The 60,948-nt window shown below is 35.2% G+C and overlaps 1 pseudogene; it reads right to left on the reverse strand.

Annotated features, from left to right (window-relative positions):
• Nucleotides 1-23,002: 23,002 nt before the first annotated feature.
• On the reverse strand, nucleotides 23,003-38,734 carry LOC120774615 (annotated as a pseudogene).
• Between the last annotated feature and the right edge of the window lie 22,214 nt (nucleotides 38,735-60,948).

Below are 60,948 nucleotides of genomic sequence, written 5' to 3' on the forward strand. Positions count from 1 at the left end.
GTCGTGGTTAAAGTGGTCATTGTTATGCGTGCCATTAGTTTTCATTCGAAATTTTTAAATAACGGTCAGTGATTTTCATCATTTTAACTTGAAATCAAGAGATGACATTGCTGACGCACCATTTCTTATGAACATTAGCCTCAAACACAATTTCGTGTGACCAATATGTATATTATTCTTAGAATAACGTAAAAGTACACACGTGGCCATGCAAACCTTACCAGATTTTACAGTATTTTTGCAAATTACAGCCATTTAATATATCAAAGCTTTCCAAAAATTAAAATATATACAGAATAGGATATAATACTCAATAAAAATAACTTTTGCGGCTATAAACGCTTGGACTCGGGCAAGCATTGAAACAACGACGTTTTCAAGGCATCTGGTTGAAATTTCCTGCTCCCACACCTTATTAAGTATTTTATTTTTTTTTTTCAGTTCTGTCTTTGAGTTTGGCCCGTGTGGAACTATTTTCTTGTTCATGGCATGCCAAAGATTATCGATCGGGTTCAATTTGGGAGAATTTCTTGACCTTGCCATATGCGTTATCCTGAGGTCTGCATACATTTTCTGAACCTGCAAACACAGAAAATGTAGACAGATGACATTTTTCTTAAACATAAACACGAGCATATATTGATGACTAAATAACATATACAACTTACCGATTTAACCCGATGACCAGGTGCGGAGTTGTCTTGGAGGATGGTCGCAGAAGTATGCCCATGTTGTTTTCTACGGCGGGCACGATAAAATGAGATACAACTTCTCCACACTTCTGAGCGTTCATCATCCCATCAGTAAAAAGTAAAGGATCCCGGATATAAAAAGAAAATCACGCACGGACGATTTGGCTTTCAGGATGTTTAACTGTTCTCGTCAGACAATTTTCGTCGAATCGGCGACGGTTGCAAATGAGCAAGCCACATTTTCTTCGTTAAAAGTGGCTTAGAGGCTGATTTCCGCGCATTCAAACCATACTCCTGCAACCTTATTCGTACTGTTCTCGCACTTATTACCACACTGTATTGCGCCTCTAAGTACCGTCTTATCTCTATAGAGTTTTTAAAGTGATCCTTTAAAGGATTCTATGGATAACACCATCTGTTCGAGGAGGCGCCTTTCTCTAAGTCCCAACTCTACTGTAAAGCTCTAAAGGATCGTCTTGGGTAATTTTTTTTTGTAAATTGATTACTTGAACCGACATTCTTTCTTTCTTTAATGTATAAATCCTAAATCCATATATTTAAATTTAGAAAAGATAAATACGTCTTGTGTTGAAGATACTCTACACAAAAGATTGAATGTAAAATATGAATATAAAATAAAAAAATCTCTTTTTTATTGTTTTTTTTTTATATTAATGACACAAATGATAAATGTATTTAACAAATTATATGCTTTTAAAACTTTAATTTTTCACATTAATTTAATTTTTGAAATACACCTACATGTATTATAAGTATATATGTAATATATCTACATATGTGCTTCATTTCGTATTTAATGAGATTTGTATTCCACTCTTTAAAATGTAGAATTCATTAAAATCCAGTTTTAACTACAAGTTATGAAGGCTTGACTGGGAATGGGTTACGTCGTTCGCTGAGCTTTTCACCTGTGTGCGTGCGACCAGCATATTCTTTTTGAGGAATTGTTTGCATTATTATTGGTAAGGCCTGTGGCGTGTCAGTATTAGATTGCTCTGCGTAGTGTAATAATAATAGAAGAAAATATTTTAATTTCAATAGATTGCAATTATACTTTACGGATTATTACCTGGCTGACCAGATGAGTCTTCTTTTTTAATTACTTCAAATTCAGCAATTTTTTCCATATTCGACATTTTGTATTCAATTACGCTTTATGCAATGTTATTTTGATATTAAATTAAATTAATATGCTATAACTTGTCTAATTATTCTTTTAATTGAATCGTTTTTGAACTGTTTGTGTTTAACTTACTTCCAAGTGTTATGCTTTCGAAGCGTTGAGTCCATCTTTTATACCATCGGTTATGCTAAAGCCGATATTGTGGTTTACTTCTCCCATTATTTACCGCAAAGCAGTAATGTGATAAAAGCTTTTTTTATGGAAAAGTGATAAAACTGGGTTTTGGCAATAAATCGAGAAATGATCCAATACAGCAGTCAACAGTTGATATATACTATATACGTTCTGTATGAAATAATATACATACATATGTATATTCAGTCACGTATGTTCGCTTTTCAGCCAAATGTATTTATAACTTATGTTTCAACGAAGAGATAAAAAAACTTGCAGCAGCCAATAAGAGAGTTCAGTTCACTTAATCTTTTATTTATTTATTGCGGTTTCAATATTAAATTTTAAATAAAAATTAAAAAAAAATAAAAGTATATTGCCACTTACCAAATATAAACTTGCCAGAAATTCAGATAATTATTAAAACATAAAAATTTTAAAATTTACTGTAATGTGATTTCAGTTTTTATTTTGCCATTTTCAACTTAATTATTTTTTCATTAATCCTCAATTTTTTTTAAATATAAAACAATAAATAATTATATTTCTTAAAAAAATTTAATATTAACCTTAGGTATGGAAAAGATAATTCCATTATGTAAATTTCCGTAAAATTCAGTTAAACGGATAACAGTTCTTCTTCTTCTTAAGCGGTTATAGCCGAGTTTACAAGAACGCGTTAGTCATTCTTCCTCCTTTCCGCATTAGACTCCAAATGTAGTCATGTCCACCTGGTCTTTCATACGGAGTAGAGATGTTCCTCTTTATCTGCTTTTTTTTTTGGTTTTTTAATTCGCTGAACTATGTCAATGCCGTCGTATACCTCGTACAGATCATTGTTCCACCGACTGCGTGCTGCTGACGAGTGCTCTCAGAGAGCAGCAGTGCAAGTCGAGCAGAAAAACGTTCGGCTGGCTGTTGTGATAGTAGCTTCTCGACGTTGTTCCTTCCTTGTGTTTGTTGACGGGCGTGCTCTGCTGTACAGAGGCGAGCGCATATCTTGGCTGCAACAAGATAGTGGTCCGAGTCAATACTAGGTCTTCGGGGCGTACGCACGTCTGAAACACTGGGACGTGTCTGCCGTCTATCAAAACATGATCGATCTTGCTGAATTTTCTTGTACTGGAATCTAGTAGTACTACAAATAACCATATTTCGAGCCCCGGCGAAGTCCATCAGCCCAAACCATTTGAGGACGTGTCGCCTTGGAGGTTGAATTTTCCAAACGGTTGTACCAAAGGTACCTTCCTTTTCTATCCTTGCATTAAATTCGCCAAGCACGATTTTGATATCTTGTCGGGGGCAGCTGTCATAGGTGCAATCCAAGCGCTCATAGAAGGCATCTTTGGTCACATCGTCGGGGTGCACCCATGCTTTCAGCGATATGTTGAGGAATTTTGCTTTGATGCAGATTATGGCTAGGCGATCATCAACCGTGGTGAATGTCAGTAATCTGCGACAAAGTATCTCTCCCACCACGAATACCACAGCGAATTTGGAATCTTTTAAATGACCATTCACCTCCGCCCTTGTCCCGTCAATCGCATTTTTTGGACAGAAGTGATGTTCGCCTTTACTCTTACAAGGACATCAAGCAGCTGGGCAGCGGCAACTTTCCGATTAAAAGACCGGAAATTCCAGGTGCATGTCATTAAATCGTAATCCTTAATGCGATTGCCGTGGTCGTCATCAAATGGGAGGTCTCTCATCCGAAGCTGGTTGCTATTTTTCATTGAGTGCGTTTTTTTACGTAGCGGGTCCCAAACCTAGCGCACAACCCTGTGTAGGGGATGTTTCGCCTTCTCGCTTTAGCTCGCCCTCAAACGGATGTTCTTAAGCTACCCAAAGACTGGAAGTCGTGAGCTACTTGAGCCATATGTAAAAGTATCATAGCTGGTCATAACCAAGTGAATAGCGATTAAGTTTATTCTGCCTGTGCTCAGACTGTCAAATTTGCCTGTTATTTTTTCAAATTTTTTTCAGGTTTGTTTATTTTTTCTTAAAATAGTGGCTTCTGACCAGAAAAAAGTGCAGCACTTTTTTCCCCTCTCAACACGTAGGTTTGGGGGTTGCCCAGAAGGTATTTATGAATTTTTCTACTAATTATTATGATTCGTTTAATTTTGTTAAGCTCAATGCTGAAAAATTTGTATAGGTTAGTTAACATTTTTTGTTTTTCTTTTGCTTCCAATCATGATCAGGGTCTTGCGCTACATGTCACAATATCACATAGACTTGTTTTATGTAGGATAACGATATCTTTTCCGCGGTCCATAGTTCGTAGTACTGCACATCTGTTCAGATATAGAGCATTAAATTAAATTTTCTTCCTCTCTGCTATGAGATACGGAGTTCGTTCAAAAAGTACAGTGAATTTAAGAAAGTGTTTATTTATTTATAAATATCTATCTTGTCCCCTTTAATGGAATCAGCCACAACTATGTATATTGCACCTCTGTGAACGTGTTTTCAATCCTTAAAGCACTTAAAAAAAGTAATTTTTTGTGATATTGTTATAGGAGGAGCTACTTTGATACAGTTTTTATCTGCTGAATCGTAGCGTAGCGTCATCCTTTAATGGGGTTCTCCAATTTTGGGAACAAAAAAGTCACACTGGGCGCTTTTTTTGGTCGAAAGTGAACCATTTCGGCACAAAAAACGAATTCGAACCAAAACGCGTCCCAGCAAAAAAATATATAAACTAAACATTCCAAATGGTTAACTTTATCAATATAAGTAAAGAATATGAGTGCCAACATAACGCGACAAAAATCAAATAGACGTAGCCCATAAAAACTCAGAACTCTAGATACTTTTTGTAAATAATGCAAAGCGGGGTCAGAAACCCTCTGAGGGCGAAAAGCTTTGTTAAAAATGTGTTGAGAAATGTTCATGCAGATACTCGTATAAGGTCGTCGAAACCGAAATGAAAATAGCACGAGAGTGGTCCTTGTTACGGTCTCTGGTAATAAAAATCGACAAAGTTAAAATACATATATTGTCAACAAACGACTTAACAGTGGATTTCTGTGTACCAAAATAGTTAAGTTCGTTTTCCAATATCTCCATTTTAATCCAGGCCAGAAATCTGTTAACCCCCTCACGTTCAACTGGCGTTTGGAGCCAGGTGATGATTTTGCGCTATATATAACATAAAATTCTTTGATGTTAGGATAAAATATTTGCGAAAACGACAAGTGTATTATTCCTTATTTGTCTTTAGTTCTACCTTGGAAAAACTCTAAAATTCGCACAATTTATGGACAATTTGGAAAAATGTAGATTATAAAAGCAAAAGTGCTGACTTTCTGCGGTTAATGAAAAAATATTGATAATTATATTGTCAGGTTGTTAGCTTTCCATAATCATACTTTAAAGCATTTTTTCCATTCAATATTCCGCTATCGCAACTTTTACTGAAAATCATTTCGAAATTCTTTCGATCGCAACTTCACTCGTTTACACGCAGGCACGCACTAGACGTGCCGCAACAATGACTGTCGTGTTATTTCGCCTGCAACATGCGAACTAAATGACACGCATTGCGTGAAGTAATAAAATATTTTACGACTTCCAATACTTCACATTGTTACAGGGATTTCAGTGAGTTACCAAACTGTCAATTGGTGTATCTTAAGTCCCAACCCAAGCTAGAATTAGCTATGAATGTTACTTTGATATCAGAAACTTTTCTGTAAAAAATCATAACTTTTTTGAAACACTTTCCTTATAAAAATAAGTAAGCATGTACCCGCCGTAAATCTCTGTAATTGAATCTGCAACTCTAATTAGAAACTTTAACCGTTATGTTTCGCAGTTGCAAAGCTTACTGTAATTTGTGTAAAATCAAGGCCCATAACTGTCACATTTAAGCTCACAACACTCTAATTACCCTGAAATATTTCGTAGTATTAGTGTTTCCTCTTCTTTTACTTTTAACAATGTCGTTAGTGCAAAATTTTCTCTCAAACCCATCTCCGTACGCACGCTGTTGCCCAACTTTCTTGTAGCTGCTGATTATGATATTAGTTGTGTGTCAGGCTTCTCTTTAACTATTGTTTCTGCGGTCAAAGTCAGTAAGTGTTATTACTTCGTCCGCCCACAAGCGCTCCTCCTTTTCTCTGTTAAAGTAACAAGTACTTTGATGTTATTATTGCACGAATATTTGGCAGCTTTATTTTATTGTTATTTTTCATGTTTCCCTGTCTTTTGTTTTACAATGCGGCTAAATGGCTTCTCATATTGTCTTCAGCCGTAACAATTTGTTATATTTAGACCTGTGTGTGTATGTATAAATGTATGTATGTATGCATGTAGATATTTATTTTCATTTTCACTTACTGACTTCTAATGACTATCTGTATATTTGCCTCATATATATGTAAATATATATGTTTGTATTAGCATACTTAGCAATGAAACGCCTTGCCACCATGCCCGCTCCAACAACAGACACCTGGTCTTTTGTTATAAAGACAAAACTTTGGTAATTACTTTATCTTTTGTGACTATATCTTTAATTGCTGTTGCTCTACCGAAGGTTTATTACTAGTATTGCTCTTTGAGTTCACGACGCTGGCGTTGTTAAGAAAGTTGGCATTCTCGTGTCAGTTCTGCTAATTTATTGTTTGCTGATTGTTTTGAGTGCTTGCCAATCGAAAGGGAAAGTTAAATTTGTTAAAGGACAATTACGTATTCTATATAAATATAATAAACGAATATCAAACTTCCGTTTCCAATATAAACAGTCTTTATAAAAGACCAAGCTGTTTTGTACTTTGTTGCTTGGTCCCCAAAAGCACACATTACTTACTTTTTCTTTAGTAAAATGTTATTAGATTCAACATTCATAACATCATTTTACATAAAGTAAAAGTAAGAGATAAACCGAGACTGTATTTGAGTTTTGGTTAATATTGATGGAGTGGTTTTTGAGTTCCTAAAGCTTTCGGAAATAAGGATAGTTTCTTGCTGTTTTTAAGCGCTTGTAAACAACTGTCTCTCTGCTTAATTTAAAGAACTAAATGAAGAAAAAAAACCAAGACCGTATTTGAGTTTTGGTTAATATTGATGGAGTGGTTTTTGAGTTCCTACAGTTTTCGGAAATAAGGATGGTTTCTTGCTGCTTTTAAAAGTTCTTTTAGACAATTTTCAAGAAACATTGGTGGAAACTTTTCCTCACAAATTGTTACTGATTCTGCAATATGTTCTTCGGTTTAAAGGCAACTGATATTAAAGCTAAGGGAAACTCGCTATATTTTCAAAAATACTTCATCTTTGCGGAGCAGCTCCTTAATGGTATGGGGAACAACCGCAGTTAAAGATTCGGATCCTACCATGTTGGTAGATGCTGATGAGCATGTGAGCTCGTTCTACACACCAATAGTGATTTTAGCTCTTGTGCAGATATCGTTTTGAGTGCCGCTTTGCTATAGGTTAGTATATCTATACGTTCATTGTGATGGTTACGTTGGAGATTTAACTCTATGCACCGACTTAAAGCAAAGACCTCTACTTGGATGGGTTGTTCGGAAAACTACCCATAGGTATAGAGAGTTTGGTGCGTGGTCCTACGACCCCTGTACCAAGTTTACACTTTCGGTAATGTTGTCCCTTGGGAGATGAACCATTGGTATTTCGTCACATAAGTCCTTCATGTGCTGGGAAGAGATTACCTAACCTCTGCCAAACCATTCTGCTGCCATTTGGAACAGTGCGTGTTTGACAACCTGACCGATTACAACGTGAAGTACATGTGCGCATGGCACCAGACACGCAGACACAGGCGAGTCGTTGCAGCTTCGATAGTTGAAGTTCTACCGAAGTCTGTGATGCTTTCGAGGCACAAGCCACCGCTCCATGTGTGATAATCGGTAGAACGATCATGGTGTTCAACCACCTGACAATCCTTGGCTTGCAGCTCGTGGAGCTATTAGCTAGCCGATTGGACACCATAAGTGTTCTGCTTCCATCGCAGTGTGGAATCTACCGCGAGACCAAATTATTTGACCATATTAGTTATCTCTATCTCTCTGCCGCCGAGACCAGACAGAGACCTGTGTCTCGTAAACAGGACGATGGTAGTCTTCGAGGAGTTGATGTTCAGTCTACCCCCTCTATAGCATTCCTTGGTTTGGCCTAGTCCCCGTTGTACGATATCGCAGAGAGTGCCCGCAGTTTTCCTCTGGCTATGATAACAATGTTTTGCATGTCTACGATTTAAGGGTTTAGGACGGTATTTCGATAGAAAATATAGCCAAATTAAACCAGCGATTAAAATGTTGGTGGTACTTTTATTGATCCTGAGAATAATATGTGTGTATATACGTATTACATAAGTATTACAAAAATTGAAATTCAAAGCCACATAGATGTATATATATCTAAATTCAACTCAAATATATATATATATTTATATAGGCGCGTGTATGTTCATGTTATAATGGACTTTCCATGTAGACAAGTCTTTTGACTCAGGCTACAACCAGCGGCGCACCCACAACCAAATTCGCATGAGCACACAAATAAAACAGTTGCATTCACCAAAATGTGCCACACACATTAGATATTCTGCTATATATAGCGTTCATACGTATATGTAACAGAGATGAAGGTAGAGCCACAAGTAACGAGCGACAAAGTGCGCAGACAAAACACATTTGAGCTTTAGAGTGGTCAAATGGTTGGTCATCAGTTGGCATCATCACTTCAACGCCTGTGGCAACATGGAAACATTTCTCCAAATGTCACAGCCGGAGCAGCACTTTGATATTTCTTCGAAAACGCTTTGTGCAGCTGTGAAAAGGACCAAAGTGCGGCAGCTGTTCACAAGTGGAGCTGCTGAAAAACACAGAGCTACATAGTTCCACACATTTTCCCTAATGGCTACCTTTACTGCCATTGCTTTTGGTCAAAATGTATTTCCTACGTGTCTTCTTTTTCTTTGCTTGTAGTTGTTCGAAAGAGTGCTTCACTCCAATTCAACTGCTTTTAATAGATTCCAATGTTAACATTTACTCCATCAGTATACATACGAATAACCGAGCGTAACGGAAAGCATTTGAAAAAAGCAATGTGGAAAAGTGTAGAAGTAATAGAACAGCGTGGTGAAGAATGTAGACGTAGTATAGCTGTAGAATGACAATTATGTTACTAGCCTAAAAATATACAGCTACATTTCTTTTCATTTTACGCCATTCGATAAGAAAAAAGTGAATCCATTACTAATGTTTGCCAAAACTTTTTGTAGATTTTATAAGTTTTGAAAGTTGAACAGGGTATACTAAGTTTACCATGAAGCCAATTAAAAGTATAACTATAAATGAGCAGTGTGACGAGCTGAATCGATTTACCTGTATCCGTCTGCCAGTCTGTCCTTCTGCCTGCTTATATTCTTATCATTCCTTTTGACAGTATGCCTTTCTAAGTCGATTGTTTTAACTTTTGTGTGCTTCACATAGGCTAATATCTACATGGTCATTTTCCAAGTAATCTCCACCATTTCATTTATGTCAACGCTTTTTCCAGACTTTGAAACACCTTTCATAAACACTTTCTGGGATGACCTTCAGCTCCTTCAGCGAATTTTGTATTATCAATTTCATCGACTGAAAATGTGTTTCACGGAGCTGCAATTTCAGTATGGGGAACAAGAAGAAGTCACACGGAGCCAAATCTGGAGAATACAGTAGTTGATTGATGATTACATTTTTGGCTTTAAATTCAGTCACAATCGTGACTCGATGCGATGGTGCATTATCATCGTGCAAAATCCATGAAATGTTCTTACACAATTCCAGCCGTTTTTGACGGATGTTCTCACGCAAACGCCTCAATAAGACCAAATAGAACTCCTTATTGACCATTTGCCCTCCGCAACAAATTCATCATGCACCAAACAACGAATATCGAAAAAAATAGTATCGCCTTGATTTTTGAACGGCTTTGGTGTAGTTTTTTTTGATTTCGGCTCATTTTATTTCCTTCATTCCGATAATTGTTGACTTGTTTGCATGTCAAATTCATAAACCCATGGCTCATCGGCAGTTATGAAGAATGTGGAGAATGTGAAAAAAATTTAGTTTTATTGGAACGAGTCGAGAAAGAACGCGTTTCATAGCCAAAGTATCCACCAAAATCATTCAAATGGACCCGCGAGAAATGTCGAGCTTTCCCGCCATCTCCCTAACACTTACCTGACAATTTTCAAGCGCCATGTCCGTCACTTCTTTGATATTTTCATTAGTTGAAGAGGTCGAAGGTCGTCATGTTTTTAATAATGTCTCGACCGTCTTTGAAAGCTTTGTGCTACTCGTTTTGATTATTGCTTATGGTTTTGATAACTAGTCCTTTCAAACATTCACGACACACATAATTTGGTTAGAAATACAAAATTTGAATCAAAGTCTTTGTTTGATATTTTTACCCATTGTAAAAATCACAACATCAAGAACAACTGAGGTGCCAAGCATTTCACGGCAAGAAAACAGCTAAAATATTATAATTTCTAACCAACATGATTGCTCTGACATAAGATCCAAAACTTAGGCTTTCACAGATATTAGTAGAGAGCAAAACTTTAATTTAAGCTTAATAGTGATTTGATGAGAGGATTGAGTAATGAATAAATTTACAAAATGTGAATATATGTATGTATCAGCAATAAGCTCTGGTATTAGCGAAAAATTCCTTCTATATGAAGTGTCTTTCACTTGAGATAAGTTTTATGACACCACCTTCAGAAGCTCTTTGACACATTTACGTATACATATATACTGTGACATGATGCGATTAGCATCAACATAGTAAGGGAAAAGGTAGGAAAAAAAAGAGAGGTAAAGAAGAAGAAAGCTATGAGATGATGAGGAGCGTATGTATACACTTTCAACTCTGCTATTTTTAATTGCCGACTTACGCTGCGTACAAAAGCAGTACAGTTACATAAATTTTCTAAATCTTTTTCTCGCTCCACGCGCGCCTATTTGCTTTTGCATAAATATGCGCAAACGACGTATACAATGGATAAATTACAGTCGCGCTTTTGTGTCATGCGATACACGGAACTTAATTAAATTCCGTGCGAATGCAACATTTCACACCTTCAGTTCAACAGTTCAGTGGGCACTCACGAAACTCAATGAACCCAACAAAAGCGTGCTACCAGCCAAACCAGTAGGCTTTGACGAACAGCTGAGCAGGCAGCCAAACAAAACGTTGGGTTGCATGTGTTTGTATGTGTGTGACTTTAGCGTACGAAATGCCATGAAAACGGAACGGTTAGCCGACTTTTGACGCCGGAAAGTATGCAAGCTATTCGAAGTGTCGTAAACCTGTGACAGGAAAGTGCGGAAAATTTATATGCGATTGCATGTGGAAGACCTTAAAACAAAAAAGCGTTTACAGGTGTTAGTTTGCGGTAAACAAAGATGCCGTTATTTATGTACATATGTACATAGGAGTATATGTTGGGTGCGCATAAAGTTAATATTTTGTGGCGGAAAGTGTTGTTTGTGATAGAGTTTCTGGCACGAAATTATTAACTAGTTAGCTGTCAGAGCAGTTAATTAAGCGACACTAAACACCTTTACGAGAGGCGCAGTTTGTATTAAAGCGAAATTTGCTGAGTTCTGAGATAAGTGAGAGTTCTTAGAGCAAAGAAAGAATAGAAGAAAGAAACTGGTAGTAAACTTAAATATCCAAAGCAGAGGCTTAGAGCTGTATTTATATGTGTGGTTCCTTGGAAAATCTGGAATGATGAATAAAATCATGTCAAATTAGGTGGCACTGTTGATTTAGTGCACACTGAGTTTAACACACGACATATTTAAAGGAGTGGTGTAATAAGTTTTAATAAGAGGTAGGACATTTAAAATTATCCAAATAGAAAAAACGTTAATAATAGCTGCAGCATAGCTAGAATACCCTTCACAAATAAAGAAATTTCCATACAATGACTAAACTTTAATCGGCCAGTTAGTATATAGCTATAAGCTATAGTAGTCCGAATTGAAAAAATTCCACTGATATCATAGTGATGCCTTGGAATATAAACCATGCCAAATTTTGTGAAGATATCTCGTCAATTAATCAAGTTTTTCATACGAGAACTTAATCTTTGTAGTTGAGTTTTATAGCACCTATATGGCACAGTGGTCCGATATCGGCAATTTTGTCAAATGAGCAGCTTCTGTAAACGCTCAGGTCGGTAACTCAATTAACCTATTGACTAGTGGATCCGGCCACCCGTTGCTGTGATATTCATATTATACTATTATTCATATAATAAACTTTTAATGCAGTGAAAATTTCATTTACGAATAAAGGCGAAAACGTTTTTGTCGGTATAAGAATTCAAGGGATTGTACTAGAGGCTTAATTTTGAATATGTTCATACAAATAAATTTCATTGAAAAAAATAACAAATTTAAGGCTGCTTTCTCAATGTCTAGTTACCAGCCTTTCTGTCCAGTTAATAGGGATGTCCGCTTTATAGAGCGTCCATTTAAGAGAGCTTTCACTGTGTTTTTTTATTTATGGATTGTTTTTATTATCCTATCTTCTAAGTTGGTTCGAAGTGGACATAGTGTGCTAAATTTGTTGAAATTGGTTCAGTAGTTTAAGATTCTATCACGGACAAACAACGTGACACGTAACGGCGATATCGCGATTTTGTCAAATGAGCAGCTTCTGTAAAATTTCAGAAAGCTGAGGGACTAGTAGGTGTATATACCTACAGATATTCTAGAGAGTACAGTACGGAAAAATTTTGCCGGTAAAAAAGCTGTAATTACAATAATCAATGACTTCGAAAGTAAGGTTTTAATTATTTATAATTGTGAATTGTTCAAGAATTACTCAATATACTTTAATTTTGTCAAGTATAGCTGAAGATCTAGACGGCCAGTCAAAGTCACCTCTTACTTATATCAGACGTCCGGAGACCATTTATCGTAATAACATACTATAAGAGTTTTTGTTTTTGAGCTATTAATTTTTTTCCCCTCATGCAATTTCCTCGGAAATACCCTAAAAAAAATTCCCTGAAAATTTAAGCCCTTAATATTAACATTAAGGACTCGCCTCTATAGCTCAGAGGCATTTGATAGCACTTAGCGCTTTGACTTTAGACACATATTTTTCAGAATTGAACACTCTACAAAAAAGCCCATTGCAACAATGTCGAGACTCCCACCGGCGAGGTAGTACGAGGCTCTAAACCTGAATTTTCCACGAAATTATCTTTTTTTTTGTATTTATCTCGTAAATGACAAGAACTATAGAAAAATGTAAATGACAAACTTGTGGGAAATTTTATTTGCTACAAAAAAGTCCGAGTGCAAAATCGCTATCATTAATACTTTTCGAGATATTCGGCTTTATGGAATTTTCAGAGATTTTTTATTACATACCATCTATGAAAATTTCATAACGTCTTACTTTAAATATATAATTCTACTATTTACCGCATCTAAAACTAAACACAATTATAATTGTTTGTCACCTTTGACTGGTTTAGGCACTAATAACTGCATGTAAGCCCCAAATTGCTGTTTTACGTTTTCTAAATATGTAATTTATGTGTATGGCGAAGTCGTAGTCATTTAGCACTCTAGCTACACTAGTATTACGTCTAGGCATATGTTTATGACCTTTTAAGCATTCACACACATTGCAATAAGGCATAAATCCAATCGAAATCCAAAGTTAATTGCTTGTAGACAAAAGAGTTGCAGGCAAACAAGAAACACCCATCATAAAATTACACACAACTCGTATGAATATATTCACCTGTTTGTTTCCAAAGTATAAAATAGTGTGCAGACATACATATTTCTTTTAGAAACTATTACACACATATTTTGAGCTTGGCAAAGTCAATAAAACACAGTGTGGCTCCCCAATAGGAAATGTTAGAAAAATTGCGAATTTTTACGTTTGTTCTTAAACGGCTTTGATAAAAAGGTTCTTTTTAAAAAGATAAAAATTCAATTGTAGTTTCAGGTGTTGCCATAATTATTTTGACAAACAAGTAAAACTAAGAAAACATTGTTTAAACCTACCAAAAGTAAAAAAAATTAAGACAAAGTTAGTAAAATGTTTATCTTACTTTGGCTTCTAGACCTTTTTGAAGGCGTCTTGCTACCAAATCCACTAAATTTTGAATGATCTCTGGCGATATCTCCTCCCAAAGAGGGTGATTGTTTCTTTTCTAGTTTTATTTAACGAAACTGTTCTTTTGCGTTTCAAAAGAAACCAGACGTTTTCAATGATATTTAAGTCCCGACTTTGAGGTAGCCAGTCCAAAGTGTTAACACCCACATCCTTCAAAAAATTTGTTATCATCCGCTCTTTGTGGCACGGGGCGTTTTCCTGTTGCAAGATAAAGGATCATCAGATATTGACTTTGGTTCACAAGAACAGGAACCAAGTCACCACCTTACCACCTTTGGCAATATTACAAAAAACTTGTTTTTTGTTGAGTTATACTCAAAGGAGCTTCCATCGGTCCATAGAACACTTCTACAGAACTCCTTTGGCTATTGCAGATGTTCCTTTACAAAGGCAGTCGTTTCAGCTTGTTTGATATATATGACACGTCCTTAGTCCTAAAATCTCCTTCCGTCAAACGCCTTCGGACAGTGCGCTCACTGATTGGGTTCTGACTAAAATCGGGCGCTTGAATTTTCACAGTACTTTAACTTATAAAAATACATATTTTTGTGTGCAAATAAGTCGCTAACTATTTGACCTTTGGATTCATAAAAGTTGTTAGTTACAGACTTATTTTACTTCTCTGCTGTATATAATCTATATGTATATAATCTTACTCAGAAAACAAGCTTACATTTGTCCAGTAAGGTGTACTGCTTTTATATACATACACACATATAATATGAATGTGTGCATTTTCTCATATTCGCATTTCTTAGCAAGAGCTTAAGCTGCCTTACGGCTTGGCGAAAATGCTTGCCTTGACCCTTTGTTGGAAGTAATCCTTGCGCACACAAGCCAAATTAGCTTACATATTTTACAAGTTTTCACTGCACTTGCACTATCGTCCGTCCGTCGCTGAAAGCACAGGTAAACTGCAACTATTCATTGCCAGCTGCTCACACATTACTTAGCTGCGCGCTGTCATAACTTGCCAGCTTGCGAAAAGCGTTTGCTGTGCATTTTGTCACAAAGTATTTGCGAAAATTCCGCAACTACTTAACGCTTCTTAAATATTGCTGCGTGAGTGAGAGTATAGGCGAGCCAGTGGTGCGTGGCAATGGCGGGGCGGGCATGCCGTTATAAATGGCTTAAGCTAACTTTATTGTCAACAGCATTTCACAGGAAGATCTGCTCGAAATGGCATGCAAATTAAACGATACATTGTACCAACTTCATCACACCGGCGCTCACATTACACATCGGCGGAGGGGGGGCTGGTGTGAGCATAGTTACGGTACGCTGACAATCACTTTATTATGCACGTCTGCGGCTTCGTTTTGCTGCTCTTCGTATCAGCATGTGGCTGGTGAAAAGTTGTGCTGCAGCAATAACTACAATGTCGGATTAGTGTTAGCGTTAACTAATGAGTTTAAAGTGTTTGATGTCTTTATTTTACTTTGTGCAACATTAAAAGCTGATTATGCGACTTAAAATCGTATTTGGGTAGATGAAGAGGCTTTAAACTAAAATCCTTGGCAAGTTTGTCGTTATTAGGTGCAATAATATACTTAGCACCACAGTCTACAAAGTGTGGCAGAATAAATTATTTCAGAAAAATTAGTTAAAAAAATTAATTATAACAAGGTCTGGCTTTATAGTATTTTCTTCATGAGATCTGGACTCTTTTAATCTTTTATTTTTGTTTTAATAGATTTTGTTCATAAATAGTAGTTTTGAAACCACGAGTTAGTAAGGTTTTCTTATTATCTTTTCTCGAGATTGTCCTATTCAAGGTCCCGACCATATTGATTCTCGACACGGGTCATATGACACCTTGATTCAGACCTGTTACTAGCCCATACCTGCCTGCCTGTTATTTATTACCTGCCGACACTCTCCAGTACACAGAATGTGATATCGCCCATCCTCTCGTAGCCAGTTCGTCCTACAGACTTTGTGGTGTTACCAACGGTATGTTGTTTTCTCCAGACTTATAACTAAGACCCAAAAAGTTTCGTTAAAGTCAAGCATGCACAGAGGTCCATATGATGAAGGTTCTACTGAAGGTTTTTTTTTGCATAGAAAGTAGAACTAATCGCAGGACTTTACATTAAGCCCGCATTGTACATTTTTGCGAATAATTTTCGCTTCTAAGTCATAGCTACCTTTAAGGCTCTGTTTGGTATGACATCTAATCCAAGCGCTTTTAATTATTCCGGCTATGGCCAATATTTCTTCTTCACTAACTAGCAGCGGTGGCTCTGGGACTTCGATTCATGGCTTAGCATAACAAATAAGCTGATGTTTTCGAAACAAAGTTTCGACGACATTTTTCAAAACAATTATGTTTACTGCGGCTAATGGCTGAATTAAGAAGCTTTTGATGACTTATAAATATTTTTATGATATTGTTTGCACGTTAATTACGTCGCAGGTAACATCTAGCTGTATTGCAGAAATTTCTAAGGCCAGCTATTACTTCATTCCACCAATACGCTGGCTTCCGGTTGTTGTGGTGTACTGTCCTATGCATACAGGGTCCGGCACTCGAAGTGTTAGAAAACCCATAAATTCGGTTTGGAAAATTATTTTTATTTATTTTAAAATACAAAATGTGTGAAAATAATCATAAATTCAGGACCAATTGACTTTGGCTCGATATGACCACCTTTTGCCTTAACTAATAGAATAATCCATTGAATTCGCATTTGGTGAATTCGAGAGCGATTGTGTGGTCGTAATGAAGTTCGGAACGTTGTTTTTCAGCCATTCTTGGTTCACTCGCGCTTTGTGAGAAATGTTTGTTTGCCCGCGGCTTCAAAGTAGCCTCCAGAACACTTTTCAGCTAATATGTCACATTTCCTTTGACGCCAGGCTTGATGAAAACAATTGGAGAATGCCCATTTGCGGTGACAGCGGCCCAAACCATTATTTGTGGCGGGTGCTGCCTCCTGGTGGCCAACCGATGACTTAGATTCTCGTATGAACGGTCGGTCAAGTAAACCCTATCGTTTTGAGAGTTTATGAATTGCTCAATTAGAAAATTTTTTCGTCAGAAAACACAATGTTCGGAATTTGTCCGCTTTCGGGCAAGCGAAGCAACTTCTTCGCTCTCTCAAGTCTTACTTGTTGCTGCTTCGGTGTGAGATCATGGGCTTTTTGGAACCTGTAAAGGCTTGACCTTGAGCTCTTTTCTTTTTAAATATGCGTCGGATGCTGCAGTCGGATATTTTCAGTTCTTCAGCCATTTGATTGGCACTTCGTCGTGGATTTCGCTCAAGTCGCTTCTTCACTTTCCGAACCATATCATGTGACGTTGCAGTCTTTTGATGACCACCTCCACGGCGTTTTGCGATGCTACCAGTGTCATTGTAACGAATGATGGTGCGATAAACAAAAACTTTATTCACATTAAGGTGTTTGAGCTCACGAACAATTGCTGGCTGTGATTTTCCAGCTAAATATAAAGCAATCACACTATTACGTTTGAATTCCATCGCCGAACGGTCTGAAGTTGATTACACTTCGAGTGGACCCTTATTAATGTAAAGCTATTTTAATAAACTTATTAATATATTTGTGTAATACGGATTATCTAGCAGTAATTAGGGCTTAATGACTTTGTGTTTGAATGCTAACTGCAAAATATCCAAGATATAATACTGTGATCAAATTAAAAGGTGAATTTTGTCCATTTCATCTCCTTCAAAGTAATACCCTCCCGCTGCAATACAGTTATGCCAACGAATTTTCTAGTCATCATAGCACTTGGAAAATCCTCCGTCGTGATGACCATCAGAGCCTTCGTCGATTCAGCTTTTATATCCTCAATTGAATCAAAACGGTATCCTCGGAGTGATCATGTGAATTTTCTAAATAGCCGGAAGTTACACAAGGTTAAATCAGGCAAATGCGGTGGTTGCGGTACGATATTAGTTGAAAATGTGGCGAAATTATCACGAATAACCAATGCAGTGTGAGATGGTACCTTTCGCACTTTTTTGTTCAATAAATTCAGAAGTAATAAAAATCGAAGAATTCACTTTTAGATTTTACTAATGAATATTTTGATCACAATAGTAGGATACAAATATCACTGTTGAAGGTTGCAAAAGTTTTAAAGACGAGTTTTCAATTATATTGCCTTATATAGTATTTATTATACTAAAATTTATTGAAGTCTTATGCTTTCATTGGAGATTATTAAAGTATTTATAATGCTAGAATCATAATGGTCGATTTATTCACAAATTTTTGAAAAATCCTTTTAGACAGATATTTACGAAACCCAAAATTTTGAATCATGAAAAAAACCGATTTTTTTTTTCAAATTTCTTGACTTTAATACCCCTAAACAAATACAAGAAAAACATTAACTTCGGCTGCTTTAAAGCTGTAGTAAGATTTTTATCTTGATTTCGATCACTTAACAGTTTGTATGGCAACTGTAAGCTATTGTAGTAGGATATGAACAATTTCTTCGGAGTTAAAGGCTGTGTCTTGCATAATAATATCTATATACAAATTATGTGAAGATATGTACATATCTCGTCAATTAATGGGAATTAACTAAAGTACTCGTAATGCTACAAAAGGTTAAAAAATATCATGAAAAGAAAAGGTGTTAGTTATACCAAGCACCTTATTCATCGGCAAAATGCGGTTTCTGCAATAATTTACATACTTATCAAGCTACATTATTTCATAAATAAGTACAAGCCAACAATAAGGTCAAATACACCGTCATATAAGCCAGCGCACAAGGTGAATGCGCCAAGACAACACCTGCATACTTGACTCAAATTAAATTAACTAGACGAGGAAAAGTAAGTTGTGCACAATATTTTCCCGTCAAACAGTAACACTCTTAATGAAATTAATCACGGAGATAATTTAATATTTTTGACAGAAAGAAAATAACGAAAAAAGGGACGGGAAGAACGATGAAGACGATAAAGGATAAGCACACGGGAATAAGTAAAGAACATGGCAAGCGAGAAGGTTGAATTGAATGAGAGATTAGAGCTAAGCAGCAGTTTTCGTGCAAAAAGTAAAGTGTACAGAGAGCACAAAACAAAATTTGAAAGCATGCGGTGGAAAGTTTCGCAACATAATAGCAACGACATTGTAGCGAAAATAATAAATTTTAGCCAAGCAAAGTTTGACTAAAAGTTGTTGCAACAACAAGCAAGCCAGAGGAAGAAGATGACAAGAAAGGTGGCTGTTATTTTTGGAACTGAAGAAAAAAAAACTGGCGCACAAGGCAAAATGAAACACTAAGGGACGCTGGGTGAGTGCAGGGCTGAGCGCATGACAACACACTGAATATTCATAAGGTTAGGCCAAATGAATTAGTTATAAGGTTATAAAGCATATTGTGAACTTGCCGGTTGCGACAAAATACCACAGCGACTGCGCTCAGCTCAGCTATGGCATATAAAACTGCATGCTACGTGGCTACTCACGTGCGTGTGTGTTGATAGTGTTTGTGCGAACAGGTAGAACATGACGTATACGTAATCTTATTTGAACGTTGAATGAAAGTGAAAGTGTTTGCACAGTGTCGGCGGTGATATCGGATGGGGGGGAAGAATCGGATGGCACACCACATCTTCGCGCTGTTGTTAGGCAGGTAGACAAGCGGCAAGGACTTAATAAAATTGTGCTAGGCAAAGAGCTTACGAATGCAAACACAAGCGGACAGGCGTATAGATAAACAAAAACGAGAATAACATGACATAATAGCTGGGCGGAATAGAGCGGAAGAACTAGAAAAGAACGCTGCCCAGGGAGGGGAGAAAAGAAATTGCTGTGTAGTCGACTGTTGTTGGCAAGTGAATAAATAGAAAACTCTTTGTTGCTGCAGCAAGCATGTTGAATGGCTGTCAGCGATACATACAGACCGCATGTTGTTGGGAAATTAAGCCGGTTATAGAGCGCAGCAAATAAGTAAACAGCGGTTGCTCTGTTAAAAATTTACTCCTCTGTTTGAGTTCATATATGTACATATTGTGCGAATTTTCATAGAAAAACAAGAAAAAAACGTTAAATTCGGATGCACCGAAGCTAATATACCCTTCACAGGTGTATTTCTTTTAGTAACTATATGTTCAGTTTGTATGGCAGCTATATCCTATAGTTGACCGATCTGAATAATTTTTTCGAAGATTATATTATTACCTTAAGCAGTAATCCATGTCAAATTTCGTGAATATAAAACGTCAAATGCGAAAGTTTTCCATGCAAGCATTTGATTCCGATCATTCAGTTTGTATGGCAGCTATATGCTATAGTTAACCGATGTGAACATTTTCTTCGGAGATTATGTTGTTGCCTTAGAAAATAATCTACACCAAATTTCGTTATAGTCTTCCGATATCGACAGTTCCGACAAATGAGCAGCATCTTGAAGAGAAAATGACGTTTGCAGAATTTCAAAACGATATCTTAAAAACTGAGGGACTAGCTCGTATATATAGAGACAGACGGACGGACAGACGGACAAACAGACATACGGTCATGACTAAAACGACTCAGCTCAACATCCTGATCAATTATATATATACTTTAAAGGGTCTCCGGGGCTTAATTCTGGTTGTTACGGGCTTCGTGGCAAACTTAATACACCCTGTTCGGGGTATAAAGAGGTCAAAAATGAAAGCGACGAACGGAAGACATATGTTTAGAGTTCTCTACAGGTTTATGGAAAATTATTTTTGTACTCACGCAACATGTTGCAACAGAGTATAATAGTTTTTATCATGTAATAGTGGTTTATATCCCACAAAACTGATTACTAGCTGAATTCCGATTAATTTTATGTCCGTTTTACCATCTGATCATCAGTATAAGCGTTATGTAGATACGTAGAAAGAATCTCTGACGACGCATCTAAACTTTTGGGTGGCCCATTGTGAAACCACCGGATCTAAAATACCTTGATATGTGGAGTTTCAAATAACAAATAATTTTAATGTTTCCACCTTCTTTCTTTTTTTCTATACAAAGCCTTACTTGCGAAGATGCTTCTTCTATCTTTTGACACCTTCTACAGAAGTCAGTGAATTTAAAGATTGACTTCACCGAGACTTAGCTATGCCTGAGCCGATTAAGTATCTAGAAGTAGCGAGAAGCATATACATTTACTATTTTTCAGAGTCCCTCCATTGTCTAGATCATCTGCTTCACGATTAGCAGGAATATCACTCTGTCGTGGAACCCATTAAGAGATCAAGGTATTCTTTCATCCTCGCTGACACCCGAAAAGACTTTAGTGATTTCAAAGCCGCTTGGCTGTCTGTACATATAAATGTATTCCTCTACGTCGGCACATTCCTGGTCAGTACAAGATGGCTCTCTTTAATAGCTGTAATCTCCGCTTAGCAGACACTTCTGTGGTCTGGTAGTTGGAAGGCGATTCCGGTATCTTATTATGCTGAAAAAACACCATCTTTAACTGTATTATCCGTTTGAGCTCATCCGTATAGATACTTATCCTTTTGTCGTTGTCCACCTTACCACTATTCACCATCATTTAATTCTATAGGATTTCGAAAATCCTTGTTACTGGGTAGAAACGGGAACTTGCTAAATATTTTAGAATATCCCTTTTTACAGCCGTCTTATAGAAATGATTCCCCAAGAAGAGCTGGCATTGCTGTCAGTTGCTTAATGACTACGTCTGTGGCAATGAACGTACCTGACTTGACGTTGCTCTAAAAGCTCCATTGATGCATATACCAGCTGCTCGTTGTATGCTTTCCATATGCCATTTGGCTTTTCTTTACACTTTCGTCTCAGTTTGGTTTCCATTCCTGTATAAAATTAGTCCGAAATAACTTGTTTTATTTCCTCTGTTAGCCTGGTATCATCTATTAATGGCGGCATAACTTCAAGATTTTGTGTTTCCTAGTGAATAATACTATGTCCATCTTGCTAGCATTTAAGTTTCGTCTGCAGGATACGATCCATCGGTTTATGTAATTTAATATTGTTTGCGAAAGGTCAGCGAGGCTATTTCCCCAGAACATGTTAGCAAAACCTACCCAAGATGATGGTATTTCTCAAAACGTAATTTTCCCTCAATAAGTTACTAAATATGGACCAACCCTTTTATATGATATACCCTCGCGATATAAAAGAAAAGTGTATGAAGTTTCATGTAACCAATGAAGACTCCTCCTAAACTATCAATAAAAGCACTGTTCCCCAAAAACCTTTAGCAATAAAATTTTTTAAATATTTTACTTCAAGCATCTACTACAGAAATTGAGTAGAATAATAGTATATTTTGTTACAAATACATACATATGTATTTATCCATACAACAGCTAAGATCTTTCTTCTAGCAATTTAGCTCGTTAAGTAATTATATAAGGAAAGCATAACGGCAGATGCCGCTGAAATACTGACTAGATAAGCCGTGAATGAACCGCATCCTTCGTACTAAAGAGAGAAATAAACAGAAATATTGACAATACCTAAAATAAGTATTTCAACGAACCGAAAATAATGACAGCAAATTTGTTTTGCTTCTCCATTTGAAAAATGTCTCTTGTATTTTTTTCTTCATAAAAAAACATCAAAAACTATAAAAAAAACACTAGCAGGACACATGATGAAATAAAAAACAGAGTCATATTAGCACCCAAAAAATCACAGTTGTAACAACAAGTCTATAGTTCGAAGGGTCAGTTAGTCATATGTAGGGTCAGCGTACTGGCAGTCAAAAGTAAAACCACAAGCGTCGGCAAATCGTTCTTTTTTATTTCGTTAAATGTTTTTCATCTAGTTGTATTTGTCACACTCTTCGTCGCAGCGTCCGAACTGCGTACCGCGCTCAGTCTACAATAATTACTTCGTAGTAGAAGTAGATTTGCTCGGCAGATGCCTCCACGGCGGATTCCGATAGCGCTGTGGCCACAGTGGCTGTTGCTGCAGCAACTGTAGCTGACGTGGCATGCAGACGCCTGCGTGTGGGCCTGTACTGACTGCTACTGGCACCTGTATTGCCGGACATTGTAGCTGCGTCTGTCGTATGGTCCGTTTCGGAATGTTTTCGCTTGACCTGTCCGTAAAGAAAGAGAAAGAGAGAAGCACACAGAAAATGAGGCGGACGAGAGACATTTTTCAATTAAGCAAAACATTGTGCCCTCAACAAACTTACTGAACGTCGTTGCTTCTTCAACGAACCACGACATATGGGGCAGCGATTGGCCCAAGCGTACTTCTGGTACGATAAGTAGACGTCCAGACATTCACTGCAGAACGAGTGACCGCACGTGATGCCTACTGGCGAGCGCTTCTCATCGAGGCACAGCACACAGCGTTCGCTTTTGCTTGTCTCAGCGCTGCCACTGAGCTTATTGCTTAGATTCTTCGCTATTTTTTTAGTGTTTAGTCAACTAAAATCTCGATCTTAATTGTTGTATGCTTCAAATTTTGTCTGATTGTTTTCAACGTCGACATCAACTTAAAATTCAGCTAGTACAAAAATATGTATTTGTGTAGAATTATTTGAAAGTTTATTGAAGAAAATTGTTGAAATTTGTGTTTTGAAAAGAAAGAAATCCCAAAACTAGACAAAAAGTTTGGCATGGGAAGTGGAATATGAAGTGTGAAGCCTATCTACGGGCAAATGCTTTTGTGAACTGTGCGAACAAAACCTTACAATCACAAATACACCGTACAACAATTTTCATTTTTGTAAATCAACGCTAATTTCACAAGCGATCGTTTGCCTCTCCTTGGATATCTGGAGCTTGAATCAGGGTAAAAAGGAAATATTGTTATATGTCGTTTATCATAATAAATGAATCGTCATTTTTCCCCAATTTCTTATTGTTGTTTAATTATCTATGACTGACAGTATAAAGTATACTTGTGCTCACAATACTTGCTAAATCATCACCAAATTTCAATATAAAGAGGAATGTGTTAAAACAATCTGCTGTTTTGTCCATTAAATACCACTTATTTCGAACATAAACTCCGGGTGGGTAAGAAGTTACTTCCGTTCTGCCTCTACAAGACCGAAAATAACTGTCTATTACATCGATGTATAGCTTTAGTAAAAAAATCTCATTCAGTATTTGCTAAAGGATCGATCGATATGACAAGATACCACGAAACAAAGCTATATACCGGCAAATTTATTGAATAACTATTGAGAATCCCATTCATGAGACCACCATACTTCCACTCGCCCAAAACAACTATTTAAATTGCTTTGCAATTCAATTAATACATACCTTTATTTGTCATCTTGTACAATTTTTCACTATTTAGCTTTGAAAAGAGAATTAACTTACAAAATCCCGCTCTTAATTTTAATTCCGCACATTTTTCCTGCAGCAGCTAAGTTGCCACATCGCTTAGGCGCTTAGCGGCAAGCTGAAAAATCAATAATTTTTTTACTGCTCGCTCGCTGTTGGTCGTCAGCTAAATTGGTTAAGTGGACCAGCAGGAGAGGTCAGCCCATATTGACACGCGCGTGTCAACAGACTCACACACTTACAGCAGGGGTTGGCTAGTAAACCCAGAAACATATGTATCTGTAATTTTGTTTACATGCTCGTATACGCGCTTAAAAAATAATGTGTAAATATAATTTTGTATATAGACACATGGGTACATATGTAAACGCTTGTTTGTATGTATGAGTATTTAAGTGTTAATAAATTCACTGCTTAAATATGTGTAAGTATATGTTCATTGCTATGCATATGTATAGTGACTATATATATATATACATATATATATATATGGAGCCCAATAGCAATAAAAAAGTTTATATATATATATTACATATACATATGTATGTTTGTGTGTGTTTCTGCTAAAAATATTTTCTGTTTTATTGCGCTCCAGTTAACGACGCTAAGCCGCAGTAATCGCTTTCATTCATTACTGAAATTACATGGAGTTAAACGTTGGCATTAGGTGGAATTTGTTTTGTTAGTCGTTTTGACATTAAGGTATTTCATTTCTCTGCATATTTTAGCGCTAAAATAGAAATTAATACTAGCCACTGGCTAATATATTGGCTGCTCACGGCATTAACTTGGTTTAGTTTTTATTCATGGTAGTTTGGCAATGGGTAAATGCACTTAGCAATTACTAAATTTTCTAACGGAACATCAATAATTAATATGTTTATCATAAGGCAGTTTTCATATGAGTTATGTATAATTCAAATGAATAAATCAACGCAACTTTGACTTTCTATGTTTGAGTAAAATGTTAATTGGTAGTGTAATGAACTAGAGATTTCATTATAAATTAAGCTGTGATATATTTACGTATATGTATGTATGTATGTCCATAAACAGGTCAGAAAACAACAAACTGAAAGCCAGTAAATATTATCAAAATATCATGTTAACTATCATACAAAAAGGCCTCATCGCTTCAATATATGCAAAAAACAATACTCGAGGTCAAATGTCAAGCATTTTTATTCGTGATTTTCAACGAAACGGTTAGTTCTATCAAAAAATTACCTTAAACAAAACTTTTGATCATAAAATTCACTATAAATAGGTAAGGAAGAGCTAAGTTAAGATATAACCGAACATTTCATACTCTTACAACTTGCACGGATTAAAGACTGAAAAGTACTTTCAGGCACATAAGGCCTGCTAGTTATATGGGGTCATTTTAAGCACAATCCAAGGGAAGTATTGACCCCATTCAACCAATTTGTAGCACACAGTCATACCACTATCAGGAATGTATTCTCCCTGAATTTTAATTATACCTAAATCGGACACATTGACCAATATTTACTGACCAAATTTATAAGTACCGTGGTCCAACTAATCGGTAACTAGGGGTTTGAATAATTTTGGTAGGATCTGGAGAATTTTTTTCCATACTCATTCTTTGTACGAAGTTTAATCCCGTTATATTAATAGCTTCTTGATATGTACACTCGAAAGAATAGAATCAGAAAGAATTTATAACTGTGTTATATGGAAAGTAGGCGTCTGTGCAGTCCTATTTCGTCCATTTTCACACTATAACAAACAAATGTCAGAGGATTGTCACATACTAAATTTGGAATTTTAATCGTCGTCCAATTTTGACCCCAGTTCCTTTAAGACCCTGTCATATCTTCTCGGTAATAAAATGTAATGTCTCTTGCAATTTAGTTATTGATTTTTCGCGCTTTTATTAGTTTTTAACTGTCCCGTTATATGGGAAGTGAACGAGGTTACAACCCTATTTCATATATTTTCACTCTGCCGGAAGGAATCCTTATAATATTAGCGTTAAGCGGATTTGAACGTGAGTTAAGCCTAAGTGGACTTAATTTTACTAAGTTTCATTAAGATAGACAGTCTTTTGGATTACTACTCGTCTCATCATCCTGATCATTTATATATATATTACCATACATTCATCTCGATTAGTTTTAGGTGATACATACAACCATTAAGTGAACAAACCTTCTAGTCTCTATAGCAACATGTTGCAAGAGTATAAAAATCTATCTTGACCGGACTAGAATGAGTATAAGCCAAATAATTTCAATTTCAACAGCTTCAGCGTGCCGGAGGAATCACACTTAGACTGTTCATTCACTCCTTTATAATTTTCATAATTCACATTGCACACATTTTTCAGAGTTTACCCTCCGGGTATTAAAAAATATGCTCCATACATACAAAATGCACAGTACTTTGTAACATCTTGATGTGCTGTTCGAGAACGAATCCATAAATTTGTGTTAATATTGCTTTAAAAACTTTCGATATCATACACTATTTTTTGTAAAAACTTGTGAAAAACTTTTGAAACAGGCTTTCTTATATTTTAAGATGCTAATTTGTGTTATATTTTGGTAAGTTTAATCCAATTTTCCATAAACTTGTCTCGTTCCATTTCGTCTCATTTTTGAAGCGCCATTCATTTGATTGTTGGAAAGTTCCGACATCATATTCATAAAACCACGTCTCGTCACCTGTAATAGTGTGTTTGTTGAATAAAAAGTCCTCAGTAATTTGTTTAGCTTCTTTTTTGGGACTTCTACTCGAAGTCATTAATACAAATGCTTCAGATTCAGATGCTCAGATCTTCTACTATTTCTCTGAAGCCAACATGATGACTATCGAATACTGTTTCTTTAACTTTCTAGATGTTATCGTTGTCCCTGTTAAAGTGTTGGATAAACGACTTCACTGAACGCCAATGTGTCACTGAATGCCTGGTGTCACTCAATTACTTGTGTTCATGATAAAGTAGACTGCCCAGAGCAAATATTTTTAACGATTTGTAGCCGTGACTTCACAGAAACACACAAAGTTACTAGCAAGATCGTTGTTCACTGTTTCTTTGTTTTTGTGCTAAAAGTCGGCATTTAAAGTTTCTCGTCGTAAGCAACCAGCTATCAAAAGCACACTAATTGACATATGGATATCAACTACACACGTACTCAAAAAAGTAATACCATTTTAGGAAAAAAGTTTCTATTGATGGAAACAACTGATACAGAATCGAAAACTTGATAGTTCCCCAACTAAAATGATCTTCTCAAAACTAAAGTATTGATGCGCAAAATATCAAAGAAAGTGATGTCCATGGAGTCGAATAACTTTTATTATGAAATTGCCTTTCATAAATATTTCGACGAACTTTTATTCTTTCCTTGTCGAAGAAGAAGCACTTAAGGACAAATATCGTCTCTTAAAATGCAAAATAACGTAACATCACTTTTCATAAGTTTACAGGCGAAAGAAAAACGATATACAAGTAATAGAAGCCACTTGAAAGAAAATTTGGGTTTTGGTTATAGAATGGTTATATATTGGTTATATATTAGTTTTATCCCAGAGCGGAAGCTTGAAATTTTACGATATTACATATTATATGTATATGTATGTACATATGTAGTAAAACGAAAGCAATAAAAATTTCAAATTTCGGGTTTTTTGATGATACATTGTTTTGCATTTCAGATGACGATACATAGTATATGTCTCACTTTTACATTGAGATAATTAAAAAAACAACTGAAGTAGTGCCAACATTGATTTACAATGCAGACATTTATGGGGTTTACTTTAATAGTTACACTTTAGTGTTCAGTAATAATTTACTTCACACTATATTGTGTATATATGTGTCATATATTTTATACCATACATTATATATATGTATATACTCTATATATACGTATATGTACATATCACTATCAATTTATTGTGTATGAGAAAAATAAGCACGCGACACAGTTGCTGTCTGATAGTCAGCATATTTGACAGCACTAACGAGGCAATTAGTGTGTGCTTGTCTAGATATTGTGACAGATTTATTGAGTAGTGCACAACATGAAAAAATAATGACGATAATAATGAGCTATAGCCCTGCATATATATATGTATATTGTTTTATTTGCGCACATAAGCGAGAGCTTATTAAGATAAATATCGGTTGCGAATTGACACTGTCTCTGCGGCCAAATCGATGTGCAATACACAAGTAAGTAAGCGAGCTGGACAAATCCGTATTGAGATACATATCTGCGAAATAAGCCCCTTGATGATACAATAATTAAAGCAGCATTTTGTACTACCCGATTCCATTATCCCCATTGTGGCTTGTAGTGCTCGTGCGCCGCTTGGGCGCATTTGTTGATTCTTCTTGTCTCTCGTTTATGTTTGTGTATTTTCTTGTCTGCTCTCTGTATGTATATTCAATATTATGTTTGCTTTGCACTTACAACAGTTTGGCTTTGTCATTAGAGATGAGTTGTTGGAAGTATTGACAGGTTTTACGGTGTTTATACTAACGTCATTACAGGAGGGAAGAGATGTTTTCATATTTTGTGGAGCACATACACAAGAAAATAATAATTTGACCACGTATTACAGTACTTTATATCAAAATAGTTAGATACAAGTATATTTGGTGCAGATGCAATTTGCCAATGTCAACGTTTGCTTGTATATAAGAGCTGTACAAGATTGTTATTTTTTTAAAGACGTTTGACAAAAAATACATTGGTTCTGTCAAGCATGAATGTAAGGGGGAAAGCTTTTTGGCAATTACTATAAAAGTTGACTCTGAGCTACATTTATACTCGCCCTTTATCACTTTCATCGCCTTAAATAAGTTCTATTATGTGTGGAATTTGATTTCTTTTGACGCTTGTAGAAGTCCAGACGCTGAACCCAAGTTTCGATGATTTTCAAGAATAAATCGGCCAATATGATTTCATGTTCGATATTCGTACGAAGTTCATCAAACGTCGCTGCCTTGTTGGCATAGACCATAGAATTGACGTAGCCCCACAGATATAGTCTAACGACGTCAAATCGCACTACCGAGCCTGGCAATTGGCGGGGCCATTTCGTACACCAAAATTGGGTTTCAATAAATCGATTGTGGCATTCGCTTTATGGCTTGTGGCCTCGTCCTCTTGAAACCACATATTGTCCATTAGTGCATATCATCTAATTCGCACCAAAATATTCGGTTATCATTGAGCGGTGGCGATTCCCATTTACAATAAAGTGCCGATTGTGATTATCACGGAAGAAGTACCGCCCACAGAAGCCGCCGGACCGTAAACCGCACCAAAACGTAACATTTTCGGGATGCAATGGTGACTCATGGAGTACGAACGAATATAATTTCACAGGAATAAAGAGTTTCATTGATGTCCCAAGTCGTTTTTGTTTTATTTAAAAAAAAAATGTAGCGCTCTTATTGAAAAAACCCGCTCTTAAAGTTTAGGCCACTGACTCCGAAACAGTTTACGAAAGTACATTGGCAGGCATGCGTGTGTATCAATGTCAATTGGTGCCAACTCCATTAGAGGTGAATCTGGATCTCACTTCGCACCTTCTCGTTGTAGAGATAACGGCCCTGCTGTCAACAGGGCGTGATAGGAACAGAAAAATAAACACTCAGATAAGAAAGAGTCTCATTGGAGAAAGTGTACCATTGTCGTTCTTTCTCACGTACCAAACTGTCGGTGTTCTTGACCAGGTTTCCAAGGTTTCCAGGTTAACAGGGTTGACACTGAAAATAACATATTAGTAACAAAAGTCTCTGTACATACTGGCATGAATGGAAATCAGCTAGCTGATCTCTTGGTGAAAGAAACTGCGACAACCAGTTCGATAGGATCGGAAGGGTTCTTTGCTGTGAACCCCCTCCACTTTATGAGAGGAGCTACGAAAAAGGAAACAGCCACTGGCAACAATTGCCTAGGCTTCGACAGGCGAGGTTGTTTCTGGGAAAGTTCGTTACGAAACCGTTCCTTAAAATAAACGCTCTTCCTAGAAACAAATTAGGGCAGCAATACGGATCACTGCAGGCTATGGTCAACCACACAGAGGACACTTTCTACGAGTCTATGTCGCTTCGATGGCAAAAGAGCAGAAACACTAAAGCACATACAGTGCGTTCTCCTTTCAACGGTATCTATATAACATTTGTATATACTGTACTACATATAAAAGCCTTCAAATTGCGATATTACTTAATGTTGCTGCCCAGATTTCACCCTTTCCTTACTTGCTTGTGAAAAGCCCTTTAATAAGTATTCGCCACATATTTGTTTTAGAATTTGTATTTTTTCTAAAGACAACTTTGAGCTTCCAGCAAGCCCTTAATCGCCAAATATCATTACAATAATCCAAGTGAAAGTGATTCTCATTTATCTGGAAACGAAAATCTTACACAAAAACGCAACAACACTTATTACAAAAAATAAATGGAAATAATCAATGAAGGCAAAATCAATAAATGAATTGAAGGGATTACCAGCAAGCGCATATACTATACATATTCACACCTCACACGCACACACACTCGTACACTCTGTGCGCACAGCATGCTACAACCATTGATGATTGGCGAATTTGTTATTGTTTATTTGGGTTTCTTTCAACGACCGATTCATTAAGCTTTGATTGTTGTTAGTATTATTTCCATAGCAAAGGCAAAGCTAAGCGCTCACAAATTGAAGCCGAAACGATTTGACATATGCAAATAAGCAAAGGCACGCAAATATGTCAGCCTAACTGTATACGACTATGTATGTAAGAGTGTATACAGCGGTGTGCGTTGAATTGGCAGTCGGGCATTATCGTTTAATGAGTGACATTATTCTGTGAGATTATGTGCATTACTTCGCTATTAGTGCTAATAAAATTAATTAAATTTACGGCAACGTTTGATGTGCGATATGCGCCACGCCAGCGGCGTCTCCCGAGTGTTATTGATTCCACAGCACTCGTGGGGATTAATTTGCACGAAGCGAGCTTCACTCTTTCATTCATTCAGCAGAACGTCCGCTTTCAATATTATTTGCTAAATGAGAATTTAGTTACAGAGCTCGGTCTAAGTTTGCCTATTTTGCAGCTACTGAGAACTACGTTCAGCATCACTAATTTCAGATGTCTGCGACCTTCATCTAATATATATTATATTTATACCCTGAACAGGGTATATTAAGTTTGTCACGAAGTTTGTAACACCCAGAAGGAATCGTCGGAGACCCAATAAAATATATGTATATATAAATGATCAGTATGTCGAGCTAAGTCGATTTAGCTATGTCCGTCTGTCTGTCTGTCCGTCTGTCCGTCTGTCTGTATATATACGAACTAGTCTCTCAGTTTTTAAGATATCTTTTTGAAATTTTGCAAACGTCATTTTCTCTTCAAGAAGCTGCTCATTTGTCGGAACGGCCGATATCGGGCCACTATAACATATAGCTGCCATACAAACTGAAGGATCGGAAACAAGTTCTTGTATGGAAAACTTTCACATTTGACAAGATATATTCTCGAAATTTGGTATATATTATTTCCTAAGGCAACAATGTAATCTCCGAAGAAATTGTTCAGATCGGTTAAATATAGCATATAGCTGCCATACAAACTGAACGATCGGAATCAAGTTCTTGTATGGACAACTTTCACATTTGACAATATATATTCACGAAACTTGATATGTGTTATTTTCTAAGGCAACAATGTAATCTCCGAAGAAATTGTTCAGATCGGTTAAATATAGCATATAGCTGCCATACAAACTGAACGATCGGAATCAAGTTCTTGTATGGACAACTTTCACATTTGACAAGATATATTCACGAAATTTGGTATATGTTATTTTTTAAGGCAACAATGTAATCTCCGAAGAAATTGTTCAGATCGGTTAACTATAGCATATAGCTGCCATACAAACTGAACGATCGGAATCAAGTTCTTGTATGGACAACTTTCACATTTGACAAGATATATTCACGAAATTTGGTATGTGTTATTTTCTAAGGCAACAATATAATCTCCGAAGAAATTTTTCAGATCGGTTAACTATAGCATATAGCTGCCATACAAACTGAACGATCGGAATCAAGTTCTTGTATGGACAACTTTCACATTTGACAAGATATATTCACGAAATTTGGTATATGTTATTTTTTAAGGCAACAATGTAATTTCCGAAGAAATTGTTCAGATCGGTTAAATATAGCATATAGCTGCCATACAAACTGAACGATCGGAATCAAGTTCTTGTATGGACAACTTTCACATTTGACAAGATATATTCACGAAATTTGATTTATATTATTTTCTAAGGCAACAATGTACTCTGCGAAGAAATTGTTCCGATCGGTTGACTATAACATATAGCTGCCATACAAACTGAACGATCGGAATCAAGTTCTTGTATGGACAACTTTCACATTTGACAAGATATATTCACGAAATTTGGTATATGTTATTTTTTAAGGCAACAATGTAATCTCTAAAAAACTTGTTTAGAACGGATTACTATAGCATATAGCTTCCATACAAACTGAACATATAGTTACTAACAGAAATGCACCTGTGAAGGGTATTTAGCTTCGGTGCAACCGAAGTTAACGTTTTTTTTGTTTTTATTATTGATATTTTGGTTAAAACCTAAACTTAGAACTTAGACATAGGAAAAAAAACTTAAAATTGGTTTTTTGGCAGACATTAAAAAACAAAATTAAAATTGCAGTGAAAATTTCGGAACTCTAATTTTATTCAAATGGTTTTAATCGAAAAGACACATTTTTATTCCAAGTCTTTAAAAATTGTATCTCAAAGGCCTGTGTAAAATTTAATGCAGATCGGTTGAGTAGTTCTCGAGAAATCCTGCTAAGCGCTTTCAGAAACACAGTTTCGAGAGAAACGCGTTTAAAGACGGTGTACTTAGCCGAGCTAGCCTCGAGCGCACATATTCTCAAGTCTATATTTCCGAAATGTTTGCTGGGATCAACTTAAAAATTTAGCAAAATATTCTAAAGGTGTTGAAGAATTTAATAAGACAATAAAAAAATAGAGTTTTTGAAACCCGTAAGTCCATGTACCCTTTAATTATGTGTGCAATTTCAGAGATATAACCAAGAAACCCAGAACCTATAATTTCGATAATTTTCTTGTCAAAGCCTTGCGTTCGCATACAACGCATACTTGGAAAAATCCTCTGAGGTGATGGCCATCAGAGCCTTCTTCGATTCAGATTTTATATCCTTAATTGCATCAAAACGGTGTCCTCGGTTTCGGCACGATATTAATTGAAAATGTAGCGAAATGGTCACGAATAACCAATGCATTATGAGATGGTGCATTATCGCACTTCTTTGTTCAATAATTCAATTAGTTCAGAGATAGCAAAAATAGAAGAATTTACTTTTAAAGCCTCACAAAACGACGCGTATCTCAAATATTAATGAACATTTTGAGGTGAAATTTAGCATAGATGTCACTAACAGTACTGTCAACTTACAGAAAAAACCAATTTGAAAAACACGAAAAGTATTCATTAAAAATTCACCTTTCAATTTGATCACAGTTACACAGTTCTGTTAGCACTTATGTCATTCCTTTTGAATTTTAAAATACAAATTCTGTTTATGCCATGTTTGCCAGCTTGGTAAGCCAAGAATCCCCAATTTTAAAACATGGATTACATATCTAAAATTAGTCAGAGGCCTATAAATTTCCTAACTTTTTCGTCTGCTTCGCGGTTTCCAGCATTATCACTATGTCCTGGAACCTATTATAAGTTTATCGTATTTTGAGATGTTAGATTCATCAAGAGATCAAGGCATTTTTCACTATCTTTGATAGAACCTTTAGAGACTTTATCGATTTTAAAGCCGTTTCGCTATCTGTATATTTTATTGGGAGCACATATTTTTTTATTTTTTAGAACAGGAAGGATCACTTTAATTGTTGTGATCTCCGCTTGGAAGACACTGCAGTAGTCTTATACTCTGAAGGCGATTGTGGTTTCAAATTTTGTTAAAAAGATAACACCTCTCACCCGATCGTCCAGTTTTCTGTACTCTTCACTGTTTTCCCACTCTTTTTAACTATATTAGAATTTCCCTTCTTACTTAGTTTGGAAAATTAATTTAGCTTAAAATTTCATCTTCGTAGACAAGCAAAATATTATGACACATCATGAATTTTGGTTCCCTACTTTAAAAAGGTAGTTTTTTTTTTAATATTTTCAAGTTTCTGGTAATTAATTTTATTACCTCCAAAGGATATGTACGCAGTGGTATGCACACTTATAAAAATATTTTTGTTTAATATGCGAAAATGACAGAGTTGCTTACTTTACTTGTAATTAACTTAACTTTGCTTACGCATACCGGTCCCATTATATGCTGAAACCTACCGACACATCATAAGCAATATTTAAGACAAACAACATGAGTTGACGCCGGTGAGCAGGACAACAAGTAATTTCATAATGTATGGTTTTCACACAAGCATTACCAGCTGTTTCAAGTACTCCACGATGACCAATTGTCCTTCGTTTTAAGGCGACGTCTCGCTTTTGCGGTTTGATAATTAAAATGGCAACGTTTTGACGCCAAACGAGAGAGACGAAATACGAATATCAGAGTATAAAAATTCAGCAAACTCTTGCATAAAGAGGAAATATGGAGAACATGATGTTGTGAAGTTGCTTTAACTTGTATGTTTTAAGTACGAATCTTTAGTGATTGCAATAATTTATTAAAGTGAAAAGAGTTTAGAATTTTCCATTTCGAGAATATTAAAAAGAAATTGTGAAAAAATAAATTAGAGTTGCGTCGATTTTCGTTCCTTTTAATGTGATTTTTTGATTTGCTTGAATCAAGGTTTAGAGTTTTGAACTAAGGTGAAAATAAAAGTATTTCGAAGACAACTAGGTAAAGCTCTAATGACCTATAGAAAGCAATAATATGGTTCGAAATATTTCATTATGAGATCCAATTTTTCGTCTTATTTATGTACTTCAATTGATTTATGCACTGAACCGTAAACTGAATTTTTATCGAACATATTTTTCTCTGAAAAACACTTAAAATTACGGATTGTTTGCATAGCTTTATTCATAGGTGCATGTTTCTACATTTTACATGACTTACCTGTCTGTTTGCTTTGTAAACACCTGCTGTGCTTCGCAGACATCCAGAAGTAGTCACGCCTAGATGTCGCATTGCCACTTCTGCGCACATATGTAAGTTGCGCTCCGTATCAACGATTTGCTGCTGGCATAAATACGTGGTTATTTTTATGTAAATGGGATTTTCATGCAGATTACGCTAATACCACGGCAGATCTTCGGTGCTTTTGCGAATACAACGCGCGCAATCGCTTGATTTGGAATTTTCATAGTCTCAAGACTGAAAAGATTAAGCCATTGAACAGCAGTTTCGTGCCTCAAGGCAACATACACGTGCATGTTTTGCATATTGACAACGACAGCAGAATTGGAACGACAATGTTCATGCATACAATACATGTTCACATATGGTTAAAATGTAGTTGTGAAGGGCGTTCTTTGTATCGGTTTAAAGGATATTTTCGCACTTTGTTTAATCATAATGAGGTGGAAATTGAAAATAAAGCTTTACGGTACTTTTGAATATGTAATTTATTTATATAATTACGTGAAGCAATTAAAGAAGCGTCAAGTTCGCTCTACTGGAGATTAAATACCCGTGCCATGTTTAAGGATTAAGAGCGTGTGAAATACTATATTTCAAGTTTGCTTACAACTTTACCATATTTTGGCATATTAAAAATGGTTTCAGTATTAAAGGAGTCAGATTAATATTAACATGTTTAATATCCAAATATGTATCTAAAAAATATTGTTAGAAATCAATATATACGATGTATGGAGGCTAGCACTAGATATGAGCATATCTTAACAAATGCTATGTAAATATACATATTAACCGATTACATATACATCTGGAAATCAAACGAAGGCGAACATGTACTCCGTCATTTTACTCTATAATTATATGGTTGTATCACAGTATCCTAACTTAATACGTTGTATAACCAATGATCACGACCAAAACCTACTCTGCTACTAAGTCTTCTAACCGCGCCCGCAAAACAAAGGTTAAATGCAATGATGCAAAATTGATAAGACAGAATCTGAAGTCTGGGTTATCCTCATCAAACCCAACGTCCCGAATGTACCCATAAGTCACACAACCGTTAGGACTATTGCCCAACTATCTTGCTACCTATACCTGACTCTATCATCTAAAACCCCCATGTTCTCTAGATATCCGTCACAATCAGGTGAAGAGGAGGTCCACCAAATAAGACCTGCATAGCATCCGTTCAGACGGTGCGACATACAGGCAAGCAGGCAGCATCATAGTGTATGGAGAAGAGTTTTTGGTACCCCAAGACTGTCGTGGCTGCTTCCCACCTTACAGCGGCTCCATAAGTGGCACAACTACGATATATGATGCGAACAGTACGACATCCGAGAGCCAGAACACTACGCAAAATGCTCCTTTACTATCGCCTAGTGTGGAGTGAAGCGTCAGTATTGACAGCAATCGTAGTGATTTAGGTGAGTACCTGCCATCGACGGCTTTTTAAAGCACAAAGATCAAAATTATACGTTGATCAGCGTCCAAGGTAATGCATGCTTTTTGGTTCCTAGTGGTCGGGTGGCACATCTTTTTCGGGTTCGAGGTCGATCTAAGACCTCTGCCGTTCTGTGGGTCCGGACCCAACCCGGCAGCAGAGCGACTCCAAATTGAATTGAATTTTTCATTCCTACCTGCCTTTAAATTTAAACAACAGTCACCACGAATCTCCACAATCTACCACAGCGGTACCAGATTTAAGTATCCGGTGAGACCATGTAGCTTTTGCTACTACCAGTTGAGCACGCATCAAACTCAATGACTGGTGACATTTGTCGCTTGAACTTCACATGTCTTTCCATTAGAAGGAATCTCATTCAAAGTATATAATAATATTTAATTAAATTTGGTGAACCTCCATTAGGATGTCCGTGATTTCGCAAGTTCATATTTTTTGTAAACGCCCTCTGAAGTTTAAATTATTGCTCCAAAAACAGGATGCAATGTAAACAAGCTCTTTACGTTCAATTGTAAGCGTGTCAAAATCGCTTTATTTTTTCCTCACGCCAGGTTGTTCAATAAATTTTGTCATTTGATAAGAAAAACACAATTTTATGATTAAAAATACACTTTATTATTCCGTATAATCTCCCGGAACATTAAGCCACTTGCTCCAATGATCCTCTACTCTGTGGATCCCATCTTTGAGCGACAATCCGAAAGATCTGCAAAATACGCTTCAACAGCCGTTATGACCTCTTCATTTGATGAAAAACGTTTGCCACGCATACATTTTTTGAGTTCTGGAAACAAATGGTAGTCGCTGGGGGCCAAATCTGGTGGATACGCTGGCTGCTCCAACAATTCCAACTTCATGGATTTTAGCCATTGTCAAAATGCTCTTGTGACACGGTGCATTGTCCTGATGAAAAAAGATTTTTTTCTTCTGCAAACCGTGACCTTTTTCACAAATTTTTTCCTTCAGCTGGTCCAAAAGTTTGCAATAATATTCAGAATTAATTGATAAAACAAGTAATCCACAAACGAAATTTCTCTCGTATCCCAAAAAACTGATGCCATAACATTCTTGGCCGATTTCCGGACACGAACTCGTTCCGAAGCCGAACAATGAGGTTCACACCACTCTTTAGCTTCTTGGTTTGATTCAGGATCATGGTGGGAGACCCAAATCTCATCCCCTGTGATGAATCGACGCACAAAATCCACTTTATCCTTATTAAAACGCTCCATTTGATGTTGAGAAAGTCGCTTTCGAATGTGATTTTGTTCCATTGTTAGCGAATGCGGCACCCATTGTGCACACAGCTTTCTAAAACCCACAATATCACCTAAAATATGGCTCAAACTGCCTAATGAGATGTGCAGAGCCTCTACTAAATCCCTCTTAGTCAATCGACGATCTTCCAAAACCATATCCAGTATTTTGGCTACAATTTCTGGTGTTGATGCGCTTTTTCGACGTCCTTCACGTGAATCGTCTTCAAGGCTTCTACGACCACGTTTAAATTGAGCAATCCATCTTTCAACTGTTCTAAATGCTGTTCTAAATGTAGGTGCACAATCATTATACACTTTTAACATTCGTTCGTGAATTTCTTTTGGTGCCACACCTTTCAAAAAAAAGAATTTTGTCATTGCACGATATTAAATTTGTTCCATTGTAATAAAATACTGTGACACGACGACACTAAATGGCTTGTAAACGAAGAACGAATTGACAGATTGAAATGAAACTTCACATACGTTTATATGAAGAGTGTAACAATAAAACAAAAAAAAATTTGCCCTCTCTTATGGAACGACAAAACTTATTGATCAACCTGTTGTTTTAAATTTTAGATCCTTGGCAATTAAATAACATTTTTGAAAAATGTATTATTGATTAGAAAATGTTCTGCACTACAAAAACTCTCCAATTGATTTTTTGCACAAACATTTCTTTAAAAGTAGTATATAGTATACCATGTCGTATGAGCAACATTTAGATGTTATAATAAAATATATAAAATGTAAATTATACGCTTGTTCACGCTGGATCCTTATTTTAGAGCAAAACTAAAAACTTTAGTTGCCATTTGCAAATGCATTTACATATTTTTTATTTTTTGAAATGGAAAACAATTATATACCATTGGAAATACACATATTTTATTATTAAATAATTTTGGCTTTTTCTACCAACGTATATACACATTTTCCAACTAAAATACAATATTAGCAATTATATCTGAACTAAAACAATTAGGCTTTTCTCATATTAGCTTTAATTGCATTCGCTTGTCTCTGACGCTACAACAACTACTTAGTAAATTTAATTGCAGGTTTGTGCCGCAAAAAGTTAACTGGCAACAACATATCAGCATATATGTAAACATATCTACACAGATTAATATCCATATACACAGTAAATGCCATATGTGCGATAAATACATACAGACTTGCAAATTTAAAACTTTTAGCCCTGACCCCAGCCGCACACTTTTTATGCAACTTGGCTGTATGTAAATATATGCCTGCCTTTCCCATTAAAAATCCCTCTTGTGCATTTTATTAAGCTGTGTTGGGGTGCGCATTTTTTTCAGTCGCTCGCCTTGTAATTGCCACACAACTGGCGGTGCGACTCTATGCCTTGCCACTTAAATTGCACGTCATAAAATCCACCACAAGTTAACAGCATCAAGCCAGTAAGCGCAAAGCATGTTCTTGTTTAAGCATACATTTGCGTTATTAAGTACATATATGTATTTGTCCATACGTTTGTATGTGTGTGTGTGACTTTGCATAGATGTGACTAAAAAGTTGAGCGCAGAAAGGATTCGCTACAAATAAAAAAGCATGAATTGTGCAGAGCACTTTGTTAAATTGTTTGTGAAAAATATGCTGCACACACCACATCTGCCGCTAGTTATTATGGCGCTACAACAAAGTTGTTTGCTTGTTTGTTGTTTAAAAACCCGAAAATGAAAAAATAAGTCAAAAATCACGCGTGTGGTATTGTTGCAGAATTCTGGTTTGTCGTCGCGGCTCCCTTTTTGCAAGGGAACTTACTTAATTAATTTTGTTGTTAAAAATGTATATATAAGTATGTGTGTATATATGTATACGCCATGGTGGATAAAGCATATTTTCTACTAAGCTGAAATTTAATTACATGAAAATCAAAAGGCAGAGACATCAAAGCGGGTGGTAGTCCCTCAAATGCGTATTTAACATGACGAAGCTTCTTGAAATAAAGAAATAAATTTTTCCATGAGAAGTCGCCTTAAAATCTAAAGGAATGATGTTATTAAAGTTGTTGTGTGACTTGAAACACAGTTAATTCTAATAAAATTTTTACATTTTTAAAATAGATTAGATAAATAAATGAAGATTGCACAGTGAGCTTAAGTCTATTGTGCCCTCTCTCAAGTCACAACAACTCACATAGCCTCAGCATATCGATAAATTCCAATATGCTGCTAGGTGCTATTGAAACGATGTGATCCCTATTTGGAAAAATGGATCTGAGGGCTTTTATCCTGCACCTACAGACTGCCCGTACAGTCAATTAGCAAGTGTTCTGTAGTTTCAGACTCCAAGACGCAGAACTGGCAATTCGTACAAGAAGCTAGGCCCTTGTTATATACATATGTGTTTCTTAAACTTACAATGGCTGGTGTAGAAGGCGACAAGCAGCTTGAGCCTGTCCCTTGGGAGGTTGATTGCATTTTTAAACCTTATAAGGTTGTAACCACTCATTAGCAACTAGACATGGCGCTTGCCTTGGAGTTGTTGCCAATGCTTCTCCCTACAAACTGCTTCATCCTTGCGGAGCAGCTTCTTTATCGCACGAGGACCAACCGGAATGATAGGTTCGGGTTCTGTCACCTTGAGGAATGCTGAGATCACTTTAAGTACCACTTGACTGTCGCTGACTATAATTATACAATACTTTTATTGCGATAATTGCGTTGGAGGTTTATCTTTACGCACCGACTTATATCAAAGACCTTTAAAATAACTGCTTTAGTGGCTTTTTTTTTAAATATTGCTCTGTTTAGTAAGAACTTAAATACACAAGGCGTCACAAGGATAGCCAAATTTTGAATGTTGACTATATCTTTTGTTGTTTTGTTTTTTATATACGAAGGTTGACTATTATATTTCGGGATTAGAGAACAAAAACAAATATTACTCATCGAAAATAATTTTAATGTTTTTCAAAATATTTTTCATTAAGATTTTTACAGTTTTTCATGCGCTTGAACCAATTATCGACGCACTTGAGGGCTTGCGTAAAATATCTCTAAAACATGCGTTCTGAGTCAACCACCTTTTCTGACATCGAAAAAGTTGACCTCTTAATTGATTTCATCACATCGATGTTTTCAGTGATCAAAAATGCAATGGTTTCAGTCAATGTATGAAATTGCTCATATTGTTTTGGAGAAGAGTCGTCTGCGGTGGTTGGTTTTCCTGATTTCTTAAAAGACAGCTGGTCAACAAATGTTTGTATACCATACAGAGTTTACTTTTTTACAATCAAATGTTAATCGTATATTGAATATATGCTAGTCCCACTAATGCCCACAGTCCCACGATAGGATACATGACGATCTTGCACTATCAGTTTGCGCACAGAATCAATAGTTTCCAACACTTGATTTTAGGTCCTTCTGGAAAGGAATGATTATTTTAAGTTACTGTAAAACTCCCATCCAGCGCTCTTATGTCAATATGTGCTGAGTATGTATAAGACCAAAAATGTCTAACATTTCGGTAAAGTTGTGAATTGCAAAATTACTACATTATGATTGCCAAATCCCGAAATATAAAAGGCAACCTAAGCACAACACAAACATTTCACGAAATTTGGATCAGTTTTAATAGTAATTTCAAATTAATAATCGAAATTTATTTATTAACTTTGGTTTAGAATATAAGGCGCAACTTGATTTACTAAAAAAAATATTTATTTTTTCCAAAAAATGAAGGATAAGAGGTCTTCAAAGTTCGATTGATCTTAAGAGCACACTTCCAGCTTTATGAACGTTTTAATGGAATCGGTGTTTACCCCTAAGAAGAAGAAGAAGTGGAACTGTTTGCTCTTCTCTTTACTTTCATAGCTGGGGTAAGCAGAAAGGTAAATAATAGAAACCGGCAGGCAATTTTACATTAGGTTGGTTCGTTGGTAGTTTAAAGACGAAAAGCACAAAAACACTTGTCCAGAAGACTAAATTTCATTCCGTAATTCTCCTTAGATGCCAAATTTCTTGAAAAATATCTGAGTTTCTGCATTCTGTTGCTGATTCCACTTTATCAGTCTCCTGAAGATAAGACCTCAGTGATAAGTGTTCTGCGATGATACCGTAAGTTTAGTCCCGATGTATGGAACTTTAAGCTTTTTCTATCATAAGCTAATAATGAAACTTACGGCGACGTCACCCTGTTTGATGTCAAGACTCTCTTTCTTTCGAAACTGAGTTCCATTCGAGACGGGAAAGTTCCAGCCATATTTAGAGTTTGAGTTTTTTAGATTTGGTATAAAACTTTAAAACTCTAGCAATTGTCTTCACCCTATTAAAGATAATAAAGATATAAAAGAGCACAAAAATTCGCACTTAAAATTACGACTCTAAATAAATATTCTTTAACAATATTATAATTTTACAGTTATTATTCACTTTAAAACGCACTAAAATTTTACATCCAAACTTTTCTGATTTCGCACCCAATCACTTCAACTTCTCGAAATCACCGCTATATTCACCCAATTCTATGCAATCTTTCCATCAATCGGCCGCGAAATGCAAACTTCCCCCACTTGTCAGTCACACATTTAGCGGGCGAGCACAATTTGTTTATGCAAAACTTCATTAGAATGCAAAAAGTACATTTCCGCTTTAGATGCCACGAACGCACAAAATTCTGGCGTATCCTCGAAGGGAGGCAACAGTCTAAAGAAAACACCAACAAACTCAGCACACAGAATTTCTCTCGTCGAACTGCTTTTTTCAATGTTGGCCATGTGCAGCGCCATTTGGTTCAAGGTTTTGGCGCACATAGTTGCTGTATTTTTTGTTGTTGCACACGTTTGTGGCATTCAGTTTGTTTGCCTGCTGCCAACAGCAACAATGCGCCACTCAACTACTAAGTTGCCAGCAGCACGTCGCTAACTTTGTTGCCACCGCGGTAAGATCACGCCACATGTATGCGAGCTGCTGCACAAAATTCACTTCAGCTTCAGCTCAGCTTCACGACTTCGATTCTGTTTGTTTGCGTTGACGCAGCTGCCGCCATTTCGGTGGCACAATGTTGACATTTTCCTTGAGCGTAAGCGCTTCCGCACTTAGACGCAATGCGTGCTTGCGTGCGTTAACTTTCGTCAGTTGCTTTAAATCTGCTTTAATCTATTTCTGAAAAGTTTACTTAATAATCGCTTGCCACTGAGCAGATAGCATCTTTAAATTTGCTATGAAAATCTCGTTTAAAGCTTTACCACTCACCTGTCAGCAAAAAGCTGCGTCAAACTCCATCTCACGATTCGCTCGTTGTTTGTGAAGGACAAGCAGCTTCCACCGACCAACAGCTGGTAACTAATTTACTTTTAATCAATTAAAAACTGGCTTCCTAAACTTAATTTTCTTAATTTATTTGAAAGCAAGTAAGGATTTCACGTTACTCATACGTCGTGACTTACATTAAAGTTATGGTTGGAGTATATATTGTTGTAATAAAAACGAAAAGTTCTAATTACATGCAGCTTCTTCGTTGTCCATATTTGAGAAAATGCCCTCTTGGTTATTTTCTTTAAAAATATTATGAATAAAAATAACAATTAAAAAAAATTAAAAAAATAGAAAAACAGTGTTTTCTTGCACCGAAGCTTATGTACCCTTCACAGGTGCATTTCTTTTAGTAACTATGTATTCAGCTTATATGAAAGCTATATGCTATAGTAATCCGATCTGAATAGTTTTTTCGGATATTATATTATTATCTTAAGCAGTAAACTTCGTCAAAATTCGTGAAGATAAAACGTCAAATGTTAAAGTTTTCCATACAAGAACTTGACTCCTATCGTTCAGTTTGTATGGAAGCTATATGTTAAAGGGCTCCGATATCGGCAGTTCCGACAAATGAGCAGCTTCTTGAAGAGAAAATGTTACAAACTTCGTTGCAAACTTAATATACCCTGTTCAGGGACGATTTGGATCGTCTCATCGAATAGAAAAATAACTATTAAAATATTGAAGATGTTCATGAAAAAACCAATTACGCAGACATATATCCAAAGGTATAGAAAATGGCCAACATGAAATGCAAAAGAAGAAAAATTCGAAATCAAAAGAGACCCCTTATGACCCGATTTCATATTTGTCACACATTAGAACGTTAAGGAACTATAACATACCGAATTTAATTGAAATCGGTTGAGTAGTTCCCGAGATATGGTTTTTGGTCCATAAGTGTAGGCGATCGCCAATGCTTATTTTCAATTTTTAAAAAAGGCCTGGGTGCAGCTTCGTTCTGCCATTTCTTCCGTAAAATTTAGTGTTTCTAACGTTTTTATACTCTCGCAACAATGTTGCTAAGGAGAGTAAGTCCTAAAAGTCCTAAAACTAAAAGAGTCAGATATATATATAGGGTTATATATACCAAAGTGATCAGGGTGACCAGTAGAGTCGAAACCCGGATGTCTGTCTGTCCGTCCGTCCGTCCGTGCAAGCTGTAACTTGAGTAAAAATTGAGATATCATAATGATATTAATGACTTGGTACACGTATTTCTTGGCTCCATAAGAAGGTTAAGTTCGAAGTTGGCAAAATTGGCCAACTGCCACGCCCACAAAATGGCGGAAACCGAAAACCTATAAAGTGTCATAACTAAGCCATAAATAAAGATATTAAAGTGAAATTTGGCACAAATGATCACATTAGGGAGGGACATATTTGGGTGTAATTTTTTTGGAAAAGTGGGTGTGGCCCCGCCCCATACTATGTTTTTTGTACATATCTCGGAAACTACTAAAGCTATGTCAACCAAACTCTATAGAGTCGTTTTCTTCAAGCACTTTCATATACAGTTCAGAAATGGAAGAAATCGGTTAATAACCACGCCCACCTCCCATACAAAGGTTATGTTGAAAATCACTAATAGTGCGTTAACCGACTAACAAAAAACGACAGAAACACTAAATTTTACGGAAGAAATGGCAGAAGGAAGCTGCACCCAGTCTTTTTTTAAACCCACTTATGGACCAAAAACCATATCTCAGGAACTACTAATCTTTGGATTTGGAGTCTACATTTTCGTTGTTCAAGTGTCAATAATGTCGAAGTTAAGAAAATATTGCAGCCGTTTACAAGACGTCCTCAAGAATTCAGGTACGAAAAACATCCACAAAATCTGCATGAACAATCAATACATTCACCAAAACTGACAGTTTGGATTGTTTTTTGGTCTGTTGGAATCAACGGTCCATACTTCTTTCGAAATGAAGCTGGTCACACTATTACTCTTAATAGAGAGAAAACTTAGCTACGTGCCACACAGCGAGCGCAACAACCAAATTATTGGGAAGAGGTTAGGGGATTTCGATTATTTATTGTCTTAAGCAAATTACCAGACTCTCTTCAACTTTTAAACGTGCATTTTATGACGTACAACTGGGTTTATTGAATTCGTTAGGGCAAAAAAAATTGTGGAGGCCATTTAAATGATGTTGTAGTCAAAACTTAATTGTGTTGATTTTACTTCACATTAAAAAAAAATTGCAATTTTCTTAACAATTAGCTTGTGTTTAAAAAAAAATGTTGTCTTTGTTTATTTCGCTGTAAATTAGAAATATATTTCACTGTTTTTCATTGCTTGACTCTGAATTAAATCATTTCGCTTAAGGCGTTACATGGGTTCCCTCAAGTAAAAACAGCCTTTTTTCAACAACGTGTTTCTCATACAAAAAATGAAAATATTTTATTAGCGTTTTTCGTTATTACAAACACTATTAACAAAGAAACTCTGGAATTTTTGAAAAAAAAATGAAAATTTCGCGACATTTTTTCTTTCAAATAGTTGTAATCGAAAAAAACCTTCGTCCAAGTCTTTAAAAATTATATCTCAACCACCTGTGTAAAATTTCATGAAAACCGGTTAAGTAGTTCTCCAGAAATCATGCCAACCGACTTGTTAAACACAGTTTCTAAAAATGCGTTTAAAGACGGCGCACTTAGCCTAACTAACCTCGAGTGCACAAGTTCTCAAGGATGTGTCTCCGAAACTTTTACTCAGATAAACTTGAAAATTTATGACAATATTCTAGAGGTGTTGGTGAATTTAATAAGACAATAAAAAAATTAGATCTTTTGAAACCCGTAAACCCATGTAACCCCTTAAACATGTTGTTAGTTCCACGAATAGGCAAATTAGAGCATGACTGAAGCAATTTGTTAAGCAATATTTCAAAAAGCCAACACCTTCAACTCATTTTACTTATTGTGAAAATATTCTCCGAATTCCCAACGCTGTAATGAAAATAATTGTACCAAATACAATAAGCCTTTCACTACACGTACACAACATATGAACACACATACACCATACTACCACAGAATATGCGCCTTCCTTCATGCCTACCTCCCTTCATACTGGCTGCCCTATTATTTTGAGAAATTGCGGAATAAGAGCGAAATGCCGTCAAGTGCAGCCGCGTCTCGCATTCAGGTATGGCAGCATATTTAATTACAAGCCATTGTAATTTGTCAGCTGAAAGCGCATTGTGTGGCATATGTTTATGCATGTATGTATGTACATATGTGTGGCCACATGCCGACCAAGGCATGTGAAGAGCAATAATGAAGTAAAATTACTGTGAAATTATAAATGTGATTGCACTGAAAAACCTGTGGCTAAGTTACATTTAAATGCATGTGTGTGTGTTATATCGATTTTAGAATTAAAATTTAAAGACCAAAACCACACGAAGAATTCTAATATGTTAAAAGAAATGTTTGATGTTTAATATTAACTTATTTAGAGAGATTTTTATTTACAAAAATTTATGTTAACTAAAAAGTTTAAGGAATTCTTTGTTAGTGCTTTCGTTCAGTAAAAATTTTGTAAAGATTTTTTTTGTAGCTTGGAGCTGGGCAATTATATTACTGTTTTGAGTTACTTATAACACTGTTTTATGTGCTTTGTATCCGCTTTTTTTTATCAGAAGTTTTTGATTCTAAAAGCGACATGGTAGGCTCTAAAAACGCCATACTCAAGAATGTGTCCTAAATTTACTTCCAATAATATGAATTGTGAAATACTTGTATATACGAGTATTCATCAGTTCTTGAAAAAGGTTTACATAACAAAAAGAAAATTGTTAATCAATTCATTGTGGAAACGATAAAGTGATAATATTTCCTGATGAGTTCAGTAATTGTTAAAAATTGGCGCAACACACACAGGACAATTTTCGATTACATATAATCACGAAAGCTTAAAAACATTTATTTCTATTCCCAAAAAAACATTTTGGCATACCGTAAACAAAAGTAAAAGAAAAAGAGGCAACGTCTTTCATGAAAACAATGAAAGTTTTTCACCAATAGACAAGAAAGAATTAAAAACACATTCGACTAGTAATCCTCGCAAAAACTTCTAGATGAAAAATCTACTTCAAGAACAACTAGCATTTGATAGCATTTGGGTATGAGATTTGTTAAAAAAACGGGAATTTTAAAATAAACATTTTGCAAATTATGACTTGAATATTCGCAAATCGAATTGTCAATTTTTATACTCTAAAGAGGGTATACTATTAAGTTTGCCACCATTTTTTGATACCCAAAAAGAAAGGAGATCCTTTAAGTATACAGCATAAATAAAAAAAATGATCAGCTTAACGATTTAACCACGTCCATCTGTCTGTCCGCCAAGCTGTATATATGTATACGAATTAATACCTCAATTTTTGAGATATCAATCTGAAATTTTGCATCCATCCCTTTCCCTCCAAAAAACTGCTCATTTGTCAGAACGTCGGTTATTAGACCACTATAGTAGCATATAGTTGCCAATAAAAACTCAACGATCAGAATGAAGTGCTCGTGTGGACAACTTTTTCATTTGACGCGATAGTTTCATTTAATTTGGCACGGGTTATAACCTAAAGCAATGATGTAATCTCCGAAGAAATTGGCAAAAGAAAAAAGCACGAGCTTGTAGATGGGCGTAATGAGACCACAGCTACGCCCATAAAACGCCATTGTTTAAATCCAACAGAAACATTTGAAGCATCTAGGTACCGAATATTTGGAACCAAGTACTTATAATTAACTTTTTATATTGTATTGTATAAGTATTGATCAATATGTCAAATTTATAATTGAAGTTCACAGAAAATATTTTTCTGATAGTAGTTTATCTGTGTGCTACAAATAGGTTGAATGCCATCAATACTTCCTTCAACCCCCATATACCAAATATAAAGATTTTCGAACTCCTGGTACGGTGCATATCAGCAAATATGTGAGTTTTCGTAATTAAATTTTGCGTAATTTGCTTATAACGATGCATATTTGTGCTTAAAATTAATAAAATTGGGTGAAAACTCGTTCCAGACCCCATATAACTAAGAGACCTTACGTACCTGAAAGTACATCCCTGGCTTTGATTCTTGGAAATTCTAGGAGTATAAAATGTTCGGTGGCACCCGAACTTAGCCCTTACTTGTTCATTTAGTTGATATTCAGTATGACGAAATTTTCGGCTCCATTCCTTTCTTACTTTTTCTGTTGCTGCTTTGAGCGAAAATGTTCACGAACAATAAAAAGAGCCTTAAAGGACCGTCCCCGAAAGAGCTAAATGCTATGAGACAATCCTAAAAATCGAATTTATGAACTGTTTCGACGATTGAGAGAAATTCTGGCAAAGGTTCATTCAGACAAATGTATAAATATTTTTTTCCAAAAAAAGAAAATTATCACTATTTTTTTAATCCATTGTATTCCAAATGTATGTTGCGGTGTTGGAATATATAATTTGTAGAAATTTATTTAGTAATTATTCTAGATTTACCTTGTTTTGAGCACAAAAATTAGTGTTATATATCGTCACCTAAAATGCAAAATAACGTATCGTCAGCTTTCATAAGTTTACAAGCGAAAAAAATTATGTTACATATTAGGATGCTTCAAAAACAAATTTTGAACTTTTTTTCAACTCTTACCCTTTCAAATGTTAGTGATTGACAAACAAAAAATCCTCCCTCAAGCCAGGCGCGGTAGCTTAACTCTGAGGGGTCGCTACTTTTTTTTAGATTCCCATGCATTTTACATGGGAATTTTCGTTCTTTCATTCAAACTAAAATTTCACCAACTAATTTTCGTTTCTCAAAAATAACCATCACATATTCAGAAAGTTAATTTTTCAAACTTTGGAAATTTCAATTCAACTTAAAGAACAATTTGCTTAAACTTATAAATTTCACTTTATTCAAAAATTTAGAGTTAGCTTTCAATTTCCATTGAACATTTTAATTCTACCATGAACGTCACGATGATTTTTGTGCTATTTTCATGACGCCATGCTGCAACCTACAGCAAAACCCCGTTGCCAATTAACAATGACCTCATTTTCAACTTCCATTTCTAACACAAATTTAATTGCTACTTTTAATATAATTTTAATGCCATAAAAGCAGATGAACAATTTCTAAATGGCTGAGCATTTGAGAAGGTAATAGCATACCGAAGAATGTGCACACACAAACATTGTTGCCGCGCAAATATTTCGGTATAAATACAAATGTAATTAGCGAGAAGTGAAATATGCAAATGTGTCGCGGAATTTTTGTCGGTCTGGGAATTCATTTGTGCATTGAATCTGATTTGCAATTATTTTCTGTTATTTTTTATGTGAAAATTTTAATTTCCAGTTATTATTATCCTGAATATTACTGAGAGGTTGTTGGAGGGATGGATGTAGTAATTAAAATTTGAAACCAGAAAGTAAAGAGTGGTTGAAGTGCAACTTAAACTTTAGTATATAATAATATTAAGGGGTCTTTAGACATAAAAATTGTTCCTATCAAAGCTTAAAGTCGCGAAATAATTTTTTAAAGTTATTTTGTTTCAATAAATTTAAATTAACCAAAATAAAAGTAAAATATTTTTAGTATACTTCGATAAGAGACGAATTTCTAAAAAATATCAAAAGATAATAAAAAAATAAAATACTAAAAAAAATTATAATTTAAAAGCATATATCTACCACCCTGTACTTTTTATAATCAAAATGTATTATCATATATTTACCACCGTGTTTTTCCTCCGGCAATGATGAACAATGCAAATTTACCTTTTTCCATAAGCGCTTGGCCAGACAAGGCCATTTGAGAGCGCAGTTTGAAATGAGCAAGACATTCGCAATCAGCGCAGGACAAATTAGGTTTTGGTTGACAAAGAAAAATGTTTATTGAAAATGTTCAACCGCAGGCGTGCTATTTTGACAACAGACTTAAGGTCCTTGTACCAACAGCGTTGTAAATTAAAAGAGAAAGATAAGTGTATTCACCGAACTTTGCAAGCAAGTATTACTGCCGTTGAAGGAATTAATGCTCAAGTGCATAAAATAATTTGTATCAAGAGTGAATAAAATAACTGTAATATTACATTATTAAAGCAGTAAACGTTTTTTTGCTGAGTCGTTTCTTAGATTCAAAGTGCTGTACAAAATTTGCATTAGTTTGTGTGCGTAAAGTTTCAACTAGTTGAATCAAAATAATTTTTGATGGCTTAAGCGGTTATACATATATAATTAGAATTTTCGAATAATCGATTTTTTCATTTTATTTTCCGTCGGCTCTACATATGATATAAATATCGTAGAATGCTCTTATTGGCTCGCAGAATAATGCTTTTGGGTAAAATGTTGCAATTTTGTATTTCAATGAAATCACCTGCGGATGCTTTTATTGCTCTCTAGAGTCAATTGATTTTGATTGATAATTTCAATTAGCCTGTTAATTAATTGCAAAGCACTGCACTACTTAACATATTTGGACCGAATCACTTGAGGTCACTGTACATGCTGTATAAATATATCAGCCAATTAATGTGGTGTGGAAAAGCAATTAATTTATTGCGTGAAAATAGTGGCAGCAAGCAAGCTATGCTTGTATTTTATATTAAGACGAGTCTAGACTATTTTGCATATTAGCAGTAAACTAACTTCCTTTTTAAGTTTTAATTAATTTAGTTAATCGTTGGTCAATAAATTTGAATTCTTTTATATTTTTTTACTTTTTGACAGAAAATAGTTAATTCATTTAATCAGTGACCTAATTTATTTAATCACTCGCATATAAAATACCGTAAAATGTGTTAAAGACCGTTCTTTCCAAAGTGAAAAAAGATGTTTCCGATCTTGACGTTGACTATAATTCTCGGTTTATACTTGTGAATAACGTCATTAAAATCCAAAATCATTCGCCGATTTAACATTTTTGAGACGCAGTGGTAAAGATTTTCGAAACGTCTCCATTAACCACGAGATTTCAAACGCAATGTATAATTTTAATTCTAATAGAATCACAAGAGCATAAAAAAATTTTGTTTGCTTAGTTTTCAAAAGTTCATTATCAATATCATTTTATGAATAATTTTGAATTTTTCATTCAAATCAGTGCTTTTTAGACATATCAGCGAGCAACTTTTAATAGAGAGGAAATTTAAAATTTCGTTTTTCCATATTATTCAAACTTTCTTCTTCAAAATTTATTTCGTTCACCTGAATGAAATCCCCTTGGCCCCCAAACGCTTTCGCTAGTTGTTGAAGTCAATTTCGCGAGTAACCTTCAATGCACGTTTATAGTTTGTTTAATGTCTTCACTTGACCTAAAACGGTTTCCTCGGAGATGTCTTTTCGGTTTGCTGAATAGCCAGAAGTTGCTCGGAGCTAAATTAGGAGAATACGATGGTTGCAGCTAGCAGCAGATATTGGCTGTAAATTTTGGCGAAAAAGTCATGAAGATGCATTGCAAAAACCAAGAGTTGTCGGCCATAATTCAGACTCCTTTTTACGAATTTCTTCTACACTCAAATAGTATTTTGACAGCTTGGTCGTCAGGTCACCACACCTCCATCTTTGCAAAATTTATTTTTTTTTCAAATCCTTCCATTGTTCAAAACCTATACTTATCCACTAACCCATGAAGTTTATTTTTTTGATTTTTATGAATCACGCGGACACATTTTTGGGCGATGGCTTCGGAAACCAGCTACCAATGGCTGAATTTCAAAAAAAAATTTATGGAAAATTTACAGAATATAACGCAAATATTCTCTATGACATGTTCTAAATGTGTAAAAAATTAATTTATTTATTCTATAAAAAAACAACTGGTGAAAATATAGTAAGTCGTTTTTCAACTGTCAAAATCCACTTAACTCCTGGGAACAAAGTGTCAAAATATCCAACAAGGTCTTCGGACTTGTAATACCTTATCTGGATATAAATTCGTATATGTTTTAGTTATATAGATCTGACTAACACGAAAAACAGTATTTTATTTATTGATCTTATTTTGTACTTTAGCATACAAATTAACATACAAATATTAGTTCACATTTTATTATTTTACATTATTTTGAGATAGGGAAGGACATATGTTACAAGTGGGAAGATTCATCTTACAATCTATGAGTTACATTTTTGGACCACCTAAGGCGGACAGTATTAGCAATGTACACATAATGTTACTTACACGGATACGTAATACGGACCATATGGGTCGTAAGTGTCATGTTACATATTTATGACAGATAAAGAATATGTTCATGCCTAATGTGAACTGGTGGTATTAACTTCCCCACCTCTAAATTGAAGCGTCCCGATTCAAATGGATATATGTATAGTAGTACGTGAGGTTATAGACTATTTTATCAATTTGAACAGTACTATTTTGAAATCTTAATTTATTTAAATTTGGCTCTTAAATATACTTTCGATACATTTTATATTATTTTTGACTTCTAATTATTTTTTGATGGAAGTGTTTTTATATATGACATCTTTTATTGTATTATTGCCTGAATACATTTGAGCAATTTTTTCTTTTACATTTAGGGTTTTCTCAAGTCGCATAAAGTTATAAGTTATAACGATTCGAAAACATAACATTGAGAATTGTAAATGTGTAAACTCATTTTTGTATGAAATCTAACAACATTTTTTTTTTTTTTGCAAGTGTAAAAATTTATAATTTTTCGATTTTACGATGCTTTACGATGGCTTGTGAGTACCCCAATTATTGAAATTATTTATATAAAATATTAGTACCTCCTTTTTTGGAGCATATTCTTTTTATTATATTGTCGGTATTATCTTCGACTGGCATGTCTTAGGATTTTCTAGTCCCAAGTATTTTAAATTTAGTATTTTTATATTCTATTTGGCTTTTCGCCATTCTTTTTTGTTTTATTATACCGGTAAAATCTTCGGCTGGCGTTTTAGGACCTTTTTGTCCCAACAATTTTTATTTTTAGTATCCGGAACTTTATATTTTGATTTTCACAGTATATATTTTGATTTATATTCTTTCTCCATATATTTTCCATTATTTTTGTTAGTATATTTTGCCAGTATTTTGTTTTACTTCGCTTTTCATGAAGACGTTGTAGTACATTTTCGTTCTACAATATTTTGTATAATTCTTCTTTTTTACTCTGCTGGTATGAATCTTCAGCTGGCGACATACATACATACGTCCCAAAGGCATTTTGCTAATAAATATTGCCGGAAACAGGCTCGGCAGGCATCTTCGGTGATTGCTCCCAAAGAATTATTTAATTTTCCTTTAAATTTATTTTTCTGGTTTTGTTTGTTTTTTATATATATATATTTGTGCAGTTTAATGAAGCAAATTAATACTCACAATAAACAATTTTTATACTTTTTAATTAATAAATACAATGTATATACTACAACATGCTGCTGTTGTTACTGTTGAATACATATGCAATGGTCGTCGTTGGCGGCCGTGTAGTTTTACAGTTTTTTGGTGAATTTCTGATTGCTGCTTTTATTATTTGTTTTTATGTTACATTTTGAATTTTTCGCAAACAGTTTCAGTTTTTTTTATTCAAACTTTGTCACATTTACTGTTGTAGTTTTTTGTTTGGCACGTTTGCTTGTTACTTAGGCGCGTTGATAGGCAGTAGGCACAAAAACCCATTAAATTTATGTAACACGGGGATTATTGTTCATGTAAAGCACCGCAAAAGTTTGAGTTCTCGTAACTACGGGCAATGCCCGTTTGCCTGGTTTTCTTTATTAATTTTCTTATACAATATTTTGCTTAAGCCTAGATACAAAATTTATTAATTTATTATTTTGGGAAAGGAACTATATCACTGTATGAATCGAATTTTAGATGTAAATAAAGATTATATTATTTTTAAATTTTATATTTCAACAAAATAATTATAAATGTTATTTTATTACTCATGTAACTTTAAAAACTAAAAAATTGTGTGTGTTTTATCTCACACTACTTGTTAATATAAATAATAACTTCCTGATTATATTTGAGCATGTTAATTTATAAACAACTACATAAATACAATATTTATACAAGCACATGCAAATATTTATACAATGACTGCACGCATAAATAGTTTAAAAAGAGGCGGCAAGTTCAAAAGATTTGGATGTAAATAAAAGTGGCGCAAAAATAGAGCAACGTGAGTGCGGCAAATTTGCTTAGACGATTTCAAAAGGAATATATGAACAGCTCCATGCATAAACACATACATATGTACATACACTCATAGGCATAAACATGTATAAAGGCTGCTACGGCATAAGTGCGAGCAAATTGTGCTAATATCTATTTGTAAAGTTTCGCATTTCTGCTAGCAAGTTTTATTCACCGTTGCATTCTAACAAACCGAAGAAAGAGAATTCTTAATGCTGCTTGCTTACTATTCAACTACGCTTTGGCGCCAAACCCATTAAATATATTTAATCATGTGTAAAAGCACCGCAAAAGCATTGAAACAGATAAATAATTTTAATTAATGTATTCACATACAAACACACATACAGCGCTTTTTATGAATGTGAGCTGCCGTTACCGCTATACAAACAACATTCATTCAGCACTCTCTTCAATACACGGCATATCTGGCATATTAAGTTAGCAAGTTTGAAATTAATATTGCATAATGTGAAAGCTTAACGAAGAAGGCGTAAATTATTATTTATACATGTATTTGTATGTTAATTTACGAATTAAAAGGCGAAACTTTCATTGACTACACGATTGGAGTGCGGTGCACGCGTGTGGTTCTCATTTCTAATATATAGCTACAACTAAATACATATATTTAGAGCCAAATGGTTTGGAGGCGAAAAACTATATTTAAAGAGAATTCTTGAAGAGAAAATGACGTTTGCAAAATTTCAAAACGATACTTTAAAAACTGAGGGACTAGTTCGTCCCGTAGTATACAGACGGACATGGCTAAATCGACTCAGCTCAACATACTGATCATTTATATACATATATACTTTATAGGGTCTCCGACGCTTCCTTCTGGGTGTTAAAAACTTAATATACCCTGTTCAGGGTATAATTATAGCTTTGACATTTCGTATTAGCTGAAAAAATTTATAATTTATTTAGCGTTAGTACAGAAATTTGTCCTGTACCTCCAGCATGGCTTTCGTAACCATCTGTAGTATAAATTAAATATGTATATGTATGTATGTATGCTAGCTATACTATCGCCAATGCCTATTACAATACTGAGACGAGGTGTGAAGAAAACCTGAATACCTATAGCTGACTTTTTGCCGAAAATATTGGTAAATGTGTCAGATTTAAAATTGAAATTCAAAGAGAAACTTTTCCTCATAGTAGTATGTCTGTGAGCTACAAATGTATTAAATTGGATGAAAACTTCCCTTAGAACCTACATATATAACTAATATGAAGAGCTTCCGGGTGGCTTTATACCACATACATATGTATATCAGCGAACCCTTAAACCGAATACGTTGGAGTGGTTCCGCTGAATATTCCTCTCTTTTAGCCATGACTTCTGGCTTCACACCGATTGGCTACCGCATCTTACAAAAGGGTTACTCACGTTTCCAGGACGCCCGCCGAGAACGCAAGAATTGGAATTGGGTATAGCCTTACAACTGTAACTGCTTTCCCAAACGCTTGGCTACACCCCATTACACCACTTTGCCTTACAGTTTTCTATTTTTTTATACTCTCGCAACAAAGTTGCTGAGGAGAGTATTATAGTTTTGTTCACATAACGGTTGTTTGTAAGTCCTAAAACTAAAAGAGTCAGATATGGGGTTATATATACCAAAGTGATCAGGGTGACGAGTAGAGTTGAAATCTGGATGTCTGTCCGTCCGTCCGTCCGTCCGTGCAAGCTGTAACTAGAGTAAAAATTGAGATATAATGATGAAACTTGGTACACGTATTTCTTAGCTCCATAAGAAGGTTAAGTTCGAAGATGGGCAAAATCGGCCCACTGCCACGCCCACAAAATGGCGGAAACCGAAAACCTATAAAGTGTCATAACTAAACCATAAATAAAGATATTAAAGTGAAATTTGGCACAAAGGATCGCATTAGGAAGGGGCATATTTGGACGTAATTTGTTTGGAAAAGTGGGCGTGGCCCCGCCCCCTACTAAGTTTTTTGTACATATCTCGGAAACTACTACAGCTATGTCAACCAAATTCTATAGAGTCGTTTCCTTCAGGCATTTCCATATACAGTTCAAAAATCGGATAATAAACTCGCCCACCTCCCATACAAAGGTTATGTTGAAAGTCACTAAAAGTGCGTTAACCGACTAACAAAAAACGTCAGAAACACTAAATTTTACGTAAGAAATGGCAGAAGGAAGCTGCACCCAGGCTTTTTTTAAAAATTGAAAATGGGCGTGGCGTCGCCCACTTATGGACCAAAAACCATATCTCAGGAACTACTCGACCGATTTCAATGAAATTCGGTATATAATATTTTCTTAACACCCTGATGACATGTACAAAATATGGGTGAAATCGGTTCACAACCACGCCTTCTTCCAATATAACGCTATTTTGAATTCCATCTGATGCCTTCTCTGTATAATATATACATACATACATTACGAACCAATGATGATAGCGGAATAAAACTTTACACAAATACGGTATTTGAAAAATATGTAAATGACTGATAATGGAACCTCGATTATCACTTTATCGTGCGAGAGTATAAAATGTTCGGTGACACCCGAACTTAGCCCTTCCTTACTTGTTTTACTTATTATCAGAAAGAAAATTTCATCTCCCTTCCAACTACTTGAAATAATACCTTGTTTCATCGATTTTGCAGAAAATTTAGTTCGCTACGTCGATATTTACTGTAAGGCGGAGGGTACATCGAGAGATTTCCTTAGAGGTGTCTGGGAAATTATTTTTCAAAGTGCCAAGCCAAAAAAATATATTTTTTTTACCCATCTTAATATACATATGTATGTGTACTCGAACATAAAATAACTATGCTCAAGTCAGTCATTCCATTCTAATTCTAACTTGTTTAATCTTTACCATACATCACGGCCTGTTGAATGTACTATTATTAGGCATTATTGAACAAAAGTTTTTAGAACACTATTATAAAATCCTGTACTGAAGACTGTAAGAAGTGATCTCACCCGTTATATAAGCCGATAAAAAAATTAAAATAATTCTAAGTATGTATGGGGAAATTCTGCCTTATAATATTGTATACAAGCAAACACATATGTACATATATACTAAATACTAAGGCATTTGTTTCTTGAAATCATTTAGCATTCCCTGTGACATTCACATTATTTGTGCTTTAGTCGGCATTTTAAGATGAAGTGAATGGGTTAAAATGGTTTTTAAGTCCTTAAATTTCAGATAGATATTGTTATTCATATCTCGGGAACTCCAGTTACTATGGAAAGGTACATAACAATATCAGCAATATTTACTAATGAATGATATAATGCCAGTCGAATATAGATTATATATTTAAAAACTCTTCATGTAGTTTTTACCTATTGACTAATACCCTTTCAGATATTCCAAAGTAAATTATACAAGATATGACTGATTTTATTAATTATCGGAACTTCCTGCGCGAAACTTCCATTTTTATGAGTGCCAGACTAACTACAAACATTTGTGTTTCTTTTCGGTATTCCATTTGTCTAGATTACAAGCAATTACAATAAAACTGCTAACTAAAAATATGAAAATCCACTGGCCTGTATTCTAAATTAAATAAAGCCATGTTGTTGCTTTTTGGTACTTTTTATTGATCCCCAAAATCATCAGCTACATTGCTGTAATTGACAGTGTGTATATTCATGATCTCCTTTAAATTTCTAGCGAATTATTTTCTGATTTTTAAATATAATAAAAATGTGTGGTTGTCGTGGTTTACCCTTTATTAATTTTCATAGACCATTTACACACCTCTCCCTCCATTGAGATACCTTAACCGAGCTGATTCCCACAAATTGATATTGTTTTATTAGTTTCAGCATTTTCTAGTTTTTCTTTCTCAACATGGTGTCACTAACTTTCTTGCCATACTATGCAGATTAAACTTTTTCGGGTGAAAAGTTTTCACTGTATACCCTTCCCGCCCTTGACATGAATATTGTTGCCTCTGTAAGAACAATTTTATTCATGTTTGGTTTAATTGAACAAGTTTTAAGTTGCATCACACTGGGCAAGTATTGAAATTTTAGTGGGCGTTTATAATGTAGTATTTTTTCGCTGATAATTTTCACGGCGTTGGAAAATTAGTTGTAAGCAAATTGGGATAGATAAAGAGGGAATTGATGTTGTAGTTAAAGAAATTAGATATATAAATACCAAAAAGTTGTTTGATAGACGTGTAGTGGTCCTTATATTATATACAATATACATTTTGACTCGTAAATAACGTGATTTTTATGCCTATGCCTGCATAAAGCGTAGCTCAAGTTGAGTTCAGAGTGAACAAAGTAGGTGGCTTCATATAAAGGCTCGATTTTCACTGGCACAATTTGAAAAAAAAAAAATTTAATTTTTGGTTAAGGGGTCAGTAGGGTAATCTTTTTTCAAATTTATTTTTTTGCATTTTCTGTTCCTTTATACCCTTAGAATTCATGTAGAAACCCACTTTACCATTGGAAGGTTTCGAAAAAAGCCCAAAAATAATAATACCTCTCAACGTTCGGAGCGCTCGGAGTGCACGCATCAAACTTTAAACTCGTTTTTCTCAAAACACACCTTTTTAAACATGATTCGGTCGAACTACTCAACCGATTTACTTCATTTTATTTTTTAATTGTTCACAAAACGCCTGGCTATCGTCCCTACTAGATTCCTAATTTTTATAATTAATTGACAATGTTATTGCAAAATTTATGTAAAAAAACCATGGAGAAAAATTAAAAAAAAAACGTTAATTACTTTTTTATTTATCAACATTTTTTATGATTTTAGCAGGGACGATAACCATTCACGTACTTTTTAAGAATAAATTTGGTTTTTGTGTTTCAGATGATCCATGTCCGCCAGTGAAAAAACGAATCTCATTCACCCATCCATTTTTCCGACAGATGTCACCTAAAATTCCGAAAAAATTTATTTGTACACTCCACGATATACCTCATAATATGTGAAAAAAGTTATATTGCAGAATAAAAATTTCTATGAAAAAAAATGTCAAAACAGGTCAGATTACCCTACTGACCCCTCAAAAGATACAGATTTAAATTTGAGTGCTTAAGGGGTTACATGAGTTTCCTCGGGTAAAAACAGCCTTTCTCAGGATTTTATTCTCTTACAAAAATTGAAATATTTTATTATAATTTTTTATTGTTACAAAAATACACTATTAGCAAAAAACTTCTGAAGTTTTTGGAAAAAAATATATTGCGATACCATTTCCGGTGACCCCTCGGAAAAAAGATGCACCCGCGTTCGCAGGAACTATCTTAAGGATCATCTAAATTGAAGGAAATAGGTGTTTTAGTTAAAACCTTAACTTAAAACTTGGACGAAGGAAAAAAGGACTGAAAATTGTATTTTGGAAAACATTTTGGAAAAAAATTTAAATTTCAATGAAGATTTCGCGACTTTTTTTTCAAATAGTTGTAATCAAAAAAAAGTCCTTCTTAAGCCTTTAAAAATTACATCTCAAAGACCTGTGTAAAATTTCACGAAAATCGGTTTAGTAGTTCTCGATAAATCTTGCCAACTGTCTTCAAAAACTTCAGTTTCGAGACAAAATCGTTTAAAGACGACGCACTTAGCCTAGCTAGCCTCGACCCCACAAGGTTTCAAGGCTGCATCTCTGAAATTATTACACGTGTCAACTTGAATTATTCTAGAGATATTGTAGAACTTAATAAGACAATAAAAAATCAATTTTTTTTTAAACCCGTGAACACATGTACTCGTAACTCCTTAGGTGCTAAAATCTCAACAATACAGAGGTATTTTAGGGAACAACCTAAATAAAATTATTCCCCTTTTAAAATGCAAATCGATTTAAATAGAATCAATGCTAGCGAAAAGCATAATTTGAATATAATTTTTACATTTCTGATCCGCATAAATCTTATTTACACTTGATCATTTCGCTGTAAGTAAAAGAGTTCACTTGCAAACTATTTATTTATGTAAATATAATCTTCTGTTATCGCTGTGAAACCTCGTTTTTGCTTTCTATTCCACCCGCTCCTTCAAGGCTTCTGAACTGTGCAAAGGAAAAGCTGGATTTTTTTTCAGAAATTTTAAAATTTTCTCGATTTTCTTCATGTACACTATGGATGTAAGAGATGCGGCCCAACAAC

The sequence above is a fragment of the Bactrocera tryoni genome, chromosome 4 (genome assembly GCF_016617805.1).
Source record: "Bactrocera tryoni isolate S06 chromosome 4, CSIRO_BtryS06_freeze2, whole genome shotgun sequence".
NCBI classification, from domain to species: domain Eukaryota; kingdom Metazoa; phylum Arthropoda; class Insecta; order Diptera; family Tephritidae; genus Bactrocera; species Bactrocera tryoni.